At 47.0% G+C, this 70,941-nt stretch overlaps 1 protein-coding gene across 2 annotated transcripts; it reads left to right on the top strand.

The window, feature by feature from the left end:
- Positions 1-36,562: 36,562 nt before the first annotated feature.
- On the top strand, positions 36,563-67,357 carry TSPAN3 (tetraspanin 3). Of its 2 annotated transcripts, XM_044662913.1 has the most exons (7): positions 36,563-36,704; positions 54,062-54,253; positions 54,490-54,564; positions 59,128-59,229; positions 60,500-60,652; positions 61,017-61,100; positions 66,560-67,357. In XM_044662913.1, the coding sequence occupies exons 1-7, from the start codon at positions 36,642-36,644 to the stop codon at positions 66,650-66,652; spliced, it is 762 nt and encodes a 253-aa protein (XP_044518848.1). In that variant the 5' UTR covers positions 36,563-36,641; the 3' UTR covers positions 66,653-67,357. The 2 variants fall into 2 exon arrangements, with proteins under 2 accessions (XP_044518848.1, XP_044518849.1); XM_044662914.1 differs by lacking the exon at positions 54,490-54,564.
- The last annotated feature ends 3,584 nt before the right edge of the window (positions 67,358-70,941 follow it).

Raw genomic sequence — 70,941 nt, 5'->3', positions numbered from 1 at the left:
CACAAGTCTGGCTTCATCTAAGGAGCCCGTAACTCATCGTTCTGCTTCCTCCCTGACTGCGCTATTCACTTTACCTCAGTTGAGTTCATGCTCTTCCAGTCCCCAAGTGATCTGCAGCCACGACTTCAAATCGCTGCTCTTAAGTGTGCACTGAAATCCAAGGGAATGTGGGCAGGTCCCAGCACCCAGCCGGAGAGGGGCCCAAGGGATCATCGGCACTGCCAAGGCCCTCGGGAGGGGAGGGGAGGGGAGGGAGGGTGGTACCAAAGAAACGCAGCCCCGCGCACCCTGGCGCTGAAAGGGAAGGTTTCACCGAAGCCAGAAGAGGGAAATGGACACAAAAGCCACTTCCATCCTTGGGAAAGATTTCTGTCTTTCTTTTTCAAATATATATAAAACAAAGTCATGTGTTAGCAGGACAGGAAGAGAACAAAAGTAACCCCCCCCCCCAAAAAAAAAGCAGCAGCACTGGGCTGAATGTAAGGTTCCAAAGAACCTGACCTCTCCCTCCTCCCGCCTCCCTTCTCCCATCTCCCTCCTCCCTCCTCCCTTCTTCCTTGTCCCTCCTCCCTTGTCCCTTGTCGAGGGGCTGTCGGGAGCTCTTCCCTGGGGCTCACCTTGTGAAGAAACAGCCCATCTCTTTGACACTGTATTTGAAGGCTTTTTTCCTTTTTAAGGATGGTTTCCGTAGGTGGTGTTTTAAAGAATTCTTGGGAGATTTCTTTAATGGATTGTGAATGTTTTGATAAACCTTCCTGTAGAGGTGTTACCACTCATCATGCCATCATGTAATAGTTACTAAGTGCCCAGAAGGAGAGGGGCTCGCCGGCTGTCTGGCCCTCTTGCCCCTTTGCTGCTGCAGCCCAGAGAGCGTTCTCCATCTGAGCAGCCTGCCCATGCCCGGGCACCGCGCCCCCCCGAGGGCCGGGTCCGAGCGCTGGGCCAGCCTCTTAACATCCATCCCACCCTCTGTATTTTTTTAATCCAAGGTGGTTTCAGGGATTCAGAGGATGTTGGAAATTTTTTTTACGTAGAAGAAATATAAAGACATATATATTACTATGAACTTTATTGTATTTCCGGAATTCCACTTGGCCCTTCGTGTGTGTGCGTGTGTGTGTGCTTGTGTGCGTGTGTTGGAGGGGGAGGAAGGAAGGGTTGGGGTGCGTGTGAACCCACACACAGCAGATACGTTTGAATGTTGAACTACCCAAAGGTTCCAGGGTAGACTCTTGGAAAGGACGACTCGCACTACTTGGTCAAACACGAAGAGTCATCCCTTACCTTGCCGGTTCCAGAAGGTTCTGTGGCTGAGCGTGCTAGGTCAGGACTGTCTGTTGTTGCCAGGAGGGCTTGGGGTTCGAGGATCGCCCCACTAAAGAGATTCCTTCACTCTCTGGGCTTGGCTCTTGGAATTTCCTTTCCAGTGGCTCTCCCAAGCCTGCCCCTTGCTCTGTGGAAGCTTTCTCTTTGGAAAGCTCGTCTTGGTTGCTTTAACTGAAGCTTCATCTCTGGTCACCCATTTTACAGATGTATAAATATATAAACTAAATCTCCCTTTGTCACTGGGGGGCAATTCTATGCTCTGGTTTGCTGTGGTACTTTGCTGTGGACGCTGTGGCATTCATGTTACTGTGTAAATAAAATCATTTTATTACATCGAAAGCCAGGTGTGAAGTTGTTCTCTTGCCAAGGCCTCCTTCCTTTTCCCACGTCCACAGCGGGGAGGGGCCGGTCTGTCTGCAGAAAGGGTTGTTCCCCAAGGATGCATCAGGCCAGCTGGGAGAATTTCTGGGGTGTCTGGAAGGCAGTGGTGAGTTCTAGAGATCCACACCCCCCCCCAAGGGAAACCTAGTGTTTCCTACTCTGGACACAAGGATGGCCGTCCTCTGCTCAGTCCAGTTCCTTCTCCTGGAATGCTCTGCTCTGCCTTGGGGGGGGGGGGGAGCACAAAATCTCAAGAGCTCGGAGGAGTCAGAGGCTATTCAAGAGGGAGGGATTCAGAAGTCTGAGTCCAACCTCTTATCTTAGAGACAGGAAACAGGGCAAGTAACTCGCCCGGGGCACACAGGGAGTAAATGGCAGGTCCAGAATCCTAAGCCATATGCCAGCACTTAAAGAGTAAGAAAAACAATCAGGCCATTACCTGGCCGTGTATCAGGCACTGGGTAAGCCCTGGGATGATCAAGATCACAACAACATCCCCTCCCGGCTCCGGAGGAGAAGAGAAGAGCTGGCAGAGAGCCCTGGCTCCCTGCTTCCCCCTCCAAGCCTCTGTCCTGCTGTGTCCAGTGAGGGATGCTGGGCAGGATAATCATCAGATCCCCCGTGTGGACTCAGAAGGGACCTCAGAGGCCATCTGATCAGGCCAGCGAGGGGAGCGCTTACCCCAGCTCTCACTAAGGGCCAGAAGCTGGATCTGAACCCAGATCCTCCCCGGCTCCACATCCATTTCTGCCGTCTCTCTTCCAGCTCCCACATTCAAGGATCCTGGTTTTCCAAAGGTGAGAGGCATTCATCTCCCTCCTAAGTCTTGCATTTTCTCTTCATCCCCTCCTTAGCCCTTAAGTCCTAGTACTAGCAAGAGAAATTACAGTGAATTAATAGCTGGCTTTGCCAAACCTGATAGAATGCTGCTTTCCGGCTCTCCTTGGTGCTGAAGAGCAGGGCACGGCTGGGGTGTGCTGCCAGTGCCCTCTGGTGGCCAGCCTGCCTAAGTGCACGCCGTCACCGGTCCCCACTGCACCAGCCTGGGATGAGATCAAGGGAGGGTGGCAGCGCTGGGGGAGGGAGCAGGCATCCTCCTGGGCATCCGTGGGCTGCCGAACTCAGTGCAGGGTCCGAATGAAGGCAGAGAGGACCCCCAAGCCCAGGCCCCTCCTCAATTGAGCCTCTACACTTAGGGGTCAGCGCCCTCAGCTCTCCCTGCAATGCCATGCCCAGGGTCCTGGGGGAATCCTCTAGATTCTCAACTTTACTGATCATGGGATGCAAAGGAGGGGAGGACCTTAGAAGGCATCTCGTATTACAGAGAGGGAAACTGAGGCACAACAAGGCCAGGACTCCCCGAGATCTATCAGAGCCAATAGTCAGAAGCAGCTCTGACTGGGAGGACCAGATGAGGTAATCATGGGAAACTCTTAGCAGCGAGCCCAGCACAGGGTAAGCGCTACACTCTCCGCACTGGACCACCCTCGTTTCAGTGACCCAGAGAGCAGAGCTGGGCTGGGGAGAAAAGATTCAACCGGCCACGAGGACGGGATCTCCAGGGGAGAATCTGCATTCAGAGCCCTGGCAGTTCCGCTCGACTGTGGCAGAGTCTGCCTCCACCCTTGTCCCGCCATCAGCGCTGGGCTCTGTTTTCCCTGAATCCTCTGTTCAGGAAGCGCTCCCTGGCATCCCTGGCTTCCCAGCAGTGTCGTGGAGAATCATCTTGTGGCTGTTTTTTAGGATCCCAAAGCCCTTGGCAGTCCCCAACGCCCAGTGGTCCCTTGGAGGCTTCCTGGCGCTCCCCAAGACGCACGCTGGGACCCCTTTGGGGCTGTGGTGTCTGCGCTCCTGTGGGTGAGAGGGAGGAGGCGGGAGGGCTTTGGTGTTGCCGTTATGACCGCAGATCCACAAATAAGCCATCCGGGGCGCTAGGAACCCCGGCAGCCCCGGCGTCTGCGCTGGGCGGGGCTCTCCCTTCCTGGCGGTTGGCCCTCTCAGCTGGCTGTTGGGGGCAGATAAGCCCAGCCACTACAGAGAGAAGTGGGCAATTTGAGGGCTGGGACCCAGCAGACATGGAGCTGAGCTAGAGCTGAGTCAACAGGCCGGCAGTTTATTGGTCCAAACAGCTGGCTTGGGGGCGATGCAGAAATATTGGCCAGCGGACTGGCCGTGGCTTAAGGTTTCAGACGGAGGAAGGAGGGTCCATTGGCTTGGGAGGGAAGGTGCATCGGGATCCCCAGGTGACGCTGGTCTGAACATCCCAATGATCATGGCGTTGAGAAAGTGCTTCAGGTTTTGCAAGGCCTTTATAAAGGTTTTGTGTTTCATCCTTACAACCCTGGAAAGTAGGTGCTATTACCTTCCCCGTTTCACAGTTGAGGAAACTGAGGCAGAGCTAAAGTGTTTGTCCAAAATCGTACAGCTAATAAATGGCAGTCAGGATTCGCACCCTTGTCTCCTGACCCCAAATCCAGGGTTCTGCTGCCTGTGTATGAGAAGAGGGATAACAGCACACAATCTGTAGGACCCGAAACTTTCCAAAGTTCTTTGCTTGTCACAACCCTGTTATTGCCCCCGTTTTTCAGATGAGGATATCGAGGCTAAGAGAAAGGATGTCCCACCGTTTGAGAGCAGCAGAGCCGACTCCAAGCCTGCCAGCTGCTCGGCAGCCTGCCTCGTATCCAGTGGCACCAGGAGGCTTCCTCCATGAAACAAGAGTGGGCTCCGCCTCACTGCCCGGGTGAGAGTCACAAAGCCAAGGGGATGGGCTGGGGGAGCAGGAGAGCCCATTGCCCTTCTGCTCTTGAGGGAGGCAGAAGAGAGAAATCCTACCCAGGAGCTCCCTGGAGCCTCAGAAGTCCGTCCCTGTGGAGTGAAGGACGCGTTCTTGAGAATTCATTAAGCTGCTCATTACACGCCTGCCTGGGAGAGACTCATTTTCCTCTCTGGCTGTCTGGTGGCCCAGGCATGATTGGTCATTGACATTTGATTCGGGCTGGAGGCCAGGCACTCTCCCTTCCCGTGAAGTCGGACGCTGCTTCCGCAGAGTGACTGCTTTTAACCTCGGCCACCTACAGTCTATTAATTTCCTCCTGGAATGAGTGGGTCTGTGGCGGCTCTTTGAAGAGCCCGGGGAAACTCGTCTGGATCTTCTTTCAAAGGTTCCCAATCCTTCCCACCTTCCCTCAGAGGCCAAGCAAAAGGCAGCTCCTTTCAAAGAAGCCTCCCTCCATGAGATGGGGAAGAGGCTCCTGGCTCGCCAAATGAGTGAGCGGAGACCGTCATCAAGATGGCGTGAGGCAAGTGCTGCTAGCCCTGAAGATGCAGGACACCAGAGGATGGAAAAGGCTGGGGCTGCCAAGGGCAGGTTCTCCCAAATGGGCAAAGCCCAGGGAAGATGTGGGCTGCCTGCCCGACCTTCTTCCTCCCACCTTGAATCAAGGTTCTGGCTGTCCATTGACAGGCTACTGACTGTCCCATTTCCGGGCAGTTCTGGGTGTGATAGACAGAACACTGATCTGTAGGGTTTCCAAGTCATCCAAGCTCCCCTTCTCACCTGCCCTATGATCATGGGCTGAGCATGGCACACAGTGGGCACTTAATAAATGCTTACCTTAGAAATGCAGATGAAAACCTATGTTTTATCACTTGTTAATTTGAGTTTATGTTTGGGAGTTTGCTTTTATAAGATTATTTGCTTACAAAAATGAATAATAATGTTTTACATGATACTACCTGTATAACCCAAAAAATAAAAAATAAAAGAATAAAAAAATAAATGTTTCTCCATGAATGGGGCAGAGTCTTTCTCTCATCTCTGTTCTTTGGTTTCCCATGTTTCCTGTGTAAGACAGAGATAGCATTCTTGCCCTACAGATACCAACCCTCAGAGGCGTTGCAATAATATGAGATCATATATAGGGTCAGTAAAACACTATGTAAATATAAGCAATTGTGGCAGCTGGTGGCTCAGTGGATAGAAGACCAAGCCTGGAAATGAGAGCTCCTGGGTTTAAATCTGGCCTCAGACACTTCCTAGCTGGGTGACCCTGGGCAAGTCACTTAACCCCCATTGTGAACCCCTTACTGCTCTTCTGTCGTGGAACCAATACTTGATAATAATTCTAAGACAGAATGAATGAGGTTGTTGGAGTTTTTTGTTTTGTTTTGTTTTTTTAATTTAGGGGGCAGCTGGGTGGCCAGAGACAAGAGATCCTGTGCTCAAATCTGGCCGCAGACACTTCCTCGCTGTTTGACCCTGGACAAGTCATTTAACCCCCACTGCCTAGCCCTTACTGCTCTTCTGCCTTGGAATCAATACTCAGTATTGATCCTGAGACAGACAGTGAGGATTTTTTAAATTTAAAAATAAATATAAATATAAGCGACTACAATTTGTCAGCCATTCAGCAGACATCTATTGAGCGCCTGCCTCGTGCAAGGGATTGTGCTCGATGGAAAAGGACAGAACATTTGACTTAATTCCGCCCTCCTTACCGCAGAGCCCGTACGGCGATGCACAGGCTCGCGTGCTGCCTCCCCATTCGATCTGCAGCTCCTTGAGGGCAGGGACCACCTTTTGCCTCTATTTGTAGCTCCAGAACTTAGCACAGCGCCTGGCACATAGGAGGCCCTTAATACTTATTTTTGACTGAGTGAGAAATCTCATTATCCCTGGTTTGCCGAGGTTGGGGGTGAAGTGAGTGAGAACTGGAAGAAGAGGAAGCTTCCACTTATCTCCTGCTTCCTTTTCTAAGGGCTCCCACCCCATCGCCATGCCCCCCTCGGAGACTACCTCATTGTCCTACCCAGGGCTGGTCAGCACTTCCTGCCCACAGGTGGCTCTTCCAGAATCACTTTTCTTCCTGTCTTCTCTCCCCATCTGCTTTGGGGGGTGCTTGAAGACCGAGGCTATGCCTTAAAGTCATTTGGGACGGGGATCAGGGAGGGCTCCAATCGGGCAGAGGCACACAGGAGGTGTCGCTTCATGAATTCATTTATTCATTTAATAGAACACACTTATTTAGCACCCAGCGCATGCCGAGCACAGGGCTCCACAGTAGAAATACAAAGACAAAAATGAAATTGTCTCTGCCTTCAAGTAGAAAATTGAACACAAAACATAGAGGGGAGGCACAGGGCGATTTGTCCAGAGGGCACATGGGAAGGTGAGAGCAGGACTCAAGAGGAATGGGGTGGGGGTTGGGGGGACAACTAGGTGGACCAGTGGATGGAGAGCCAGACCTGGAGACAGGAGAGGCCCTGGGTTCAAATCTGGTATCAGCCACCTTCTTGCTGTGTGACCTTGGGTAAGTCACTTAATCCCAATTGCCTAAACCTTACTGCTCTTTTGTCTCGGAATGAACAGTATCTTTTTTTTTTTTAACCCCTAACTTCTGTGTATTGGCTCCTAGGTGGAAGAGTGGTAAGGGTGGGCAATGGGGATCAAGTGACTTGCCCAGAGTCACACAGCTGGGAAGTGTCTGAGGCCGGATTTGAATCCAGGACCTCTTGTCTCTAGGCCTGACTCAATCCACTGAGCTACCCAGCTGCCCCCAATAGTATCTTTTTTAAGACAGAAAGTAAGGATTTTTTTTAAGAATGTGACTGTCATAGATGGGTACAAAGGAACAGGAAGCGACCACCAGGGAAGGAAGCTTTCGCCGAGGCAGCCCATGACTCAGAGTCACAGGACAGGAAGTCATCATGCCCTTCCCCAAAGCCATGGTCATCATGAATCCCAGATGAAAAGTGGGGATGAGACGTGGGTTATGGGTGGGGCAGCAGCGGCTGGGGGAGTCTGTCCCCCCCCAATTCCACTGCACGCCAGGTGAGAGATTGTACGGGGGGGGGGGGGGGGGAGATAGTATGAGATAATGCTGGAGAGTCGAGCTGGACCTGTGGCCATTGTGGAGACCTTCAATGCCGGGAGCAGGACGGGATCCTTTCTTCGGAGCTGGTGATGGGAGCCATCGAAGGTTAGTGAGAGAAGGGACCGATCAGAACTCTGCATTAGGAAGAGGACTTTGTGCCACCCGAGAAGGATGGAATGGACAAAAGAGAAGATGGCGGCCGGAAGGCTGTTGCAATTGGCCAGGCGAGGTGTTTGGGGGACCCAGACGAGGAGGGAAGCCGTGAGAAGGGAAGGGAGGCTGGCTGTGAAAGACAGAATCAAGACAGAATGGCCAGAGCCGGGCAACCAATGGCTGTGGGGCGTGAGGGCTGGCGATGGGGATTCCGGCTGCTGGAGCGAAGCCTGGCGGTCAGGGCTGGAAGGGGAGGCTGGGGGAGCCCATGATTCGGGCCAGAAGGGTTTAAGTGCTGGCTATGAAAAATGCCTGCTGAGCCAATGGATAGCACGGAGGAAGAGGAGGAGCGCCGAGCACACACGCACACACACACACACGCACACGCACACGCGCACACACACGCACATGCACACACATACACACATGCACACACATGCACACAGGCACACACGCACACACATGCACACGCGCACACGCACACACACGCACACACACGCACACACACGCATGCACACACGCACACGCACACACTTTATTTGTCCTCTTCCCTCTTCTCCGGCTCCTGCCCGCCTCTCCCACTGCCTTCGCTTGGGAGTCTTGGGCCGTGATTTCCTGACGGGTCTTGTGAGGCCTGAAGGACCAAAGCAGCCTCCTCCAGGCTCCCACAAACCAGCCCATTGCTCAGATCCGGGTTGGGCAGCTTCCCAGGGGGAGCCCCGCTCCTTCCCTCTGGCTTGGGCTCTGGATTCCGGCCCACACGAGGGGGCAGGGCTGCCTGGCTGCTGTGGAAGGGCCGCCAGAGCAGCCAGGAGCGAGTGGAGGGCCCGGCCCATCCCGGGAATCCTGGCCAGCAGAGGAAGGAAATAAACGGAGCTAGAGAGGGATGGGCTCCCCTCAGCCTAAATCTCAAGCACGTTTTCAGCTTGGGGGCCCTGATGCCTTCACACCTCACACCCCTTTACACTCCCATCTCCCGGTGTGGCTACTCCCTCCACCGCTACAGATCGCAGCCTTCCTCTGCCTGAAGAGACTGTCAAGAGTCGCTCCAACCAAAATAACCCTGCTCTGCCGATGAGCATCTCCAGCCCCAGCCAGGCCACGCCAGGGCTCACGGCGTTGGGGGCCAGAAGGGACCTCAGAGACCGGCTCATCCAACTCTCTTGCTTATAGCTGAAGAAATCGGAGTCCCAGAGAGGAAAGACTCCCTAATCGTACAGAGACCCTCGTCTGGTCCTGAGTTCAAGGGGATTCCGACCGCCCCCTGCTCGGTCTGTCCATTGAGCTGTCCGTGAATCCGTTCCAGTTTGGTTGGGCTGCCAGAACCCACGAGTACCACCAAGCGCCATGGTAGGAGCCAGACAGGGAGGAGAAGGGGAAGGAGGGGTTCTCTGGGGGCCGCAGCCGCTGCCAGTGCCCTGTGGCCAACGCCTTCTAGTTTGCAAAGCTGATCCTCATTTCACCTTAACATTTGACCAAAACTGATTCAGAAAAGAGGCCCTCTTCGGGGCAGCTGGGTAGCTCAGTGGATGGAGAGCCAGGCCTAGAGACAGGAGGTCCTGGGTTCAAATCCGGCCTCAGACACTTCCCAGCTGGGTGACCCTGGGCAGGTCACTTGACCCCCATTGCCCACCCTTACCACTCTTCCACCTAGGAGCCAATACACAGAAGTTAAGGGTTTAAAAACAATTAAAAAGAAAAAAAAGAAAAGAAAAGAAAAGAGGCGCCTTGGGAGGTCCTGAAGCTCCAAAGGACTTCACGGGCATCCGGTCCAGCCGGCTTATTCATTTCCATATTTGATTTGATTTCAATGAACAAAAATCTATTTTCTCTCCGTCCTTCCTGCTCCACCCCCAGAAAAAGAAAACAAAAGCCTTAGATAGAGCCAAACAAGTGGCCGAGACGAATATTTGTTGATGTACATATACGTGTGTATGGCATGTATGTATGTTGTGCCTGGGTCCATCCCGTGTCCGGCTGGGAGGGCGCCGTGTTTCTCCGTCCCTCCCCTCGGGCTCATCCGTGTCTCCGGCTCCCGAAGCTCCCGTCCAGCTGGCAATCCAGGAGCCCCTGAGCCTGGGAGCCCGCCTGGGCTCCGCGCGCTGTGCTAGGGGGCATCCCGGAGCTTAGAATCCACCCGAGGAACTGACACAAACAGACGCGTGCACACTCGCAGAGAAGCACGAGCAGGAACGTGTAAAGCGAGTGAAGGTCATCAGTGTTTTATATGTACGTGTGTATAAATGTTACCAATCTCATTTGATCCTCACAACAATCCGGGGGGGGGGGGGTGCTGTTCTCCCCATTGAACAGGTGAGGAAACTGAGGCACGCTGGCTCGGTGACTTTCTGGGAGTCGCCCCAGCTGTAAGTGTCGGGGCAGGACTTGAACCCGGGATCTGGCCTTCTCGTCACATCCATTCCTATCCAATCCTATCTTGGGCTGGTGGCCTGGACCGGTTCTCCAGGTACTGCAGCCTGCAGGCAGCAGCCAGGCTCCGCCTTGTGCTCTTTCCTTCTGATTGGCGCAGAGGATGGGAGGCCGTCAAGGCTTGAGCCAATCAGAAAACAGTTGCTAGGCGGGCCCTGGGCAGATCCGAGGTTGCCGGCTTGTCTGCCGGGAGGGGGCCCCTGGGTGATGGGGGGAAGCTGGGGCCGCCCCGGAGAGGGGGAGGGGAGTCTCTCGCCTGGCCATTAAGGCTCTTCTCCGGAGTCTGGGGCAAAGCCCAAGAAGCGCCTGCGCTCCGAGTTTCTGGTCACGTTTCCCAGGATATCGCTTGGTTTCTATGGAAACAGAGGGGCGAACGTGACTACCGCCTGCGTTAGGCTTGGCCAGGTGGAGGGAGGAACGGGAGGAAGAGGCGGGCTGTGCTGGGGGCGGGGGGGGGGGGGGGGCCGGGGGCCAGTCCGCCTCTTTATTTTTCACCCCTTCCCTTCGGCCTTAGTATCAGTTCTAAGACAGAAGAGCAGCGAGGGCCAGGCAATGGGGGCCAAAGGACTTGCCTAGGGTCACCCAGCTAAGAAGGGTCCGAGGCTCCACTTGAACCCAGAACCTCCTGGGTTTGAAACCTGCCTCGCAAACCGCTGAGCCACCCACCTGCTCCTCCGCTCCAGGTCGGACACTCCCTGGATGGTCCCAGGCTAGTCACACCTCTCTGAAACTCAGTTTTCCTCCCCATAAAATGGGGTTGCTGATGCTTGGGCTGCCTGCCTCCCGGGCTTGCGGTGATTTAAGACTCACTTTGTGCCTTAGGCGAGATGCCTGTTTGGGAGGCAGCCTGATATTGTCCCTGAACCTGGGCTCGCCCAGCTGGAGCTGGAAAGGAGCCTAGGGAACATTTAAGGAATGAGGACAGCGGCGCCCCTTGGGGAGAGGAAGGGGCAGCCCTGGGGAAAGTCACAAGTGGGATTTGAACTCACAACCTCAGACTCCCCACCCGGCAGAGGCTGGATCACTCCATCTTTCTGAGTCACTAGAGATACATCACCTGAATTCAGACCTCCGGCTGGGGTCCATTTACTATCTCTGAGCCTCGGTTTCTTCATCTGCAAAATGGTGGGGGTGGACCAGTGGACCTCTAAGGGTTCTCCAAGCTCCAGCTCAGGATCATGACGATGACGATGACGATGACGATGACGAAGCTGCTGGCGTTCCGGATGGCTCCCTCCCACCCGGATGCCACTTACCGATTTCTCGTGCTAGAGCTACGGCTGTGCTTGGTCCTTCCATGGAGCCGGGGACCTCCCTGAGAGCAGAATGGTTCTTGGGGCCCCCCAAAGCGCCTGGCATGGGCCCTGCCCACTTAAACTCCAGCCAACTTGGCCGAGTCCCCATTTCCTCCCAAGTGATCCCACTGGAGACCGTGGAGAGGAGGAGAGAGAAGAGGCACCGAAGGATGCTGGGAAAGCCCGAGGGAGGCACGAGAGCCCAGAGATACAGGGCGATCCTTGGCTTCCAGAGCTCAGCACGCAGTTCCTGAGGTGCCCACTGTCTGCCCGGCAGGATGGTAGTTAAGTACCCCTACGTGACCCTTGTCTTGAGCCAAGCTTTTGCTCTGGGGGAGCTTAACGCCCCCCCCCCCAAAGGGCTCTGTCCAGACACGGATAACCCTGTAGCCCAGCAGTTTGGGGAATGTCTTTGAGGCAGCTGCGTGTGGAAGCAGGGAGATCCCCTGGACCTGGGGCCAGGAAGACAAAATAAATCTGGCCTCAGGCATCTCATAGCAGTGTGACCCTGGGCAAGTCACTGAACCTCTGTCTGCCTCAGTTTCCTCAACTGTAAAATGAGAATCATAACAGCACCTCCCTCCCAGAGTTGTTGTGAGGCTCAAAAGAGATGGTATTTGGTTTCTGTTTGTTTTTTAACCCTTAGCTTCTGTCTTAGAATCAGAATATAGAACTGTATATCAGTTCCAAGGCAGAAGAGTGGTAAGGGCTAGGCAATGGGGGTTAAGGGACTTGCCCAGGGTCATCCAGCTAGGAAGCATCTGAAGCTAGATTTGAACCCAGGACCTCCCATCTCTAGGTCTGGCTCTCCATCCACTGGATCATCACATTGAGAGGGCATTCAAGGCCCATCAGAAAAGAATGGGTGGTTTCCGTCCTGCATTCTTCTCCAGGCTTATGATCATGGATAAATGGAAGGAACCTCAGAGGTCATCTTCCTTCCCTCCATCCATCCAACCTCTTCATTTTACTGAAGAGGAAACTGAAGTCCCAACGTGGGAAATGACTTACCCAAGGTAGCGGTGCTTTGATTCCAACCCAAGACCCTGAGCCCAAAATCCAGTCTACTTTCTTTTCCTAAAAATTCCAGCATGCTCTCTTGACGTAAATCATCTTCATCCTTTAAACAATCCAGCCCACTTTCTGTGGCAGAACGTCACACAGCAATGGCTTCCGCCGTTCTGTTTGGTTCCGCCATGACCATGAATGGCCCTCCCTCGTGTTCTCCTTCTTCTTTCTGTAAACAGCGCAGGTTCCCTCTCCATGGGTTGGCGCCCGGCTCCGGGAGGCACTTTGCCGTTGTTCTGAATGGAATTCCTCTTTCCATCGTCTCTTCCTGGATTTTTGTTATTTAACTCCTCCGCCTCCCTCGTCTCTCTTTTGTCCAAACTCATCAAGAAGGAAAAAGCAGCCGCTTGGCAGGAGAGCTGGGCGAGAGGCAGCCGGCGCAGCGGGTGTGGTAGAGTCGGAGGACCCTGGGTTCAAGTGCCGCCTCTGGGACCCTGGGGACGTCCACTTCTCTGGACCTCCCTCTGTAAAATGATGGCCTCCAAGCCCTTTTCCAGTTCTAAATTTGGATTTATTTATTTGAAACCTGTATTTACTGCCTTAGTAACAAGTCTGTAAGATAGTGGGACAAGGGCCAGGCAATTTGGGTGAATGGACTCGCCCAAGGTCACACATTTAGGAAGTATCTGAGACCGGATTTGAACCCAGGTCCTTCCAACTCCAGGCCTAATGCTCTAGACAAGCATTTATTACACACATCCACAGACAAGGCATCGCGTCTGGGATCCATCGTCGGGCTGAAGACTTCCAGGGAGGGGAGCTGAGTAGAGCTTTGCCAGGAGATGCGAGGAGGAAGCAAAGTGCTGGATGTGAGGTCAGGACGTCTGCATTTGAACTCCACCTCAGTCCCTTCACTAGGGCTGGCCCCCCGGGGGATGCCCTTTCCCTTTTAGCCTCCATTTTACCCCCTGTAAAATGGGAATAGAAGCCTGGGATGAGCTACCTCACAAGAGTGCTATGAGCAGGGATCCTTTGCCTTCTTTCAGGTTATCTGGGAGGCTCAGGCGGTGCCGTGGGCAGAGCCCTGGGCTGGGCTTCAACAGCAGCCTCCGATCCTGGCTGGGTGACTCGGGGCAAAGCTCTTACCTTCTGTTTCTTCTTCTGGGGAAAATAAGGTGAAGAATAGCCCCGGCCTCTCAGAGATGTAGCAGCGGCAGAGGAGACCCAAAAGAGTGCTTAGAACAACGGCTGGCACATAGGAAGCACTATTTAAATAGCATCTCTAACTGGTGTGTGTGTGTGTGTGTGTGTGTGTGTGTGTGTGTGTGTGTGTGTGTGTGTGTGTGTGTGTCCTGGACCCCTCTGGCAGCTTCATGGACCATAGGATCCCTTTTTCAAAATAGCATTCTGTTCTGGCGAGGTTAAGCTAATTTTCCCACGTTCCACCTCCCACCAAGTCGCTCCTCCCAGGGCCCAAGGGGAAGTCCAGGGGTAGCTGGATGTCTGGGAGAGGTCAAGGAAATCAGAGACCCCCAGGTTGGTTCTCCAGGGACATTTATAGTCTCAGCTCCAACGGTCTCCTCTTGAGACCAGGGACTTGCTGGGTCAACATTCCATTCCCCTAACTGCCAGGATTGCCTCCGGTGATCTTGCATCAATCCTGCATTACACTCTCAGAAAGGATCTGTAACTCTCCTCGGGAAGGCAGGGGCGCCCTTGCTAAAGGTCTTCTCTGCCCAACAGGGTCTGAAGGACCCACCAGGTAGTCCTGCCAACAATCCCCTTCTGACTCCTTCCCCAATCTCACCAGCACCTCTGGGTCATGGGATGGAGAAGTCCTGGCAGTTTTGAAACCTCCTCCTCCTGAACAGCCTGGGTGGCATTCCCCACTCCTAGACCAGGACAGGATCTGCCTAGAATTCTTTGCTTCTCATGGGCAGGGTTGGGTGGCAGGGCACAGTGCCCTTCACGGGGCTTGGGAAATCATCCTTTCCCACAGTGAAGAACAATTAGGCAGAAGTGACCAACTTTATGGCCAGGCTGGCTCCGGGCGAGAGGGTCAAGCTGGCAAGGTTTCATCCCTGGTACCCATCCCCTCCCCTTTCATTCGCCACCCTCCCCCCTCCCTGGCAGCACTTAGCCTGAGTCTGCCACAGTCAGATGGGCTTTCACTCAGCCAGCTCTTGAAGTTGGAAATCTATTTCATAAATTTAGGGGGGAGCTAATGATGGTTACAGGGGCTGCCACTCCCAGAAGTATCTCTCTCCCCTCAGTTCTTTCCCTCCCTTCTTTTCTTCCTACCCTTCCTTTCCTCCTTCCCTTCTTCCCTCCTTCCTTTCTTCCTCTCTTCCTATCTGCCCCTTCTAATCTTCCTGGATTTGGGGATAACCACCATCACCGCCCACTCAGGTCTGAAATCTGTGTCCTCTTCCTCTTTTGTGAGAAAAGGTGATGTCATGATAAGAGTCTCAGGAAGACCTGGTTTTGAATCCTGCTGCCGACATTTATTAGCTGTGGTACCCAAGCCTCAGTTTCCTTTTCTAGAAAATGGAGAAAAAAATAGCATCTGCCTCAAAGAGTTGTTATGAGACCCCTATGAGAATATATGTAACTGGGAACTATTGATATTACTATTTTTCCATCCCATCCATTGTCTCTGCAGTCTTGAGATTATATGAGTGGATTTTCTACGGTTTATTCACAAAGCAAAAGAGACTAGACAAGTTCCAAAAGACGAGGTAAGATGAAGCTCATTAGATGGTTAAAAAAAAAAAAATCTCATCCCAAATTAGATGATGCCTAGGCTTTCTAAGTTCATCTTTTCTTAATTAAATTTTTTTCAATTATCAAACATTTAATTTCTCCCTTCTCCTCGCCGCTCTCCCCCATCATGGCAGGAGCAGCAAACACCTTGTGATGAGGGTCAGAGAAGCCAAACGTGCCTCATTCTGCCTCTCCCCCAGGATGTGGGAGGCATTCCTCATCGTGGGTGATCCCCAGATCCCTCGGAGTTCTTTCCTTCCAAGGTCTCTCCGTACGTCGTCCTCACTTCGCTCTGCATCCCTTCATCCAAGCCTTCCCGGGTGTCTCTGGAGCCGTCTCTTCCCTCCATTTCCCCAGCACGACCCTATTCCGATTCATTCGTAGCCCACAATCTGTTCTGCCATTCCCCGGTGGATCGGCACCCTCTTAGCTCCCGGTTATTTGCCACCCCAAGAGAACTGTCCCAAATGTCTTTGTGCGTCTTGCCTCTTTCTTGGATGTCTTTGAGGTTCCAACCTAACCTTTAACACTCTCCTCTGAGACCAGATCAGCCTTCGTGGCCTTCCTGTGTGCTGGAGGAAGGAAGGGATGCTTAGAAGGGACTGGCCGCCGGATTTGCCCTTCAATTGGATTAAAGACCACAAACCCTGTAGGAGAATGCAGAAAGTTCACTGGCTCTGGAGTCAGAGGAGCTGGGTTCAAATCCTCCTCTGACACTTGCTACCTGTGTCTCCTTGGGTAAATGATTTCACTTCCCTGGGCCTCAGTTTCCTCATCTGTAAAATGAGGAGGTTGGTCTAGATGACCTCTGGAGTTCTATCTAGTGCTGAGATCCCTTCAAGATCCCCCAAAATTTGAAAATTTCAGGCCAATAAGAGAGAAGTTAGTTTAGAGAAGAGACAAAAGGAAGCTTCCCCCCAGGGGATATAATAGAACATGAAGCATAGATTTAAAAGAGAACTAGCCCTGGGTGTAGGAAGACCTGAGTTCAAATCCTGCCTCAGACACTTACTAGCCATTTGACCTTGGGCAAGTCACTTGCCTCAGTCTTCAATTTCCTCATCTGTGAAACAGGTACAATAATCCCTTCACCACCTGCTTCACAGGAGGAAGTAAGCTACAGAGAGGGGCAGGACCGAAAGCCCCCTACCTAGTCCAGTCTGATCCTGGCTTGGGACCTCGATGGGGGAAAGAAGAACATCTTCTAGAGCAGAAGACGACCCTGCCTGGAGCTCAGCGCCCGACGCTGAGGTTCCAGGACCTTTGGGGTCCCGCCCCCCAGGCCCCCCGACAGCAGAGCCACTCCTGTCAAGACTGTCATTTCCCTCGCCCGCACTCCAAGGCGCCCTAGAATAATAAACTCTCCGCCTGAGTGTACTTTATTTTTCTGGAAAGTCATTAAACTACTTTTGTGGAAACATTTTAATTGAATTAGATTGTTTTCTGATTGTAATAAATGTTAATTAATTGAGGGGGTTGGTGTGTCCTTGTATCCAGTTGGCTTCCTTCGTTCTAATTAGAAGGTGAATGCAGAATTATTCCTTTTTTTGCCATGAAACCGTAGCTTAAATTTATCTTTGGTGCTAAAGGAGTGATCAGGCAAGTGCACAGAGCAGATTAGGCCTCATTCATTCCATTTAATGGGCGGCTGGGCACAAAGCAATAAGCCCGATGGCCGCCCAGCCTGGCATGCCGGCGCCATTGGGGTGACCCACTTCTGCTCTTTGCTGCCCTGACGAGGAGTCCCCGCGTGGAGCAAAGAGGTCAGCGTGGAGAACAAAGCAGACGCCCGCATGGAGCCTGCCGGGGGACGGCTCCAGCCTCCTCCTGGGGAAGGATGAGCCCCGCCGGGGGACTCTGGGAGGCAGGAGAGGCTCGGGAGAAAACCCTTCCCCGTGAAAGCAACCTTCATCTACTGGAGGGGTCCATCCAGTCATTTGGTCAGCCAGTCAACAAACACTGGTGACATGCCACACAGGAGCGTGCCGAGCTCTGCGCTCCACGAGGGGCATCCCAGGATGCCAAGATAATCCCTGCCCTCAAGGAGTTTATACTCTAACGAGGAAGGCAGCATTGTGGACGGACAAGAGATGGACCAGTACATGGAAGGAGAGAGCCGGCGAAAGGCGAGATTTCCGCTCAGTCCTGAAGGAGGCCAGGAAGACCAGGAGGTGGAGGTCAGGCAGGAAGACAGAGCACTGGACTAGGAAGCAGGGAGACCTGGGTGCAAAATGTGCCCGATATTTTTTTCCTAGTTTTATCTTTATTTTACTTTTTAATAAATTTACACACGCATTTTCCCAGTACCCAACACTCTTAATGAAAAATAAAAAAGCCATCCACCTCCAGAGAGAGAACTGATGGATGCTGAGTGAACACCAAAGATTTTTTCTTTATTTTTCTTGCACTTTTCTCCCCCAACAATGTGGCTAATGTGGAAATGGTTTGCATGACTTCCCATGTACGATGGGTATCCTATTTCTTGTCCTCTCAATGAATGGGGGAGATAGAGGATGGAAGGAGAGAATTTGGAACTGAAAATTGTAAATTTTAATTAAATGAAAATGAAAAATAAAAACAAAACTTGCCTGACACATAACCATGGGCCCATCGGCATGAGGCAGCTGGTGTCATGGTTCATAGAGCCACTGGACCTGGAATCAGGAAAATCTGAGTTCAAATCTGGCTTCAGATCCTTACTATCTATGTGACCTTGGGCAAGTTGCTTAATCTCGTTTGCCTCAGTTTCCTCAACTGTAAAATGGGGGTTATAATAGCACCACCTCACAAGATTGTCAAAGTCCTCAAACAAGACAATCTTTGGCAAAACTTTAAAGCCATGTTAAAAGGTCTGTTAATTGGTGGCTTAGTGGATAGAGTGCCAGTCAAGAGGGTCTGAGTTCAAATCTGATCTCAGACCCTTCCTAGCTTTATGACCCTGGAAAGATCCCTTAAAGAGATTTTAAGCTTTATGACCCTTAAAACAATTCTCTGTTTGCCTGGCTCTTGCCCTTCTGTCTTAGAATTGTTACTAAGACAGAAAATAAGGATTAAAAAAAAAAGATAGCATGTAATGTGGGTCGGGCACCATCTTTGGAGTCAGAAAGTCTGACCTAGACTGGGCACTTCTCCGTGCTTGGTTTCCTCATTGGTAGACAGGATGACCTTTCACATCTCAGATCCCATCAGCCCTAGATCCTATGTACCAAAAGATGAATGACCAGATAATGACTTTTTTGTAGCCACAGGACTTTATGATGATAGTCTATCAAGGTTTGGGCTTCCTCAGTGGGAGAAGTACCCACAGTGGGTGTCCATGGAAGCTCAAGGAGGGGCAAGTCTAGTTTTTGAGAGGTTGGCCAAAATAAGCTAATATGATCTCAGAACCAGTTGCTGGTTTTGGGGGGATGAGGTGCAGCTAGGTGGCACAATGGATAAAATTCCAGGTCTGGAGTTGGGAGGACCTGGGTTCAAATCTGACCTCAGATGCTTTCTTAGCTATGTGACCCTGGGCAAGTCACTTAAGCCCAATTGCCTTGCTCTTACTGTTCGTCTGCCTTGGAATGAGCACTTGGTGTCAATTCTAAGATAGAAAGTAAAGGTTTAAAATGAAACCCCAAAACTAGTATTTGGAAAGGGAGATGAAATGGTCCTACTGATCGAACCACATTTGGAGTATTGGGCTCAGTTCCCAACAAAGGAGGCAAACAGTGATGGAGAAGCACTCTACAAATGATGCCATATGTGTACTGGTGTAAGGAATTGAGAACCTTTGGAAGAGAAGGCTTATGGGGGTGGGGAGGCAATAAATTGTCTTTAAAAAAGCAGAAGGAATCCATACACTGCAAGAGAGTAAAGTAAGCAGAGCCAAGAAAACAATTTACACACACAATTACAAGGATGTAAATGGAAAAAAACCACCACAAAACAAATGGAAAATGAATGCTGGGCAATTCTAAAAAAACAAGTTTGGCTTCAAGAAGAAGTACGAGAAGACAGTTCGCTGCCCCCTAATCCTCTGAAAAGATGGCGGAGAGGTCCACAGTTGTGGAACCTGGCAGATGTTGTAAGATTTTTTCAATGTATTTTTAGGGGATTTTGCCAACTTTTTTCTTCCTCTTTTTCTTTAAAAAATAAAGATTCTTTGTTATAGAAAATTGCTCTTTGGAAGGGATAAGGAAATGATACAGAGGGAAATTTGGTAGTTAACATGGAGGTAGGTATTGATCCATTATGCTGACAATCTTTCTAAAAATTAGAACTGTTTCATAGTAGACTGGGTAGGGGAGGTTTAAACAGGGCAGCCAGGTGGCTCAATGATTGAGAGTCAGGCCTAGAAGACAGGAGGACTTGGGTTCAAATCTAGCCTCAGATACTTCCTAGCTGTGTGACCCTGGGCAAGTCACTTAACCCTCATTGCCTAGCCTTGGAACCAACACACAGCAGTGATTCCAAGATGGAAGATAAGACTTTAAAAAAAAGTGGAATGGCAGACACTGAAAGGTATTGACTCCCCCATCCCTGGAAGTACTGAGAGATGACTACTTTGGGGGATGTTGTAGAGGGTCTCCTGCTCAGACAGGGGTAAACCTAACTGACCTCTGAGACATCTTGCAGTGCCGACATTCCACCCTTCCAGCTGTGACAAGTGGTGGTCCATGGCCCCTTAGCTAATCCTCCCAAAGGATGAAAAGAGCCTTGACGGTGGAAGGTAGAGACCTTTGAGCAGGATTCTGGAGCCTTCTTTTCTATGGAGAAAACCATAAAAATGGAGATTGCCTCTGCTCCGTCTCGTCTCCTGCCACCCAAGCTCTTGTCCAGGCAGACAGAGCCAGCTGTTGGCATCAGATTGATGACACAATTAAAGCCAAAATGCCCTTTCTAGGGTCACCCTCCTCACCCACCTATGAGTCCACAGGCTGAGACCTAGCCTGGGGGAAGGTGATTTGTCAAAATGTCAAACAGGCTCCTTAATGATGCTGATGCTTACTGCCAGACCTCTTCCTAATCTCTCCCAAAGCATCTGCTGCCACAGGGCAGTTATGATACTCTTAGTGGCCCAAGGACCTCCCCCAGCATGGGCCAGATAGTCACAATGCCCCACCAGCCTGTCTTTTTTTTTTTTTTTTAACTTTACCTTCTGTCTTTGAATAAATACTGCGTATTGGTTTTAAGGCAGAAGAGTGGTAAAGGCTCTGCAATAGGGTTAACTGACTTGCCCAGGGTCACCCAACTAGGAAGTGTCTGAGGTCAAATTTGAACCCAGGAACTCCATTCTCTGGGCCTGGTGTAAGAATTTAAATTTAGGTTTTATGCTAAATATGAGAATTCTAAAATAATATTGTGGTTGTCATTTTAAAAATATTGCAGCTTAAAAGGTGGAAAGAGTGAAAGTGGAAAAATGTAGATAAAGAGACAGAAAGTACTGCCTAGCTACAAATACCCTAAGTTTAATCCTAATGTCTCCATGTGAATCTCACCAGAATCCAAAGTCTTAATCAGGAATCTGAAATCCAAAGAGCCAGGAGATGCTGAAGAATCCACTGAGAACCTTCAGTGCACACAAGGCTAAGACCACCAAGAATATGACCTGAACTCATGCTGAAGGGAAGGTCCCACTGAAGTGCCAACAAGCAGAAATGGTCTCCTCACCAAAGAACCATGGAAAGAATCACTCCACTCACCACTGAAAGCTGAGGCAGGATCCAGGGAGAGAGTCTCCTCCTCCAGTCTAGCTCACCAACGCAGAGAGAATCACTAAATCCTTGAGCTGGCATTTTAAAGCAGTTTTCTTGAAGTTACTTCCTGTTGCTCCCCGACATTAAGAGAACCAATTGCAGTCTTTCAATTTGCCTAACACTGCCAAAGGGGGTGGGGGCAGTGACCTTTGGAGATGTGAGCTTACTCTATTAACTGACTTGCAACTCTCTTACTTAGTGTCAAGTAGGGGTACTTTAAGTTCTTGATTTGTTTAGTTAAAAATAAACAAGGGGAGAGTAAATCCTATCTTCACATTGGCTCTCCATCCATTGAGTCACCCAGCTGCCCCCACATATCCACCTGACTTCTGATAGGCCCTTAGCCCTAGAAAACAGTAATTAGGGATAGAAAGAGCACCAGATATAGGGTTCCAGATCCTGTATTCAAATCCTGGTCATTCTTTCAGATGAGCTTAGTTCCCCATCTGTAAAATGAGGGAGATAGAAAAGATGCCTTGTAAGGTTCCTTCCAGATAAAAATAGATTATCCTGTGAACCTTGGCCTTAAGATCAATAAATAGAGTTAGACAAGAATCCTGGTCCAAACACAACCCAGTTGAGTGACCTTGAACAAATTGCTTAACTGGCTTGACCTAAGAGTTTTGCATCTGTAAAATAAGCAGTTTATATTAAATAGAAAAATATCAAGGGGAAAAAATATGGAATCTGAAATTTTGGGGAGGGATTTAGATATTTTAGGACAATTCTTGAAGGGAGATTCTATTATTATCCCTATTTTACAGTTGAGGAAATTGAGGCCGAAAAGTTTAAATGGCTTTCCCAGGATCACAAAACTAATATGAACAAGAATCTGAATTAAAGTCTTCCTGAATCCAGTGACAGCACTGTATCCATGACACTCATGGAACAGCTGACCCTATGCTTATGTGCTCCTTAAAAGAGCTATATTCTTAATAAAATAATAATAATATTTGGTGGTCCATAAAATATAAATTATAAAGGAGTAATACCAAGATAACAGTGTTTCCCAGGACCAGTTCTAACTGATAAAAATAATATTACTAGTAAAAATAATAATAAACAATAAAATAAACATTTCAGGAGTTTTGGGAGAGGGGTGTGTATGAGTCCCATATACTTTAATTTGCTTATTTTTTAGTTTTACTGATGCCTTTTATGTCAATTATTTCCTGACATACTTCCTGTTCCCATTTTTCCAGTGCCTTGCATCTTCTGTCATTGGTCCTTTCCTTAGGTAAAGTCAGTTTTTGGTTGACTCAAAGAATCAGAATCCACTGTGAATAGGACCTGTATATCATCTCCTTAAATCAAGGTCATTTTGAGAGAGACTGGTTCATGCCCTACAGAGTTCTTCTGAAAAGTGTGGAGGATACAACTATCTTAAAACCAGAGGGCAAAAGTCTAAAGGTCTGGATTTGAGAGGGTGAAGGAAATGTGGCACTGTCAGCACCCCTTTCTGGAACAAAGGAGAAATGAGCTGTGGCAAAGAAGGGATATCATGGAGTCATCAGCCTCAGCAGCATCTCAGAGCAGAAGACCCAACCTAAGAGAAATCCCCCCCTTCCAAAATAAGATCAGTTTATTTCCTCAACTTCCCCTTCCTAATTCTGTCTCTCCATCGACACCACATCATCGCTGTTTTGTTTCCAAATGTTCCTGGTAAAGAGAATTTTGCCTCAATCACAAAAAGGCTAAGGGTTAACCAGAGATAGACATAAACATAAACTTAGGGAGAAAACCCAACCACTGCTGAGATGTTAGGAATTTTCCTAACTGGGAGTTCAGAGCAATTGTGATTGAACTAAAATTTTATGGTTTAAAAGAAAGTCCCTAAAAATTTAAAATAAAATAAACTCCCCAAAGCCAAAGAAGGAAGCAAGTAGACATTATAGACTATTATATTGCTCTTCAGCTAGTGAGCTAATTATTGAAACAAAGGTTTATACTTGTAATAAGGAATCATTAAAAACTTAAGCAAAACCAGCGACCTATTACCTCATCTGACAAGCATGTGGCATTTCACACCCAGAATCTACCACCTATCCCATAAAAAGGGAGAGGTTTGCAAGTGACATTATGTCATTTGAGGCTCATAGTAATTCTGCGAAGATAGAAGGGAGGAAGGCAAGAAGGAAGGGAGAAAGGGAGAAAGAGGAGAAAGGGAGGAGAAAGGGAGGAGGAAGGGAGGAGGAAGGGAGGGAGAGAGGGAGAGAGGAAGGGGGGGGTACCTTGGTTTCTCTAAGGCCAGTAACCTCATATCTGGTGCAACATCTCCTCCTTGCTGCCAAGATCCATTACATCCATTTGCCATTCATTTCTCATTCCCCTACTGGGAAGTCAACGTTCCAAGGGGACAGGAAAAGTGATGCTGGCATTACTTCTGGAAACTTCCAACTTGGAAATGTTGCAATAGTGGGAAACTTGGACCCCAAGTCCAAAGCTCCTACTATGGGAAGCCTCATTTTCTTCACTTGCAAAATGGGGACAAAAGGACTTACAGTCTCTGTATTATAGGACAATGGTAAGAAAAGGCTTTATATACTCTAAAATGAAATAAAAGCTAAGGTTCTGCCTGCACAGTGTAAGGGGAGTCAATGGTGAGAAGGGAGTTCTTCCAACCCAACCATCTTCCATTGCTAAAGAGCCCAAGGCCAACGGAGGTTAAGAGACTGGCCCAAAGTCCCACAGCAGACATAGAACTAGTGTTCAAACCCAAGCTCTTTGGAATTAAACCCAGCAAACTTTCCATTCAGTCAGGCAATCCATCAACAGGCAAGCCCCTCATTAAGTCCAGGACCCATTCATGATGTCATGCTGTCTCTTGGAATTCAGATATCAGCCCCCAGGCCCAGACTTTTCTTGACAAAAAAACTTGAACTAAAAGGAGATTTCTCTTCAGTTCCTTTGTATCCCCCTGCCATGGCCCCCCTAGTCCTGTTCCAATGTTGCAGGCAATTTCCTCTCCTCTCTTCCCTGTCCCTCCACTCCCAGCTTTCCATTGTCCTTTGAGTGACCCCCAATTTAGGCTCTTCCAGGACTGCAGTTTCCCATGATTCACAGCTATCTAGCGTCACTGGAAGAACATTTGTGTTAGAAAGATGCTTTTTGGTTTCAAGGAGAAGTTTGGGGTCACCGAGTGCACCGCACAATTTCCCGGGACGTAATCCAGCTCGCCGGCTCGCTTCTCTTAAATCTGTGCAGGCTTCCTGAGAGTCATGGCACACAGAGCAGAGCATCCTTGGGGAAGCCCTGCTTCCTTGAAAGCCCAGCTCAGGTGCTACCTCCTTCCCACCCGAGATCTTTCCGATCCCCCTCCTCATTAGCCTTCTCTCCCCCTCCTTCAGTTACTTGGGTTTTGCTTTGTATATCCTTGGGCTTCTCAGTACTCCTCACATTCTCTTTTTTTTTTTTATTGATTAAGAAAATTGTTCCATGGTTCCATGATTCATGTTCTTTCCCTCCCCTCCTCCAAGCCCCCCTCCCATAGCCAATGAGCCATTCCACTGGGTTTGATCATGTCACATTCTCACAGGAGCGTAAGAAACAATTCGTTTTTACCTTTGTATCAGAAGCGACCAGCACAGTGCCTTGTAGGTGGTGCTCTTGTGGGTCCAGTCATTTTTCCATCGTGTCCACCTCTTCCTGACCCCATTCTGGGGTTTTCTTGGCTTTTTCTAGAGCAGTTGGCCATTCCCTTCTTGGACTCATTTTACAGATGAGGAAACTGAGGCCAAAAGGGTGGAGTAACTTTCCCAGCTAGAAAGTGTCCAAAGCCAGATTTGAACTCAGGAAGATAAGTTTTCCTTCTCCCAGGCCCACCTAGCTGCCCCCTGTATATAGGAGGATCTTCCTAAATGCTTATTGAGTTGGCTGGATTGAATCCATGACAAACAAGCAAGTTTTTGTAAATGATATGGTGGTCAAACTGTGTCTGCATCGTCACCCAATTCAGTTCAACCCAACAAGCCTTCTTTATGTACTTCCCGTTTCCAGGCCCTGCGTTAAAAGCAGGGGATACAGGACAATAACAGTCCTGTCCCCAAGGAAACCCATTCTACTGGAAAGGAAAAGTCGAGGCATAGGCAGAGAAGTAAATACAAGCTCCTCTGAGGTGGGGATGAGAAGGGCAGTGTGAAAATGGAATTGGCTCCCCCTCATTCCTTGTTTAGACTCTAGCCACCAGAAATAAAGCCTCCCCCTCCCCACTTAATTCTAACATTATTTCTGGTGGTTTTAAGAGCTGAAGGAGAGCCATAGGATCCGGCTTCTGCGAAGAGATAGGAATGTGGGACACGGACAATGGCTGCAAGAACAGCTAAAACACAGAGCGTGAAGGAGAGTAACGTGGAAAAATGTGGAAAAGAAAAAAAAAGACCGGGTGGTGGGGCAGGTGATGGAAGGCTACAAATAGCAAACTGAGGAGTTTCTGTGTTGTATTAGAGGAAACAGGGAGCAAAGAAGGAATGTGGTCAGTCACTCTCTGGGCCAAAAATGGACAGAAAGGGGCAGAGAATACAGTATTTCTTCTAGGACATGGCACATAATCAGATGTACCTTTGCTTTTCAGGAAATATTTACCAATTTTCCATCTTCTTTCTGGCCACTTGAAATAAAGCTCGCGGGCCCTCGGGCATCTCTCTGCCCTGTTGGGGACTGAAAGAATTGGGTGATGTGAACAGAGAAGGTGCCTAGGCTCTCCCAAGCGCTACTCTCGTCTTTCACCGCCACAGACAGAGGGCTAGGTGGGTAGATCCTGGGGCCCCTGGAACCCACATGACTTTGAGTCCCCAAGAAGACAAATCCATGATTTTTAGAATGAGGGAGCAGGCTTCGTTCACTCCGGGGAAGGACAAATGCAGAGAGGAGCAGATGACTGTGACCTTCAATCTGGAACAAATTGCTCTCTGGCTGAAATGGGTTTCCAAAGTACCTCCCAGAGGCAGGATCCCATTACCCACGGAAATGGAAAACGAACTCTAATGTTCTGCAGCTTTATTTACTCCCAAGAAGGCATCTTACAGACTTCGCAGGATGGCGGAGCTGGAAAGGCCCTCAGAGCACACAGTGATAGATCTGGAAAGACCCTAAAATCAGAGCACATACAACTGCAGAGGGGAAGAACCATGGAGACAAATACAAAGAGCTGGCATTTATAGAATGCTTCAAGGTTTCCGAAGCATTGTGCATGTGTTGTCTTGTTTCTGTTGGAGCCCAAAAGAACCTTAACACAGAGAGACATAAACTCTCAGAGTGAGGAGGGGCCTTAGCATAGAGAATGTTCCAGGCTCTTAGGTCAGAGCATATGAAATGGTGGAGCTGAGCCATCACACCACATCAAAGCTGAAAGGGTCCTTAGGGATGTCCCATTGGCTTGGAAGTTCAATGCCTTCACTTTACAGAGAAGGATGATATTGAAGCCCAGAGGGGCCATGATTTGCCCAGAAAAGGCCATCACGCTGACTCCCCAGAGAAGGTGGGCTGGTTATTCCTCAGACAAACACGAAGGCTGACCATTCATTCATCACAACTCAATTCAGCGAATGCGTTGTAAGAATCCAATATGGCGGACCCCTACGCTCCGCACCAGGGCTCTAAAAATAGACCTACCTTGGCCTTGCTCTCAAGGAGCTAACGATCTAACGGGGCAAAGGAAAGATGAACACATAACTGTCCTAAGGGAAATTGGGAGGTAAATGACAAAAGAGAGGCCCAGGCGAAGCTCCATCAGAAATTGGAGGAGGTGAGGTCACGTTCATGGGATTCCCATTCTAGCATTCACAAAAGACCTTTATGTTCTAGTGATGGGCAAACTGCGGCCCCCTGAAATGGTCCATCCTGCCCGTGACATTATTCCTAATCTGATGAATATGATGAGTAGGATACAATACGATGAAACTTCAAAAGAGTTGCCTTAGAAACGGACGGACAGAGGAGCATTTCCTTTCCTTTGGCCCCCTCTTTAAAGAGTTTGCCCATCACTGTGTTAGACTATTGCTTCTCACCCTCTCACTCTCCTGTGCCAGGTGCCACACCACACCAGCAGACCTCCTTGCTCTTCCACTTGACCCCTTCTAGACAGCCCCTCTGTTGCCGTCACTCAGCAAACTCCTCTTTGGGGGTGCACTCGGACCCTGGCCTCTGTCATCTACCAGCCCTTAGGCCATTCTCCCTGCTTTCCGGAGGAGCTGAGCACCAGGCTCACAGTCTCCCTGTTTATTCATTCCAGCTTCTACCCTCCTCCTATTCAAGGACTCCAATACACATGTTGACCTACCCTCACTCTAGTCTCCTTGTTCATCAACCTCAACTTCCATGACTTTCCTTTGGTCCAAATCAGTCACACATAGAATGGTCAATCGATCATTAAACATTTATTAAGTACCCATTATGGGCCAGGCAGTGTGGTTATTCCCTTGACCTTACCTTGTTTATCTCCATAATCCAGAATTTTGAAATTCCTCCTTCTGTCCACAATCTTATTCCCTAGCCCTTTGTGCCCTAAACTTCCTAAATCTCATCTTTCTTCTTGTTCACTCCCCATCTCTGTCCTCTCTGAGGCCCTCCACCCTGCTCTCATCTAACTTTCCTCCCTTTTCTGGACCTCAAACAATCAGTTCCTTTATATGCCCTTCTCAGCTCCTTAGCCTTTGCCTCTTGACAAACCCCAGCACTGGGCTACTCCTTGCCTGCGGAATGAGGAAGCCACATATATGTTATCTAACCTCAACCAGACTCTGTGCATAACTATTTTTTTATTCTTCCTCAAGGGAAGGAAATGCATATTTATCAAGTACCAAGCTTTGTGCCTAAGACATCTTCTCATGAGTTATTTCTCATATATAACGACATTTTTTTTTACAATGATTTGCCCAGTCATACAACCAGTTGTGTCTGAGACTGGATTTGAACTCAAGTTTCTCTGACTCCAGCTCCAATATGTTCTAGCCACTGTACCATCTAACTGTCTCTAATGAGGCATGAGAGTTGGCCCCATTGAGTATTGAACTCAACCCTCCTCTGCTGCCCTTCCCACTTCTTTCAGAAGACCTGACCTCTGATTTTACTAAGAAAATAGAGACCCTTCCTCTTCTTCCCTGCTATCTATCTCAACAGAGTTCACCCTCCATCCTCTCTTCTTCTGCTCTGGTCTTGGATCAAACCCTTCTCCTTATACCCTTGATTCCATTCCTTTGCCTTTTCTCCAAAAGCTTTCCCCTCCCAACAACATCCCACCCTCTCCCCCCCAATTTTCTATCTTTCCCTAACCCCTGGCTACTTTCCATTTGCCAATAAACATACCTTGATCTCACCTGTCCTTAGACCACCTCCTCTCCCTAAAGCTATTTTTTTAAAACCCTTACCTTCTGTCTTGGAGTCAATACTGTGTACTCAATACGCTGCAGGGCAGAAGAGTGGTAAGGGTAGGCAATGGGGGAAAAGCGACTTGCCCAGGGTCACACAGCTGGGAAGTGGCTGAGGCCAGATTTGAACCTAGGACCTCCCATCTCTAGGTCCCTAAAGCTATTAACTAAATCTCTTTCACGCTCAAACTTTTAGAAGAAGCTACCAATTTTGTTCCTTTCAAGCCAGCCCCAGGTCTTTTTCAATGGAGCCCTTAGATTTGTTTCCTTAGGGTCACCTGTGGGTTCTGCTCCTTGAGAGCTTAAGGACAGGTCAGTCTCTAACCAAGAAAGGAGAGAAAGAAACTTTAGTCTGATGGGATTCCCTTGAGGATACATCCTACAAACAGTCCAGTCTCTCTCCAACAAATTTCTGCCCCAGCCTCCCAATAGATGCCTATGTGGAGCTAGAAAGACACTGCCATGGAGAACCAGAGAATCTCAGATCTAGATGTGACTTTGGAGATCATTTCTCTTAGCATGGACCCAAATGGGAATGAGCCCCTTCTCTGTTACTCTGCCCTCTAAGTTCCCTAAGTGGCTCTTAAACTTTTTAGTCCCAGGACCCCTTTACACTGTTAAAATTATTGAGAACCTTCTCCCCCAACATGAGTTTATACGTAATATTTATCACTATTTACCATATTAGAAATTAAACCGTCTTACTATTATTATGAACAAAGTTATTGAGAAGCCCCGAGGGGTCCTTGGGCCACACTCTGAGACCCAGTGTCCTAAGTGGTCATCAAGCCTCTGGCTGAAAATCTCTGGGAAGAGGCACTTACTATACCCACTAGAGGCAGCCCATTCCCCTGGGGTAGTTCTCTCAGTGGCCATACCCACTTCCTCCCTAGGATTCTCCAAATCTCACTCTCCTTCTCCCTCTTCCCCCCAACTCCAGGCTCCTAACTCGTCCCTCTGGGGTCACTCATTCTGGGTCCCCCAATCTCCAGAAAGACTGGGAGACTTGGATTGCAAGTGTGCTGTGCTGTTCTTGTCCTTGTCAGTTGTGAAAATAAATGGATTATTATTATGAGAGGCAGAGGAGACAGAAAGAGAGCTGGAGAAGGAAGGAAAGAGACAGAGACAAAGTGGAGAATGGCAGAAACGGGAGAAGAAAGGGATGAGGAGAGATAAAATCAGAGAGGAGGACAGAGAGACAGAAACAGACAAATAGACAAAGACCGAGTTGGAGATTGAGCTGACCATTACACGCATTGCCTCAACTTCCTCTCACTCTAGAACCCTTTGCAAACTGACTTCTGACCTCACCACAACTGAGAATGCTTTCTCCAAAGATATCGATGATCTCCCAATGGCTCAACAAAGGACCTTTTCTCTGTGCTCATTGTTTTTGACCTCTGGGTACCATTTGATGGTATTGATCAACCCCTCCTCCTGGGTACTTTCTCCTCCCCTGACACTGCTCCTGTTCTGCCCCTCTCTGACCTGTGTGACACTCCTCTGCTGGGTCTTCATTCCTGTCCTGATCCATGACCAGGATGTCCTCTGGGCTGGCTTTCTCTACAATTTGTCTTTTTGGTGACGTATCTCACTAGTGCTCAGGGTTCATTCTGTCTGCATGTGAATAGTTCAAGGATCTACAAAATCAATCCATGAACATACATTTATTAAGTGCCTACTCTCTGCCCATCACTATGCCTGGTGCTAGGACTAAAAGGAAAAGCGCCAGAATCTTCAGATTACATCGATTCCGTATCATTTTCCTATTGATCCAATTTACGGTTAATTTCTTTTGTCCCAAGTCAAGTGGTTCTTTAACTCTCTAAGTGAAGGTTCTCAGTCTCTGAATTTAGGAGAGAAATTCAGCTGGCCTCTAAGGAGTTGTTTAGAAACAGTTCTCCTGCCTCAGGGAATTCTGCTCTCCTTGGGGGATGTGGATGGACACCAGAAGTCTGGTCTGGTACACAACAGGCTCTCCTTCAAGGATGCCTGGTCTGCCCTCCAGGAAAGTCTGGGCCACTAACCTTGCAGGTGGGTTCAAACGATGAATGCTTCTCAGTCACAGGAGGGAAGGAAGGGGTTTTTGCTACCCCCTTGATTCCCAACTTCCAACCAATCATATTGTTCCTCTCATCTCAGCTAGATAACCCGTCACGTTACCCTCAATCCCATGATGGCACCTATCCTGCTGTTCCTTGTTCTAATCTTATAAAACTGAGTCAAGCCTTCATCTTGGGGTCTTAGGCTTAAAACTGAGGCAGGGCTGTTGACTTATTTTGTCTTAAAAACCCTTATCTTCCAACTTAGAATCAATACTATATATTGGTTCTAAGGCAGAAAAGCGGTAAGGGCTGGGCAATGGGAGTTAAGTGACTTGCCCAGGGTCACCCAGCTAGGAAGTGTCTGAAGCCAGAATTGAACCCAGGACCTCCCATCTCTGAGCCTGGCTCTTAATCCACTGAGCCACCCAGCTACCCACTATTGACTTATTCTTATTGGCAGGTTCATGCCCTGTTAATAAAATGTTATCTTGCTCAGAGAGAATGTGCCTCAGGCTACCTTTGTTAAATTTCACTTGGGACAGTCTCAAGAAACATCCTTTTTTTGCCCTTTGATCGTCTGTCACTTTTTTTTTTACATTCTTACCTTCCATCTTAGAAACAATCCTGTGTATTGGTTCCAAGGCAGAAGAGGAGTAAGGGCTAGGTAACAGGGGTTAGGTGACTTGCCCAGGGTCACCCAGTGAGGAAGTGTCTAAGGTGGAAACATACATTCTTCCTCTGAACACATCCATCTCCCATCTCTCTCTTGAGCTCCATGAACATGCTTCACCCACTTACTGCTGATCATCTTCAAATGGATTCCCTTTGGCATCTCAAACTCAGCCGGGCCAAGCTGAAGCTCATTCTTCTCCCCGAGCTCCCCTCCTCCAAACTTCCCTATTTCTGTTAAGGACGCCACAATCTTTGGAATGCCTGGAGCAGTGACCTCAGAGCCCCATCTGTCTGGCCTTTCCCTCACCAGCCACCTCTAGTGACTTGGCAGTTCTTGCCCATTCTGTTTCCACATGTCCCCACTCACAAGGTTACCATGTGGGCCTGAGCTCATCGCTTTTCTCAGGGGCCGCAGCAACAGCTTCCTAAATGGACTCCTAGTTCCAAGTTTCCCTTCTCTACCACCCATCTTCTACACAAGTGCCGCAATGCTCTTCACATCTGGCTCAAGAATCCAGAGGTGCCGGCTCCCTACGCTCTCACTTCCAGGCAGAAATACAGAATCCTCAGTTTGGTATTTAAAGATCTCCCCAAGCTGGCTCTTGGCTTCCTTGCCAGACATTTTCTATGACTCTCCTTTACACACACCATATTCCGAGTTGACCTGCTTGCTATTCACCCGATTTGGCATTCCATCTCTTGCCTTCATCTTTTTTAAAAAACAGGTCTTATTGCGATCTTTTCTTTTTAAACTGGATTACTCTATACCCCTCCCTGCATGCCTTTCCAGAATTCTATCTCTTATTAAAAAAAAGAATTTTTAAAAAAAGAATAAGAGGGAAAAAATCAGTAAAACTGATTGATACTCCTTACTCCCCTCTGACTCTAGAATCCTCAGATTCTTTCAAGGCTCTGTTCATGTGCCACCTTCTACAGAAAGCCTTTCCTCATCCCTCTAGTTGTCAGTGTTCACCATCTCACCAATCTGTCCATCAACCTTTATTAATTGCCTCCGTTTATTATGTGCCAGGCACTGAGCTAAGTGCTGGAGGCATAAAAAGACACAGAAGACTGTGCCTGCCCTCAAGAAGTTTACAGTCTAATAATATCTCCCTCCATCCCACCTCATAAGCTCTCTGGGAACAAAGGGTAGCTTTTTCATTTTGCCTTTGAAACCTCAGCACCAAGCACAGGACCTTCCTTGCCCTTAGAAACTGGTGCTTGATAAGTGTTTATTAGATTGGATGGAAAGTAGCTTGAGTTGTGCCTTGAAGGAAGGGAGAGAAGTCAACAGAGAAATATACTGCAGCTAGGTGGCTCAGGGAATGGAGAGCCAGGCCTGGAGATGGGAGGTCTGGGGTTCAAATGTGATCTCAGACACCTCTTAGCTTTGTGACCCTGGACAAGTCACTTAACCCCTATTACCTAGTCCTTGCCCCTCTTCTGCCTTAGAACCAATACAAAAAGACAGAAGGTAATGGTTTAAAAGAAAAAAGAAAGATACTAGGGACGGGTGGGTGCTCAACAGGAAAGGGCATGAGCAAAAGACAAGGAGATGGATTCCCCTATTAACGTATCATGAGCTGAAAGGAGCCTCAGAGGTCTAGTCCAAAGTTCCATGTCGCTGCTATTGTTTGTCCTTCATTTTCAGAGAGGACCAATGGCATCACAGGATGGTCTTGACTTTTGAGTGAATTGGACTTAAGAGGCAGAGCTGTAGCCTCACTCTCTTCTTCCAGTCACCAAAGTCCAGTGGCAAGACAAAAGCCAATTCTCAGATTACAGATGAAGAAACGGCGGCCCAAGGAGTTTGAGTGACTTACCTCAAGTCCCACAGATGGCATCAGAAGCAAGATTTGAACTCGGGTTCTCTGGGTTCTCCAGAACTATTCTTCCCATCAAACCCCATGAAAATAGGATGGGAAGGTTTGAATATCATGAAGGGAGATAGTAGGAGAGGGTCACAGAGGCATTTGGGAGGTTGGAGACCCAGCCTTCAGAACCTGCCAATGGCTCCCCGCGCAAGAAGAAGCATGCCTGGCCAGGTCTGGCCAATGTCCTCAGAAAAGAAAGTAAATTCTACTTCCTCCTGTACCTGGAAGTTGTCAGGATAGGGGCCCCAGGCTCCTGGAGTCTCAGCTTCTTATCTTATCTCCTCCTTCTTAACCTGGAATTAACCTTTTCCAGGGAGTTTCAGACCTAGTTCAAAGAAAAGGGTTTTGTTTTTATTTAATTGTATTAATAACAATAGCTACCATTTAATATAGCAAAAGCTTTACAAATATTATTTGGTCTTCCAGTAAGGGAGGTATTACAATTATCCCCATGTTACAGATAAATAAACTGAGGCAAATAGCTATTAAAGTGACTTTTCCTAGGATCACACAGCTATTAAATATCTGAGACTAGATTTGAACTCAAGGTCTTCCAGACTCCAAAGCCAACACTCAATTTAACCTCACTACCTGCATTTAAAGGGAGAAGCCTAAAATATCTGGTTGGACATTTTAAAAATTAACAGTAGGGAAAATAAAACTTCTGAGGTGGTTCAGGGGATAGACTTAGGAAATTGGGGTGCTGAATTTGGCTTCACAGGGCCTGAGTTCCAACTGAAACATTCGCTTAAGTGATTTCTGGTAATTCGGTGGACTTCCTCTATAAAAAGAAGGGAATGAACTAGATGGCCTCTTGGGTTCTTTTCACTCCAGATCTCTGGGGGAAATGGTTCAGCAAAGGCCCTCAGCCTCTTGATTTTAATGGCTCTTGAGCCATTAACTACTACTTATAGGTTCCTTCAACAAACAGTCCTTTCTCTGTTATCAGACTCTCTTTTGTCTGAACTGTCCAGCTCCAGCAGGTCTGAGACAAAGATCTGTTTGTGGCATCCTGAGGCACACAAAATTGCTGCTAGGCAAAGTAGAAGAGGGCAGAGATTTCCTCCAGCTCTTTTTCCCTATTGGGAAAGTGGGTAGATGAGGAAAAGGGGCAAATCCATTCTTCATTCATTTGTCTCTGTGAGCCTGGTTCCCTCATCTGTGGCCCAGAACTCCAGGCTCTGGGTTGATATAGACTGGTTCAATCCCAGAGGTCTCTAAAATCATCTCTTGTTTTCACCTGTTTTGTGCTTTCCCTCCTCTTTAAGCCTCACCCTCCACAGTTTCCTCTGAGAAATTTCAGCCTATCGCTTGTATCTGTACCTATACAAATGTTTGTACATAGAAAGATCCTCAAGTTCCTTATGAGCGAGCATTCACCATAACAAGACATGTTGGGGATTCCTTCCTGGATCAATACAATTCTCCCTCTCCAGCAAATCCCACTGTTCCCTCAAAAGCCTATGTCTCTCAGAATCACATCAGCGTCCTGTTATTTGGACTGTTCTCAGAAGGAAAAAGAAGGATAATCTTTCTTTCCTTCCCCCATTTTATTGATTCCACAATCACCCTAAGTCCCCATACCAGTCTCCACACTTAGAGTACTGGGGTGGTCAGAGAGCAGCTCTGGTGGGAGGGATTGCAGCAGACCAGTTTGAACCCTTTGGTGTGTTAGAAGGACATCCACCCCAATCATGGGAATGGGCACATGAGAACACGAAGGTGGCTGAAGCATGCATGTGGAGAAGATATTAAGCACACACTGCATCCTGGACATCATCTTGACTTTTGTCCTGGACTTTGAGGGCTCTGGACAAAAAGTGAGGCTCCTGACTTTGTGTAACTCTGGCTCACCTTAATCAAATCAAGACCTCACCCATGATCTCATGGGTCCTTTTGGAAAACAAAAGACCAACAACTGGAAATTACCATAAAAGCTTGTCTTCCTGGGAAGCATTTCTTGATTCCCAAGCACTGATAACACCTGGCACTGCTAGAGAGAACTCCTTTGTCACTGGACCTGCACAGATCCAAATATTTCACAGTAATTAGAGGAGGCAAAATCTAGAGTTTGTGCCCCTCTGACACAGTCCCTTCCTGCTCCTCCAGATTAGGGCCATGGGAGCTCAAGGCTGGGTGGTACAGGGTATAATTGAGTGCTGGACCTGGATCAAGGAGAGGGGAGCCGAAGTCCTGATACCAAGAGGCTCCTAGTTCCTTCACTTTCCTCAGGTTCCTCTTTTACAAAATGGGGATAATAGTCATCCACAGGATTGCTGTGAAGATCAAATGAAATCACATCTACTCAGTGATTTGTAACCCTTCAAGTGCTATTTTATTGCTAGCTGTCTTCATCACCGTCCTTGACCTCATCATTATTATTAATCCTCTTCCAGGAAATCCTCCTCCTCTCTTGGAAGTCAGGGACTGACCACAATTGCCCCTGGGTCTTCCATGCTGCTGCCCCTTCAGCTAGGGCCTGGATAGCTACTCCACTGACCCTCCTTGGCTGGGAATAGGAAATCAGGGCCCACCATCTAACAGAAAAGACGGGTGGTGCCTCTCTCTTTGCCACCACTTGAACCCTGTGAGAAGAGCACACACCACTGCAGTGGCTCCTGCCCAGGCTTGGGCGAAGCCCTCTCGGAAGCTGCTGATCTCTGGTCTCTATTCTGCTCCTTACATTTCTCAAAAAGAAAGTTGGCTCAGGCACTGGCCTACCCCTTTCTACAGACCCCCGAGGCCTCCTCATTATAAAAGGGGGGGCCTCTTTAAACCCTCCCTTTTATAGCATCAATTCTCAGACAGAAGAGCAGTAAGGGCTAAACAGTCAGGGTTAAGTGACTTGTCTAGGGTGGACCCAGCAAGGTCAGCGCGCTATCCACTGAACCACCCCACTGTCCCTCGGATCCACTTTCTGTATTCACACGGAACATCTCTTAGAACAATCAGGGGCAGCCCGGGTCCTCTGGCTCTCAGACCTCCAACCCTTGCTGGCCTCTGTGTCGAGCCGCCTCCCGCCGAAGGGGAGCTCTCTTGGGGCAGGGGCGGTCTCTTTGTCCCTGCAGCAGCTCGGAGGCGGGCACGAGGAACAAATGAGCTCATGGATCTGGTTTCACACGCGCGGGGTCCGAGCCCCGAGCCCCCAAGGCTGGGCTTCTGCAGAGCCTGGGGGGATGGGATCCTCGGGCTATAGCCTGCCGGCCCTTCCGCACCAGGCCCGGGGCGGGGGTAGAACGGACGGGGTTGGGGTAGGGGGGCACTCGGACCCGTTCCTGCCCTAGCTCGTGGCTGGCGCTTGTGGACACCGGCGGCGCCAGCCCAAGGTCACCAAGGTCACCGAGTCCAAAGCAGCCAGAAGCTCCAGGAAAAAGGCTCTGAAGGCGGGTCTCCAGGGCACACCCCCAAACTAGGGTTTTTCCTTAACCAGGGCCCACGGCCCTCCCCACCCCACCTCGGCCCCACAACCCAATGTTCCCGAGGTTTTATTTCCTCCGAGAGCAACCAGCGCGGCACCTTTAAGACAACGTGACGTCATGAGGCACGTGCAGGGGGGCGGGCCCTGTTGCCAGGGAGCGGCGGCGACCGGGGCGGGGCGGAGGCTGAGGGAGGCGAACGAGGCTGAGGTAGGGCGGCCGCCATTGCCCTTGCACGGAGCGAAGCGGAGCGCAGCGACCGGGACCGACGCCGCAGTCGCAGCCGCAGCCGCAGCCGCCATGGGCCAGTGCGGCATCACCTCCTCCAAAACCGTACTGGTCTTCCTCAACCTCATCTTCTGGGTGAGCCAAGCCCGGAGGACCCGGGAGTCGGGAGGGGCTGGGGCCCCCGCGGGGTGAAGGGAGCCGGGCCGGAGGCCCTCGAGGCCCGAAGCTTGGGGCCCGCCCGGACCGCTCGGAGGCGGGGGAGGGGAACCGCCACTCGGCGGGGTGCCATGCTCCGCGCCGGCTCCTGGGAAAGCAGACTCCAAGGGCGAAGCCGGCGGGACACCGACTCTCGCGGCCTGGGGCTTACCTCCGCCCTCTGCCCAGGAGAGACCGGCTAGATACTCCTCTCCCTCTAGTCCGGGGTGGGTCCCGTTAATTAACCCCCTTTTGGTCTACACTAGTTTTAGGCGGATTGCCCGATACTGATAAGGCAGCCCCAGATGGGTCTCATTAATGAACTCCCGGCCGAGCCATTGATTGACCATCCCTAGTTCTGGGCTCGTTCTGTTGAATAGCCTCCCCACCTCTCTTTAATTAGCAATTCCCCATCCCCATCGATTCCCCATCCCCAGCCTGGCCCCACAGATTAACCCTTTCCAGCCCCAGGTGGGATCACTGATCAGCCTCTATTAATTAACCACCCCCATCCCCAAATGGATGGCATAACACCCCTGCCCCAGGTGGATCTCCCTGATTAACTCTCCCCACACACCCCTACTCCCATCCTTGGGCGATGTAGCCGGAAATCAGGCTGGAAATCTGAGAGTTCCCCAGGTGAAGGGGAGGGTGCCCTCCCCCTCCCCCTCCCCCTCCCGCCAGTGCCCCTAAGATAGTCCGTTTCCCCCAGACCTTGCTGTCCCTCCTGGAAGAGCAGACCGCAGAGGAGTGGCCTGGGCAGAACAAAATGAAGGGCTCCTTGTGTCTGCAGACTGGGCACGGGTCCATTTGCCCAAGCCCAGCTCTGCTGGAAGGCTAAGAGGGGGTGCTTCCCCAGAGGGAATGGGATGGCAGGGAGGGCCTGGTGCACCTGCCCAGGTAAAAAGCTCTGTTTGTTTTAGCACAGAGCTGATGTTTGCGGGAAAGGAGCAAAACCGACAGGAATTGTTTGGGACACACACCCAAGGAGGCTGGGCTTCTCTCTCCCTTTAGAATTGCTCCTTTCAGGCCCAGTTACCTAATCCCTGGATTATTGGTCCTGTCCCAATGGAGATTCCTCTCCAACAGCCTTATCAGTGTGTCCTGACTGTCCACAGGAAATATAAAACCTCCTTAGCCCAGCCTTCAAGGGCAGTGTATAGAAGCCTGGCTCAGAAGCCACAAGCCCTGTGTTCAGATCTTGCCATTGACCGCACTGACTGGCTGACCCCAACGGCCAAGATCCTGCAGTGGAGCCACTGACCAGTCTTGGGAGCTCCAGTCACTCTCCCCACGCAAACTTGGCACACCTCAAAGGACTCTGTGTTTTAACTATTCTTCCTTGTCTGCAGCCTTGTGGGCCCCCTCTCTGAGCTAGAACATCCCCTGTCTTTAGGAGGTACTCACCACCTGACATCGCCCTCTACTGGGAGGGGACGAAGGCTTTTCTAAGACCTGTTAGTGGGCTTCTTGTTCTAGTGGACTTTGATTTATTTAAGTCAGGAAGTTCACATTCCAAGGCCTGCTTATGGAAAGAACCTCCTGTGTAAGCTTGCTCAATGTGGGCATTTGTGCCAGTGAAGAGGTTGGCACTGAACCCGGTCTTGCCCTCTTGAAGATGCCCATACTCCACAAGTTAAGAATCATCCTGCTCAAAGAGAGGAAGGTTTCTTATTTGGGTCAGCCTTTATGGGCCATTGTTGTCCGAGCCAAAGCCTAGGCAGTGGGACAGAAGTCAAGGATGGGTCACCTGGGTGTCTCCTCACCTCCCACCGGCCGTAGTCCCTGTTAGATGTCCCCACTCCCACTACAGCAGTCAGAACCCAGATGGCTCTATTATTGGTTTCTTTCCTGTGCCGACTAAGGCTAACCCAAATGCATAGCCCATTCTGTGCTGAACTTAAGTTTGAAGTTTGTTTTTAAATGGAACATTGTGCATTTCTGGTCTGGGGTGAGTAAGGGAGACTCAGGCTCCATGGGAACAGCTGACTGAAGATGGGCATTAGAGATAAATTGCTTTAGCTGTAACATAAGCCTCACCTTTTTCTCTCTTCATAACCTGGATTAAAGTTTTTTGAGTCATGACTGCTGAATGCATGTGGGCACATTCTGGCCACTGAATCTCAAGACAGAGGGAACTAAGAGTAAGTGCTAACTGGGAGAGGAACAGGGGAGGCCCAGGCAATTGGGTAGGATCTGTGGGGTGCCCTGAAGGAGCTTTACTGTCTAGAACAGGGTTTGGCAACCTTTTTGGCTGTGAGAGCCATAAACGCCACATTTTTTAAAATGTAGTTTCATAAGAGCCGTACAGTGCTCACAGTGCTGCTCCTGTAACAGTGTGCGTTCCTATAACAGCACCTGAAAAAAAAATGACTTTATGGCTCCTGCAGAAAGAGCCAGATATGACTCAGGAGCCATACTTTGCCAACCCTTGGTCTAGAACCAAACTAAAAAATGAGATGAGAATTGTGGTAAAATTATTGGCGGTGTGGTTGCTGGACATGGGATGATTCTCCAAACCAGATTCCAGAATCTGAGGGAGCAGCCATTCCTCAATACTTAGAAGAGTTGGTTTTAGAAAAAGTAACAATTTGAATGAATTGATGTTTTTGCTCTCTAGCTGCAGAGGCAGCCCCAGAAATGCTTGTCTCACTCAGAGATGGTCATCATTCAGTTTATTGAGAGTAGTTAAATGGTGGAAGCCAGGCAATTCTGCCATCCCCACTCCCCCCATGGCCGTCACTGTCAGAGACCAGCCCCATGCATGAGCTGACCCAAGACAGCCTTTCTTAGCCCCTTAGTCAACTGTCAGAGAACTTTGCTTAAAGCCAGTACTTGATAAAGGTTGAGTCTTGTTGGTAATGAATGATATCTTCATACCACCAGTAAAGTAGGCTTTGAAATCTCTCAAATAGTTTGTTGGCATTTTTGCCTCTTATCCCTGCACTGTGTTAGATACAGTGTGGGTGCAGGTGAAACAGAAAGTGGCCTGCCCTGGAGTGTACAAGCTCAGCGCTGATACTAGCTTTGAGTCCCTGGACTAGTCATTTACCTTGGGTGGGCCTCCGTTTCTTCAGTAAAATGTCCAGTCTCCTTCACCAGGTTCTTGAGAGAACACTTTATAGTCCATAAATTGTCAGAGAATTAAGAGCTTTCTAGTAGGATCTGCTTTCAGTTCAGGCTGAAGTTTTGTGACCAAAGGCTGGGTCACACTCATGGCCATGAAGTAGGGTCTTCTCAAAAGACTTACTCTAAGGCCTCCTGGTAGTCTGGAGGAGGTTCTGGGGACTTGGGGCTCTGTCCAGGAAGCCTAAGGTGCATCCTGATGGAAAGGCTCTCCATATGGAAACACTAGTGTATGTGGCTCCAGGAGCAGCCTAGCTAAATTCAGGGAGGCTCTCTGGCCACAAGGGGCATTTTTAAACCCAACAACTGAGTTCTGCCCAGTCACAAGATGTCCTGGGAGGAGTATGCAGGCCAGGAAAGTCATAGGTCTTTGAAGTAGAAAAGAAGGAACAGAGCCCAAAGAGCCAGGGGGATGGGGGAGGAGGGCAAGGCAGTTCTATCAAACATGGCCCAAAGCCAGGTCTTTAACCCCCTTTACAGCACCTTAAAGGGCCCTCTGCACTAGTATGGTCAATAGAGAATTGAGAAGGAATTTTATATTAGCTGGAATGAAGGTCATCGCAGCATATTTTACTTTAACTTAAAATTATTTTTGATAATTTCTGATCCATCATAGGAAGTGAAGTGATCACTCCCAAACCTATTTCTCTGGAACTAGATGTAATTCAAAAAGGAGTGGCACCTGGTATAAAAGTCTATTATGATCTGACTCAAATAAATTTATCTTGACCAGTAACTGAATTGATTTATCTTTTAAATGTACTGTCTTCCTCATGTCAAATTTACCACTGCTCCCCCAAAAAAGAAAGGAAAGGAAAATCATATAATATCAATATGTTTCCAGTTCAGAAAAGAGCAGTTTTCATCATTGCCTTTTGGTCTTGCCAAAAAGGAGGAGAGGAGATTTTTAATTATGCATATAAAACATATTAAACACACGGGAGTCTTGAGTAATCTCATTTGGCAAACTGGATCCCCGCCTAGGATATGACCAAATCCCAAATGAGCCATTCTTGAAGTAGAATATATAGGCCTTGCTTGACCATTTATATTATCTAACCTCCACTGGGCCAAGCACTCCTTTTATTCTTCCCTAATTGATTCTCTATCACACAGTCTATAGTGGCTGTTAAAAAACCTTTTGTCCTCCAACCTCTATACCTTCCCCTCCCCCTACTGTTTCAGCTCCTACTTCTTTATCCCACATCTCCAGTTCCCTTGACATTCTCTCTTCCCCTTTCTCCTTTATTCCAGGGTCTAATGAAGAGGTAGCCTTCTTGCTAAGGCCCATTTTGTCCCCTACTTCATCCCTTCCCAGTCCTCCACCAGATTGCCCCCACAGTCATCCCCATTCTTTAATCATTTTCTCTGAGGGAATGTTTTGTTCCTTGTTGCTGATAAATGTGCCAGTCTCCCCCCATTCAAAAACAAAACTTGACCCAACTATGTTGTCATGCCATCATTGTCTCCACTTCTCCCACTCTCTTCTCACCCTGATCTCTAGGCTTTTGACTTAATAATCATCCACCTGAAACAGCCCTCTCCCAAGCTGCCATTGATCCTTTCTTACATGCTAAACCCAGTGGTGTTTTCTCGTCCTTTGCCTTCTTGAGCTCCTTCGAGCATCCGACATTGCCAATTCCTGTCTTCTCTCTGGGTTGTCACAACATTGTTCTCTATTTTCTTACTTGCTTGACTGTTTCTCCCTTTTTGCTAGGTCATTGATATACTGCCCTCAACTGTGGGTGTGCCCTGAGGCTGGGCATCCTTCTGTTCCTGTGGTCTCCCATAGATGACTCCCAGATCTCTTTGTCCAGCAATCAAGTACCTATTGGATATTTCAAATGAGATGCCCTATAACAGCAATGGCAAACCTATGGCTTGGGTGCCAAAGATGACACACAGAACATTCTCTGTGGGCATGCATACTGCTCTCCCCCCAAGCCTCCCACTCCCCCCAGGTTGTTACTAGAAAGGCAGAGGGACTGGGACAGAGCTGTCCCCTTCCCCCTCTCCATACCCTGAGGACATTCCTCACTCCCCCTGTCCCTCTGCCCAGAAGCCCAATGGGAGCACTTCCTTCCTCCCCTGTCTAGGGTAAGGTGGGGGTAGGGCGGTGGGGCCTGGCACTGTCTCTCAAAGGTTCTCCTTCTCTGTCCTATAAGCATCTTAGACTCGAAAGTCCAAAACAGAACTCATCCTCTACCCAACTCTGTTGTAAAGGGGGCAGTTGCATAACCCCAAAAGGACTGGTTTTGTTTTTTTCTTTATATTTCACTGTTTTTAGTGCTTAATAAATGTTGATTTGAATTGGATTTCTGTCAAAGACTTTAGATAATAATATTGACTAAGGAAGGAAAGAGCTCATGACCAGTTAAAGTGATACTTAGTTTATCTTTTGGAATCAAAGTTCCTTTAGAATGTATTTTTTAAAAATCTGGATTAATTTTGTGAAGCAGGGCTGTGCACGTTCCTAACTAAGCAAGACAAAAATGTCTCATACATAGATTTTAATTGTCCCCGCCCAGTTTAAAATAGATGGGTCTGAAATAGAAGTTGTAAAATCTGGAAGTTTATTTTTTTTATTTCTTCCAACACCCACTTCTCCCTCAAAACTTTCTCCAGTCAGATACCTAAGGCTTTTATTCTACCCATCTCCCAATCAAAACAGGAAAGGATATGATACTCTTTAATAAGCTTGTTTGATTTTATTTGTATAGGAATGTGTAACTGTATTATGTCAAACATTTGAACTTTAATCTCTAGTTGTGGGATGAAAAGCTTTGTCCCTTAAAGGAATTTTAGATATAGGCAAGCAGATAGAGAAGGATTTGTCTGAGAGGAGCCCAGTGACTCCTGAGATCACATTTATAACATATATATACACACACACACACCCCAACTTTTGGATCATAGATGGAGAGCTAGAAGGAATCTTAGTGATCAGTCGAGTGATCAAAACCCCTTCACTGTGGAAAAGTGACTTGGCCAAGGTCACACAGTAGCAAAGAGTCTAGATTCAAACTCACATCATTTGGTGCTAGCAACTTACTTAGTTGTTTGGGTAGAAGAATCTATGTGTCCCATTCTTTCCAGTGGCATAGACCCCAAACCCATCAGCACATCCCCAGCATTTCTTTTCCCTCTGCATGAGAGCAGGGTCCTTTTTTCCTCCTCCTGTCTCAGGAATTTTTGTTAATATTTAATGTTTTTATACCATAACCTCCATCTGAATCCTAGAATTTGCCCTTTTGCCTTCTGCCTTGCTTGTCCCTCTGAGAATGAGATTTCTGACAGTGCTATTGACCTTGAACCTTTTTGGGAATAGAGGCATTATTGTAGATTTCTTGTGGTGTATTGAAAGGTCGTGTGCTACTCAGTAGTTCTTTCCTGCAGCCTAGTGGTACAGAATGTATTCAGAAACCTAGAGTGGCATCCTCCATAAGGCATTTCTTTTCTAATTTGATCTTTGATGGGTAAATCAGAAAAAGGACTAGAGGACCCAGAATCAAATCTTAATTCTGCTGCTTATTACCTCTGTGACCGTGGATAAGTCACTTACATTTTTTCAGCCCTTAATTCCTTCTCTTATAAAATGAAAGTTGAACTAGATGATTTGAGGACCCTTGCAACTCTGAATCCATGATCTAAAGGGAATATTTTCTGCCCATCTACTAGGGGCCTGATTACATGCTGTATGTCTCAGAAATGAGAGGTTGGAAAAACATTCTAAAGTACGACAGAAAGGAGTAATTGGGGAAAAGAGGTCATCTGAACTTGGAATAAGAGCTTTTGGCATCCCAGGGAATAAGCAAAATATTTTAGGAAATTCATTTGATTTGTTAAAACCCAGTTGCATGCACTCAGTTCAGTTCTAGCAAGGAATGTACTCCAGTCATGGCACTGTACAAGTTCTGTGGACCACAAGGGAAAAAAGCCATGCTTTTTAGAATCACCAATTAAACCTGGGGTAAATACTTGTTGAGGTTTTGAGAACTCATCCACACCTTTTCATCTTCAGTGACCCTGGTCTATGACCTCTTAAGAATAAATCCTGACCAGGAATTTCACCCAGTGCTCTTGGGGCCCTCTCTTAGGTGCTTGGTTCTTTCTCACTCTCTCCAGAAGACTAGCCTACCTTCCCACCCTTTTCTTTCTGCATTAGTTTGTCTTCAGTTCAAGGTTACTACAAAAAATATTGCTGTGAATATTTTGACATTTTTAGCTTGGGGGTGAGGAGTGTAAACACCTTGCAGCAGGATCCTCTCAGTCAAAAGATAGAGACTTTTTACTTAGCCAGAAAATTGCTTTCCAGTATGACTGGATCAGTTCACACCTACCAGCAATACATGAGTGTGCCTTTCTTTCCACAGATCTTCCAGCATGGAATATTTCCGTCTTGTGTCATTTTTGCCTTTGGCTGCTACCTCCTGTTCTGGTAGTCTCTGTCTTTCATAGTCTTTCTGCTGCATTTCCTGCACATCATTAGCAATTTGTTGCAGCCCATTTGGGCCACTCTGCACTTTTCCATTCTCCTTTGGATGAGTCATAATGTCAATTCTTTGGTGACTAATAGTCCATGATTTGCAGCCATGTGACATCATTGGAAATTGGTGTTAAAAAGATGAGTTTTTTGTTTCAGGGAGTCAGATCTTGGCATGTTTGGAAGTGCTGCTCTGTTTCCTAAATGTGCTACAGTCTCTTGTCTTCCCTCTTGGTAAGACTCATTAGTGTTTGGCCACCCTGTGAAGACCATAGAAAAGAATGCTCCAGAAAGCTGCTTCTAAGAAGCACCCAATCAAAACAGCCCTGTGGTCTCACCTCATACCCAGCTGATTGGGAAAGGAGGGCAGAGTCACGAATCAGTAGACACCATGATGACTATAGTGTGGATGAAAAGAATAGCCCCCACAAAACATTAGAAAATCAATTTTCTGAAATCATAAAGAATAAGCCTTTATATATGAGTTATGGAAAGACATAGTATCCTTTCCTCTCCTTTCCAGGGCTGTTGGGTGGATATAGGAATGAGGAGGAGTCCATGGCTGCTAGACATGGCAAATCGTGGCATTTTTGTCTATGCATTGGTTAGTTTTGTCTAATCTACTTTTTCTTTAAGAAAAATTCTTCACTGAGGGATAGCTCTCTGCATTAGGGCATTGGGGTAGGGATATAGAGGGAAATCCAAGCAAAACAAAAAAAAAAGATACCAGTAAAAATTTGTTTTTAAAAACTTTATTAAAATAGGGGATGATTACAAAGGGAAGATGGCCAATTTCTGGACACAAGCGTTGGGCTCAGTTATGGGAAAAAAATGTTAAAACATTGCTCCTTTCAAGTCTTTACTTCAATGTTAACAGCAAGAAAAAAAGCTTGTCAACCAAACTGTTTAACAATAGAATGACTTTCTTGTCCACAATTGTTCTTGAAGGGTAGTGTTTTTGAAAGGATAAGGTTCACTGAATGATTAGAAATGTGTTAAAATACATCGTCAGAAAACATCTGAAGGATGAAGCAAAGCCAGGGCAGGCTCCAACCCAGAATGCCAAGAGGAAAAAATGTGGGAGATTGGGAAAGGTGCTGTAGATAGTAGATGGAAGGGGATGCTCACTACCTTGATATATTTGAGATTTAATTCATTTTGAAGGAATAAGTCCAACAAACCCTACTTAAAAATATTCTGAGTTTCTAAGAAAGGGATTGAGATATTTTGGATTTATTCTAGAAACTCGTGTGAATTATGGGAGCTTTGTACTTGGTAAAAGCATCTGAACTGCTGTCATGAGCGGCTGCTTGCTGTAGGATCAAAAAATGAAACCTATAAATAGGCATGCTGGAGAATGACTAGTGGAAATTTTATTTTTAAAAAAGGTTGGTAGTGATTTTCCATATAGTGGCAATCTCAACATTGGTGTAAGGATTATTTGTTTTTCTGGAAGCTTAGGCAAAGAGGTGTTTGCTATAAATTAATATGATTATAATTAGTAGTCACAAGATCAGAGTTTCGCAGCCAAAGCCAAATAAAGTGATTTCGAACCCTGACTGATTGAGAATGACATGCCAGGGCCCACCCTGGGTCTAGTTGTAAAACTGACCATTTGGGTTTCTTTAGCAATCCCAGTTCCTTCTCAGCACCCCTTTCTTCATTCTCACCAGCCCCCTTCTTTGGCCGAGGCCCCTCATCAGCTAGCTAGCTCTCTGGCTCTGGGATTACTTGCTGTATCTTTGCCCATCCCCGTGGGTACATGCTTGAATTGAAGGGTCATTGTGGTGATTCTATTGAAGTTAGACTTGAGGTGCAATGCCAGAGTAGTTCAGAAATCATGACTCCAATAGAAGGCATGTACGTGTGCCAGAAAATTCTAGTACTTCTGATGGTGGCATGAAGGCAAGACTTCAAATAAAAACCTATGATGATCTGTCAGCTGAGGAACACTCTAGCTAACTAATATTGGAGAGACCCATCATAGGGTTGACCAGAAAATGGATTTTTTTTGGCCAAAGTTGTTCTTGAATCCTTCTAGTTGGCCCCAGAGTAACAGATTCAGGGATCTTTGAAGTACTTACCGCTATTCCATGTGCCTTTTTTCTAAGCAAATTAATGATTTGGATTGGTTGCAGTAGCAACTAGTTCACTCCCTTCAGAAAAAAGTAAAACTGTTCACCATCCTTCCTAGTTCCTGACAGTTGAATCTAAACAGGTGCCCCTGGAAAGTTTTCTGCAGGAGCATGCTTTTACCAAAAAGTATAGGCATGTGGAATTGGTCTGGAGAAGGCAGAAGAAAGGCATAAGGATGTGATTCTGGAGAGAAGCCCTTTCTTGGGGTCTATACTGTGCGAAGGAGAAAGAGAAGCAGCTATTAATAGTTTAATTCCCTCTCAAGATAGAAAATTGAAGTCAAATTTCCCTATTTTTCTCACCCTTCCTCCTTCCTATTAGTTTGGAAAGTTCCACATCTGTCCTTCAGTCTTTGAGTGATGTCCTAAATCAGTTTACTTCTTCTAATCCCCATAGCATTTCATCCTTTCTCTCTCTCTCTTGCCCTTTTCCACTTTCCCTTCCTCTTATCTCCATGATTGCTTATTTGGGCAAAGCTCCAAACCTTAAACAAATCCCAACCATGTTTTGGATATTCATGATTAGGACAATTTGGCTTGACCATTTTAATGGCTCACTATACTTACTGATAGCATCAGTGTAACTTGCAGCTTCAGAAACTATATTCTTTTTTTAAGTTGCATATTGATTTTTTTCAAGAAGAGAAGGAATTGCTCAAGTTTCTGTGAGCTTCCATGTTTCCTACTTACACATACTTTAGTTTATATAAACCCAGCTCTACTCTCATGTATTTTGAAGGGTACTGATTGTGTCACTAGAATTACTACTAATGAGTCGCCCCGTTGGAATTAATAGCTAAAACAGAGCTCTGTTGTGCTCTCAACTCAGGCTGAGATAGATTGAGTTTTGACTAGTTTGCAGCCTGGGCAAAGAACTACTTTACATTCTATTAAAAGGATAGGCAGTTTTACAAATGGTATCTGATATTAGCCTTCATTTGCACTCTTTCTATGTCTGGTGGCATCTGCTGCTGTTGGCTTGTTTCTCTGCCACCACTTAGAAATCTATTTCTGACAAGTGCCTTAAGCTGGGTAGAGGGTGACATCACTGGAAGCCATTCACTTGCCTCATTACTAGGCAACACTTAACAATGTAATTCCCATGTTGCAAGAATCCCTTCAGGCTCATCACTCTTATTTCATATCTTAAATATAAATATCTGGAACTCTTCTGTGTACTACCCTGAAAACCAGCTACTATTTAATTTCACAAGGTTCTTTGTCCTCTGCATGTTTTCGACCCATGATTTTTTTTCCCCTGTAGCTTAAAAATAGTTCTGGATATTCAAATATAGTTTCCATTTAGTTAAGATTTGCGTGCATGCCTTCATTTTTGTAAAAGTTTACTGTAACCTTTTTAAAAGGTTTTATTAACCTGATAAAACATGAAAAAAATGGTCTAGCACTCAGCAGAAAGCTTTGTTACATAGAAGGTGCTTAGGAAATTTATTGGACAACAAAAAGTGGTTACCAAGGGAGATTATGGAATCTTTGTCCCTGAATACCTTCAAAAGGAAAATTCCCAGAAGCCTTCTAGACATGTGGTTGTCATTTGACTACTTGGAGAACAGAGTCTGAACTAGAGATCTCTTGAAGCCATTATTATTTTCTAGGTCCATTATTATATTCTTTACCTAAAAATATTGTTTCTCTCCTGGCTTAAAGTAGCATAATTTAAAATTTCACTTTTTAAAGGAAACGCTTAGGAAAAACTTCTTTGCTCTGGGTGTGGTGGTGCATTCTGAGAGTCATTGCTAGTGGGAAGGCCAAGATTGGCAGATTAAGTTTTAGGAGCTCTGAGCCAAAATTGAACTAAAGTTGATTAATTTTGTGTCCTTATGAAGTTGATGACCTGTATGGTAAGCCCCTGGGAATGAAAGGCACTCATTTAATAGGGAGGTAAGTCTGCCCAGGTTAGTAAGACAGCAGGCTAAAGCTTTGGTTAATTAGTTAGTATTGTTGGGTGAGACAGTCTCCAAAAATAAAAAATCATGGGCTAATTCATATGATAAGAGAGTAGCAAAGTATCTCATATGTGTGTCATAGGTGTTTAATCAGGGACTGAATGGAAATCAGAAAATCAGCTAAAAGGTAAAGAGAGAGAGGGTAGCCAGTAAAGCACCCAGTGCAGTAGTCTCATCAATTCATATATCATTGATTCAATAATTGGTGAATAATGCCCAGACTGGCTTAAAGTTTGCCTTTAGCTTTACACTATTTATGAAGAAAGGGTTTGATAAGCAAGAGTGTAGGCTGTTCATTCTACTTAAGTGAGCACAGCTTTTGTAAGGACTTTTAAAGGATCCTGGGAAATTGATGCTGATAATTTGAAGAGTTAACTCTTCCAATAGAAGGATTTCTACTTAAGACTTTTAATGTTTTCTTGAAATTAATAAAACTTTCACCTTTTTAAATCTAGACTTTTTTTTCCCAGTTGAGACTTACCTTCGCCTTATCTAAATGAATGATTTTTTTACTCTTTGTGTGTTTATATACATGTTTTCCATCTCACACCTATGTGAGGGGTAGCTCACATGTAAACACAGAAGTAATATGTATTTGCTGTATTGAATACATGGACTCACATGGATCAGAGCAGAAACTTCCCTGTTTGGTCAATCTCTTCATCATATAGTCTCTGGAACAATGTACTAGGCTCTAATTGAGCCCAGCAGCCCATCCAGATCACCTTTCCTGGACAAAGTGCCAAGTGAAAACTTAACGGGGGCTCAGAGGCTGGTGACAAAATGCTAATGCATCCAGGCCTTTGTAGTCTGTCCTGACTGGCATATATGTGAGGGGGAGACTGAAATAAGGTTGATCCAATAGGTGGAGCCAGATTGGAGGGCTCAGTCAGGAATTTGTTTTTTCTTATAGGAAGTAGGGAGCCACTGAAAATGTTGACATGTGAGAATGATTTGGTTATTTTGGGGCCCTGGGAAACTTATTTTGGCAACTATGCAGGGTAATGGAAAAGGTACTGGATTTGGAATCAGGAAACCTGGGTTCAAATGCTGCCCTTTCTGCTTGTTCTGTGACCTTAACTTGGTATCTTGGTCTCCATTTCCTCATGCTTACAGTGCTTGGCTAAAAGCCTTTTCCAGCTCTAAAGTTTAGGATCTATATTGAAGGACAAAACCTAGGAGAAAGAAACTGATGAAGGAGCCATGATGTGGTAGCACGTGGTGAGTTTGGACCTGGAGAATACTTCCCATCAGGCCAGATCCCCTATCAGCCATGAGCTTCCTCATCTGTGACATGAGGGACATAAAGATTTCTTAAGAACCATAAATCTAGAAGGGACCTTAGTTGGCATCTAGTCTAGCTCTATCATTTTGCAGAATACTAGGTCAGAGGTACTTGTCTGACTATTGTCCAGAAGTTAGTCGCCAGTGGTACCAATGTAAAAACTGTGCAAGGAGAATCTATTGGATTGGACCGCCAATTCAATTCTTTGTATTTCCTCTCCCCACCTCCCCCCCAGCTGAAGATGATTTGAGATCTCAAATCTGGGAGGAAAGAGGCAGGTTTAGGCAGAACAGTGATTGACTTCAATTTTGGACATGTTGAGTTTGAAATACTAATAGGACATCTGGGTAGAGGTATCCTGTGGGCAGTGGGAAAGGAGGGCCTTGGAAGTCCAGGAGAACTCTGCTTGGAGTTCTCTGCTCTGCGGAGGTGATTGGACCTATGGGAAAGAATGAGCTCACCAAGGTGCCCTGTGGAGAAGGAAGAAGTGGAAGAGGGAGAGGGCCATGCATATCATGGATTTGGGAAGATAATGGAACCATCAGAAACCTGAAAAGGAGCTTTCAGAAAGGTAGAACCAAGAGAGCTAAACAGATTTCCTCTGTCAGTCCCAAAATAGAGTTGAAATTGGGTCGTCTTAAACACTTGGAGCTATGTCCCACTGTACTCAGGCAAGTGTTTCCTGTCCTCATACCTTATAATAGATAGTAAATGGGAGCCTGGAAGTTAGAACTAGGTTCTCACAGGCACCTTAACTTCCTTCTTTCTCCTGGGTATGCATGTGATGTCTAAAGCCTTGAAGTACCATATTGCAGAGAGCTATGGAGCTGCCAAGTTCTGGTTGCTGTGGGAACCAAAGCTGTGAATTGCTTAACTCCTACACTTAATTTCTGGAGAAAAGTGCTAATGAGCATGTAATCAGTGGCATTTCAAGGATCTCCAAGCATTTAATCCAAACCTGCTCTCATACCATGAGTCTGTAGTCAAGGATGCCTGGATGTTTGGTGAGGACAGTCAGTAAATCGCTTCTAGTGATAGAAGACAAAACTCAAGTACTTTTGCTAGCAAGCAGTACTCAGACGAATTTCTCTGTGTCTGAGGTAGCCAGCTGTGTTTGACACACATAATTGCTAGAAGCACAGTAAGTGATATGTGTTAGGAGTCAAGAGACCTGAGCTGTCCTGCCTGTGCCACCTACTACATAAACCACTGAGCTTTACTGTCGTCGTCTTCCCCCCTCTCCTCCCCCCCCCCCCCGATTATGTGCAGGAACAAACAGCTTTTGACAGTGTTTTTGGACATTTTGTGATTCAGATTCTCTCCCTCCTTCCCCAGGCAGTAAATGGTGTGATCTAGGTTGTATCAGTGCTCCCATGCATACACATACGGGGAAACACTCATGAGGGAGAGAAAGTGAAGCATGCATGCTTTGATCTGCAGGCACTCCCACAGTGCCTTCTTTGGGACAGAAATGACTTCTAGCACTGCCCATCTATGGTCAGTGCTTTGAGAAGGGCCCTAGCAAGAGGGGCACCACACTGGCCTCCTGACCATGTCTGAATAAGGGACCTGAGAAGATGGAGCCCAAGAGGGAGGAGACGCCAGATGAGCAGAAGACGGAAGAGACCGAGGAGGCCCGGAAGGTGGGAGGCTAGCCAGATGGCTCTCACCCCCCTTTCCAGCTCCACTATTCAAAGCAAAAAATCCTTGACATTTACAAGCAAACCATTTAATTTCTTAACTATACAGATGGAACTTAAGGCTTCCTTAACCCAAGAACCTGGAGAGGATGAAAAAGGAATGTTACCCACGTTTTTTACCGAGTTGGACAGAGGCCCAGCGTGTGTCAGAGCACAGACAGTGACGCTTTTTTTTTTTTAAACCCTTGTACTTCGGTGTATTGTCTCATAGGTGGAAGATTGGTAAGGGTGGGCAATGGGGGTCAAGTGACTTGCCCAGGGTCACACAGCTGGGAAGTGGCTGAGGCTGGGTTTGAACCTAGGACCTCCCATCTCTAGGTCTTACTCTCAATCCACTGAGCTACCCAGCTGCCCCCGACAGTGACGCTTTCTGACTGACGTGGTCCTTGAGCCTCGAGGATCTGCCCGTGCATGTGTGTTGTTGGGGGGCGGGGGGTAGTTTCAAAAGAAAGATGCCATCAGGACTCCTTCCTGTGATAGTCCTGCCCTCTACAGATCAGCCTAAATGTTGGAACACACTCCCACTGCCTTTGCTCTCTCTCCCCCAGGGACGCGGCCTCTGGCATAGCCAGTGCTCACCTCTTCCCTGGCTGGGCCTCTCCCCAGAGCTCCCGCCGCAACAGTTAAGATCCCTCTCAGTGGCTCGCAAACCCCCCAAGCACTTCACAAATCTCAGGGAGCAAAGCACTGAGACAGCGTTTCGTGGGCTGTCCTGGTGCCTCGGAGCAACAGCACTTTAATAGTTCTCACTTAAGGAGCAGCTAGTGATGAGGTGGGTGGAGCTGGGCTTGGCGCAGGAAGAACTGACCTCAAATCGGGCCTCAGGCACTTAATAGCTGTGTGACCAGCTGTAAAATGGGGATCTTCCCAGCACCTACTCTTAGGGTGCTTGTAAGGATTTGCTAAAACAGTTATAAGTTGCTTAGCAGAGCACCCAGTTCATAGTTGGTGCTATTAGGGATATGTTTATGCCTTACCCTCCCTCCTTCAGGAGCTTGGATAATGTGGTTCATTTTTGTAGCCTTAGCATGCAGCCGAGAGCTTCGCACATAGTAGGTCCTTATAAGTGTTTCTGTATTGTTGTCTATAATCAGTCGTCTGCAGGTGGGGCTTTTCCTTTAGGCTCCCTAGGACAGGGTTATCATTGGATCTTTTTCATTTTCTTCAACATGATGGTACACACATAATACGTGCTTTTTGAGGGTTTTTTGGGTTTGAATTTGTTCTGCTGATGTCGTCCTATACCTCAGCCTGTAACAAATAAAATTTAGGACTCTGGTCCTTAATTTCCATAAAGTTTATTAGTATTTACTTGGATAGGTAAAGGCCTGAGAGAGTTAGTGAAAAAAGCCTTTTAGCCATGTGGGTGCTCTCAATATGGCTCCCTTAGCCACCTTCCGCTTGGCCAGTTCCTCCAGAAAGAGGTCCCACTTCCTCATCTCCAATTTTCTTCCCTCTCCCTTCTGGGTCCACTCCAATCACGTCTGATTCAAACTCAGTCCCATAACCCGCACTAGATACATAACTAGGATCATAGGGACAGCAGTTAAGACCCAATGCACGATCCTGGGAGAGGGTTCCCTTCACACAAGCCTCAGTAGAGCATGTTGGCCATCGATGGGGTTGTGGTTCCCCACACCTAAAGGAAGGAGCAGGCAGGATGGTGGCCTGCTGTGATTGAATCAGTGTCCCCCAAAGAGAGGTGGAGGGCCTAGGCGTGTTTCCAGGCTTGGGAGTGAGCAGGGTGGCACCTGGCAGTGTTCAGAAGCTTGAAGGATGGTGTGGAAAAGAGAAATGAACTTTTTTCTGCTTGGCTCCAGAGGCTGGAAATTCCTGCTTTTGGTTCATTATAAAGAAAAATTGCCCAACAGCCAGCAGCATTTCAGAACGGGAGGGGAGCCACTGTAGGGAACGAGAATGGAGAGAATTTAATAAATGCTTGTGTGCTGACCCCTGCCCTCAAGGAGTTTACATTCATCTGTGAGAACACAGACCGTAAAGGAAGGGGTGACCAGGAAGAAGACATGGCCTCTGACAGTTTTAGCTGGCTTAAGTACAGACTTCACCTGGGAAGGGCCATCAAAATTTGGAAACAGATTTCAACTTAGGAGAGAAGACTTGTATGAGCAAGCCCCAATGGGCCCTCATCAGATCAGAACTTTAGAAAGGGCCCCAAGCTCACAGGAGAATAGTATACAGAATGACTACAGTAATATCATTAAAAAGAGCATTGAAGAAGTCCAACTCTGAATAATTGTAGGAATTGGGGAACAAAGTGTTGTCTACACCATCAGACTCAGTCATTCCACCAGCTGTTTTATTCTGTATTACAGCGGCTTCCCTTCTGGGATTGAAAGGTCTCTCCAAAATGCAATGGAAAAACAAAAGCTAAAAGTAGTTTTTTAAAAGAATAAAATCATTCTATTTGTTTTCAGAATACTTTTGTTACTCAAAAGTTGGAGACACCAGTCAGTTGGCTTGCTTCACTAATCTGTGTGTAATAGGGAAAATCATCATGAAATCGTAACTTACCAAATAATGAGAAAAATGTTGCTGGGCAGGGTGAAAAGATGTTTGCCAATTTGTTCATCTTGTTTCCTGCAGGCTGCAGCAGGCATCCTGTGCTACGTGGGAGCCTACGTCTTCATCACTTATGATGACTACGACCATTTCTTTGAAGACGTGTACACACTCATCCCTGCAGTGGTGATCATAGCTGTGGGAACCCTTCTTTTCATCATTGGGCTAATCGGATGCTGCGCAACCATTCGAGAAAGCCGCTGTGGACTCGCCACAGTAAGTCAGGACCTCCCCGAGTAGGGTCATCGTGGTGCCCCTCCCTGTTCTGATCTCCCCTACTCCTCCCGGGCTCATGGCACTCCTTGGGGTTCTGAGTGTTTGTCTGAAGCTGCATCGATATTCCACTGTGAAACCCCTAGCTGGCATCTCAGACCACTCTTTAAACCCAACTGACTCCATATATCTTTTATGTTATATGTTGTTAATTCTCTCTCTCAAATTTCTCCTTGCAGTTTGTGATCATCCTGCTGTTGGTTTTTATTACAGAAGTTGTTGTAGTGGTTTTGGGATATGTTTACAGAGCAAAGGTAGGAATTTTCATTTTATTGCCTGTCTTCCGTGTGTGGTATACCCTCAATTTGAAAAATGCTTTATGAGTCATTGATATCCAACTAAAATTTGCATTCACTCCAAATGATAGTAAAAAATGTTTGCTTTTAAAAATCATGCACTGTTCAGTTCCTGCTACTTTTAAAAAATAAAACATTGATCAAAAATTACTCACCCAGCAAAGCCTCTAGCCTCATGATGTGAGAGATTATATTATCAATTCTACCAAGTTTTAGGATTTTGAAAGTGGCATCACTGTTTTAGAAGTTACAGTGCAAATTGACTTGGGACAAATGAGTGAAACTCTTTCCAAAAAGCCATCCATACTACTGGTATTGGCTCACTGAACCCAGCTCAGGCCTCTGCTGCCAAAAGTGAGGGGAGAGGAGGAAAAAGCAATAATGACTTGGAATCTTATAAGAAAAAATTATTCTATTTCAGAGAAGTGAGGGTGACCTTAGATTTTTGAATTGATAATCTAAAGGGGCAGCTAGGTAACATAATGGATAGGATGCTAGGCCTGGAGTCAGGAGGACTTGGGTTCAAATCTGGCCTCAGACACTCCCTAGCTGTGTGACCCTGGGCACTTAACCCCATTTGCCTAGCCCTTGCTGCCCTTCTGTCTTAGAAAGTAAGGGTTTAAAAAAAGAAATAACAGAAATATATTATATAAACAACAAAAGACAAAACCAGATTTTTTTTTTTGTTGTTTCTAAATCTTTTTAGTTAAACACTTGGGCTAACATATTGGAATGCTAAGTACTAAGCTGACAAATTTGTTTTTAATCTGCAATGGAGATGGGCATCCTGTTATGCTGGTGTGATTACTGTTAGGCTACTTCTTTCCACTTGCTTTCTTCTCCCTCCTAACTCCCACTTCTTTCCGTTTTCCTAATGTCATGCTGCAAGCGTTACAGGTAACACTGAAGGTCAGCCACTTGGATTTGCTGCTCCTGGCTAGAGAATATCCATTGAAATAAAAGTGTAGAAACAATGATGAGGGTGTAATCGGCCTCCCATGGTAATGCCTTGGTCTTTGATCTGAATCTATCTTGTGAGAATGGCGTTCATTATTTAAATCCATTGATGTGGTAGAAAAGCAGTTAGTATGATGTGGTTAGGAAGAACTGCCCTTCAGGAAATAAATATGGCGGGAGGCCTGCACCCGAATTCTTCTACTCTTAGGACATGCATTTGTTCCCTCCCCAGTGGTCTGTCCTCGTCCTGTCACATCAGTCTAAATGCCTCTGTTCAGGTTTAAAGATTACAGCTTATTTTGGGAAGAGAGACAAAGAATAAAACAAAGTTAGTTAGTATTTTCCAGCATTGCCCAGGTGAGAGACTCTCCAGCAGTTTATATATTCCAGTACATTGAGGAGGAGATGGTTACCTGAAATCATCAGGGCTGCCACAGCCTCTTGCCTGGATTTTGACCCTTTGCCCAGCAAACGTCATGAGTCTGGGGCGGTAGGAGTGGCACCGCTTTGTGTAGATGGGGCGGATTTCCCTTTAAGGAGGTGGAGAGGAGCAGAGGAGGCTGCTCTCCCGACCATCATTGGTTTGGTTTCCTTGTTGCCAGAAGCCTAAAAGGCCTGCCTTGGCGCTGGTATCCAAGCCATTAGCAGAATTCCCATTTCTCTGCAGAAACACCTGCTGTCTTATCTATATTACTAGCTTTGAGGGATTTTAGCCTTTTGTGTCCTATTGGGAAGTCATCTTTTACTTCATTTTATAGTTTTTGGTGTCTTATTGCATTTAGCTGGAAGTCACCGAATTGGGCCAGCCGAGTTTGACCTGACCCAGAATATCTGGTTTTCTAAGCAAAACTTTACAGGAAGATTTGATTCTGCTTGCTGGTGATTCTTCTCTTTGAAAATTAGTCATTGGCATTCTAGTTTATCAATCAGGTTGTTGTGAATTGGGTTAGCATAAGGTGGTTTTCCCAGAGCCCAAGAAGCAGATTGGTAAGAATCAAGTTCTCGACCAGGACAAGCCTCAGCCCCGTGTGAAGACCCCTTGCTTCCTCCACCCCTCGAAGGTGATTCTGGTCCTGTTCTCTTCAGGATAGGGATTGTTTCATTTATCTTTTGTATTTTCAGTATCTAGTACAGTTGCCTGGCACAAGCTATTGATTATTGATTGAATATATTCATAGTAAAGGACTTGGGTGCAAGCAGGTCATTAACTTCCACTGACTGTTCTGGTGACAAAAATGCCATCAAAAACGGAATCCTGCTTTTTCCCTGCTGCTGACTGTTTTAAAACTCTTCCTTTGACCCAAAGCTTCATTTCAGGGATCACCTCCCACTCATTAGCTCACCCTGGATGTTTGGCTTAAGATCTAAATACTGCATGAATGAAATAATGGATCATGGAGTTCCGTGGGCATGTGGGAGTCAGCATGGAGATGTGGTTCTTCCAATCCTCATGCTCCCTATAAGAGTCTTCTGAGAAACCACCAGGAGAACTGATTTGAAAAAACTAGACAAAGTTAATTTGTAATTTAGGGCATCTAGCCTTTCTCTCCAGAGTAGACAAGGTTGTATTAAATGGGAGTTCTTAATAGATCACTTGTAAGTCATGTAGGAGTTTGCTGCTAGCTTACGTGTTGGTACAAAATGACTCTAATCTGCAGTTGAACATGGGGATAAAAAAGGGAGAGAAATTTCAAGTAGGGACAAAGACATTTTTAAAAACAGTATTTTTTCATTTTTAAAGCTTATTTTGTTAAATAGTTCCCAATTACATGTAAACTTTTTTTTAACATTTTAAAAAAAATTCAAGTTCCAGAGAGGGACAAGGGGAGAGGGACAACCTGAATTATGTAACCTTGGAAAACTTATGTGTAGATTTGTTACTGGAATAAAATTTAAATAAATAAAGTCAGCAAATTCTCAAAAAAATTTTTTAAGTTCCAAATTCTCTTCCTACTTCCTGCCCCTCTCTCTACCTTGAGAAGAAGGCAATCAGTTTGATTTCTGTTATACATGCAGAACAGATTTCATATTAACTATGTTGCAAAAGAAAACAGTAAGAATAAAGTACCCCAAAAAAGTATCCTTCAGTCTGCACTTAGAGCACTTCAGTTCTCTGGAAGTGGAGAGCATCTTTCATCACTGATCACTGTCCTGATTAGAGTAGCCAAATCTGTCACAAGTGGTCTTCCTTAAAATATTGCTGTTTTAGTGTACAATGTTTTCCTGGTTCTGCTCACTTCATTTTGCATGAGTCTTCCCAGGTTTTTCTGAAAGAAGCTTGCTTGTTATTTCTTACAGGACAGTCATATGCTACAACTTGTTCAGCCATTCCCCAGTTGATGGGCATCCCCTCAATTCCCAATTCTTTGCCACTCCAAAATGAGCTGCTATAAATATTTTTGTATAAGTAGGTCCATTTCTCTTTTATTTGTTCTCTTTGAGAAATGGACCCTAGTCTTGGCCATTCTGGGCCAAAGGATATGCAGTTTTGTAGTCCTTTGGACTAGTTCAAAATTGGTCTCCAGAATGGTTGAATGAGTTCACAACTCCACTAGCAGTGCATTAGTGTGCCTCAGTTCTTCTACAGTCTCCTCCAGCATTTTTCATTTTCCTTTTCTGTCATGTTAGTCAATCTGATAGGTCATATCTTTTAATTTAATTAGTTCTTTTAATTTGCATTTCATCAGTAGTGATAGAGTATTTTTATGTGCCTATGATAGTTTTGATTTCATCTGAAAACTGCCTATTCATATCTTTTAGCCATTTGTCAACTGGGGAATGACTCTTATTTTTATAAATTTGGCTCAGTTCTCTATGTATTTGACAAATGAGGCCTTTATTAGAGAAATTTGCTGCAAATTTTTTTTCTCAGTTTCCTGTCTTCCTTTTAATTTTGGTTGCACTAGTTTTGTTTGTGCAAAATCTTTTTAATTTCCTATAATCAAAATTATCTATTTTACTTCCCATAATCTTCTCTATCTCTCGTTTGGTCATAAACTCTTCCCTTATCCATAGATCTGACAGTTACATTTTCCCATGCTTCCTTAATCTATTTCTGATATCACCCTTTCTGTCCAAATCATTTATCCATTTTGACCTTATCTTGGTATATGACATGAGATGTTGGCCTATGCCTGGTTTCTGACAAACTGCTTTATGGTTTTCCCATTAATTTTTGTCAGATGTTGAGTTCTTACCCCCAAAACTTGGATCTTTGGGCTTATCAAAGACAAGATTACCCTGGTCGTTCACTGTTGTGTATTGTGTACCCTACTCCATTGATCCACCACTGTTATAAGCCAATGAGAGATCATCTGGATGATTGCCACTTTGTAATATTGTTTGAAATCTGGAGCTCTTGGGCTACCTTCATTCACCTTTTGTTCAGTCTTTCCCTTTATTTTCTTGTCCTTTTGTTCTTTCAGATGCATTTTGTTACTCTTTTTTCAGGCTTTATAAGGTAGTTCTTTGGCATTACAGGATGGGGAACAAAGGGCTTAGTAGCTCTCAGAGCAACCAATATTTTAGCTTCAGCTTCTTATTGTTTTTCCATGTGTTGTCTAGGTGGAAAGTGAGGTGGATCGTCGCATCCAGAAGGTGTACAAGACCTATAATGGAACCTCTCCGGATGCTGCCAGTCGGGCCATTGACTACGTACAAAGACAGGTAAGTTGGGCTGGTTTTCAGTTTGCTGTAGCCCCAGGATATACCCACCTCTCTGCTTTTTGGGGTCACCTGCAGTCTCCTAATTGCCTACCTCTTGTAACATTTTGTAGTCTTACCTTGTACCATCAGGCACCACTGCCTGGAAGTGATCTGCAGTTTTTTTCCTTCTATACTTGGGATCCTTAAGCTGGGGTCCATGAACTTGGCTTCTAAAAAATATTTTGACAACATTATTCCAGTTTAATTGGTTTTCTTTGTAATCCTATCACAGGTCTATAACACAAAAGAAGGTAAAGCACCTCTGCTCTCAACTCCTTGACCAGCTTTCTCTAGTCACCTAATTAAATCCATATTCTTTTGTCTGTCTTTGAAGGCATCTGATTCCAGCCCCTCAACCCAGTTTTGGGTTCACAAACTTTTCCTTTAGTACAAGGGGACCTCCCTTGGCAGGTACACAAGCCATTTATAAGTGAGAAACTCTGTGTGTGCTTTAAGGAAAGTGTCCAGAAGAACGTGTAGACAAAACAGTTTTGACATTTCATCCTATAGAAGTGAGCCGATGTGTTTTATATTTAACACATAAAAAGATCTTATGGACTGTTGTTAAATCATTTTTTTCAGTCACATCTGACTCTTCATGGCCCTACTTGGGGTTCATCCACCATGTCTTATAGCTTGCCCCTAAGGATTATATTTGCTAAAAATTTAGCTTTGGAGAAGAGAGTTTTTTTACCATCCGTGTTGAATATTCTGGAATATATCTTTTTAACAGCTCTGGTTAATGACCCTAAGTGTGCCATTGGCAAATGTGTTCCCTTCTCCCTTCCTTGGTCCCTAGAGGATCTGGGATTTTATAGGTGGGGGACACTTTTTCCACTGATGCCTGCCACACACCACACCTTTTAAGATGGGCTGCTAGAGCCCTCCTGGCCAGCCTTCCCATGGACCACCCTCTTGAGATTCTGGGCCAGCCCCACATGACAGATACCCCGTCTGTGAGCCAGCCCATGCTTGAGGTCTTTGCAGTGAACACTGTTGGCCTAGCCCTTAAGGTTCCAGAGTCACCACTGCTCTGGGAGACATCAGAGGACTCTAGGAAAGGGGTCTCATCTGTAAAAGAGATGGCCTGGGACCTGCCTCCATCACAAAGAGAAAAAGGGGTTTGGTCAACTTGAAAGCACTCTGTAATTCAGGCTCCAGCCTAGATATTCAGCCTGCCCGTTGTGTCCCTTGTTTCACGAGGAATATGTTTTCTTTGTTTTCCCTCTAGCTTCACTGTTGTGGGATTCGCAATTACTCAGACTGGGAGAATACAGACTGGTTCAAAGAAACAAAAAATCAGAGCGTCCCTCTCAGCTGCTGCAAGACATCTGCCAGCACCTGCAACGGCAGCCTGGCCCACCCTGCAGACCTTTACTCGGAGGTAGGTCAGGCCGGTCCGGCGACGCTGGGGACAGTCTCGTCACCTTCCTGTTGCCACTGGAAACTCTTGTTCTCGGCATTCTTTCACAGCACGTGCTGCTTTGGCCAGATTTCCTTGAGCGCCCGTATCTCCCCTTGCAGGGTTCTGAGGGAGGCTATGAGTGACCGTCAGTAAGGCTGGACCGGCCCTGCCCTCAGCCACTTAGAATGGAGTCTCTTTTTGTACTCTTTGCCCTTATTATATTGGAATGGCTCCCCCCCCCCCCATTGTTCTGGCCACTATTTGACAATGAATAGCTTGTTGTTTGTAGCTTTGTACTTTTCCTGGGGGAAGAATCTAGTTCTGGCACCTTTTTTTTTTTCAGGGTTGTGAAGCCTTAGTTGTGAAGAAGCTCCAGGATATCATGATGTATGTTATTTGGGCCGCGTTGACTTTCGCTGCTATTCAGGTGAGACTCAAGGGAAGGTCTGCCCAAAAGACGCTCCGGGATGGGGGTCCCTTTTCCTAGTCATCAGCTGCGCTTTGGTTTGAGTTCTCCTTTCAGTCAGACCTTGCTGGCTTACATTGATCAGAAGCCATCCCGCCTCCATTTTTCTGGTCTCCAGTCCCAAAGCCTGGGCAGTCCAGAGAACCGGAGTCTAGAAGGGCCAGGGCTTCCCGTGAGGACGTAGCAGAGCTGGCCTGGAGCTGGCCAGGAGCTGGCCGTGCCTGCTTGGGTCAGAAGCTTTGTTGAAAGGACAAAATGGAAATTTTTATATTGGACAAAGTAGTTTGTTTTCCATTTGACTTTACTCTTTTTGAATGCATTTATTGGAAATGAAGTGGGATCATTTTCCTGCCAACTTTGGCCCCTTTCCACTTTCACATTCCATTTACCTAGCATTGGGTATCCGAATACATTAAATTCACATATATCAAACAGAAGCAGTGTAGTTCCCGCTGATGTGGTTCTTCTGAGCTGGGGAGTCATCAGTCTCCAGCTAGAATGTCATGGTGGAAACACGTGGAAGGAGGAGCCGATCATGAAAACCAGACTTTTTAGCCATTGGATGAAATCCTGGCACCAGTCATGAAGGGAGCCGTGAGGAGTCAGCACGCTCAGTGTGCGGGTCGCCCTTGGGAGTCTTCATTCTCCTTCTAGGCTCCAGCACAGCCCAGGGGCCGCCCCCTCCCCCTCTTCCTGATTCAGGCCCCATCACTTCTTTTCTGGACTCCCGCAGGGGACTCTCTTCTCCCTTCTCCCATCTGCCTTCCCCACAGCTGCCCAAAGCGCTGGCCTGACAGTGCCAGGCCTCTCCTCGGACTCCCCTGGTGCCCTGCTCTGGCTCGCATCAAGTACGGGTGGAGGAAGCCTCTGACCACATGATCTGGTGCCAGGCTCCTCGCTTCTGCCGTCCAGCAGCCCTGACTTTCCTCCACGGGCAGGTCATGCCGTGTTTTATGAGACTTTCAGATGTGCTCCATTTCTCGTCTCCATCATTTACCCCAGTAAAGCCTGAGCTCCTTGAGGGCAGGGACTGTCTCCTGTGCCTGGCAGAACCAAACCAAAGCAGAAACTCTTCTCACCCACCCAGAAGCTTAGAGAATTCCCAGGTTGCAAAGCAAGAGGTCTGGTCTGGATTGGTTTGCACAGGATTAATAATTCTATATGAATTTTAAAATGCTGGCAAATAGGGACAGAGCACAAGGCCTGGAGTCAGGAGGCCCTGAGGACAAATCTAGCCGTGCCTTCTGTCTTAGAATTGATAGCAGAAGGGAAGAGTTACAAAAAGCAATCCTCGAATGTACAGCAGCCTTGTTTGGGGAACTCAAGTGCATTGGTGCAACGGTTCCCTCCCAGGCCTGATCCTGAGAAGGTATTTCTGTTCTGGTTGAGCCTCTAGACTCCTTGGGGTCCTTTAAGAAGTAAATGATGTCGCGAATTGGAGGATCCACCTCGGAATTAGGACAGCCCAGCCGTAAGACCCACTTCTGAGGGAGTCCCTTAAGCCCATTTTAAGAAACCAAGTGAACAGTATGTTAAACCTGCCTCCAGAGGGAAGGGAAGAAACCCCTGGTTGGTTAACAGACCAATTTGGGAGGGACAGACTTAGCTTAAAGCAGTGATGGGCAGACTAAAGCCCGCGGGCCAGATGGGGCCCCCTGAAATGTTCTATCCACAGGCCGGGACGTTATTTCTAATCTGACAAATACAATGAAACTTCAAAAGAGTTGCCTTAGAAACAGACTGACAGAGGAGCATTTCCTTTCCCTTGGCCCCTCTTTACAAAGTTTGCCCATCACTGCCTTAGGGGAACGACTGAGGCCTTTACAGATGGTTTCATGATCACAGAGTTCCATTTGAAAAGGTTTTCCTATCCTCACTAATGTCTGCATTGTGTGTTAAGTTATTGAAGCTGCTTGGATTGGGAGAAGCAGACCTCCCTCATTTTTTCATTTTTCTTGTCCAGTGAATTTTTGCCCGCATAATCCAATATAATATCTGCTTTTCCTACCAATTTCCATATTACTGTACCGTGGAGTCACCAGGTCTGTCCTTGGGAGTACAAAAACCATCACATACAGAGCTTGGCTTCCAAAGGAATCATTACAGAACTGTTTAAACACTAGGAAAGTACACAGTCCACCTTGTTGATATATGAAAAAGGCGTTCCCCATTAGACGCATTAACTTGAGCTAACACAGACAAATAAAATGTAGATCATTTAAGAACCTTAGATTGGAACTAGCAATTAAGCTGCTCCTCTCTAGCCTGATTTTAAATGCCCACGCGCTCCCAAAATATACCCTCCAGCGTGCGATCTGTTTTAAGAGCAGCCAGGTCTGATCACAGAAAAAGAAGACCTTCTCATTCGTTTTCTGATGGAGAGTCATTGATCCTGATTGGCCCCAGTGATCCCGATTTCCCAGGTAGGCCTCGTTTAGCCACTGATGCCTGCCCTAGTGAGAGGGGCCGCTACTGCCAAAGGCCGGCCGTTCCACTTGAGGATTGCTCTCATTCGCCCCAGCCCAAATCTAGCCCTCCAGCTTCAGCCAGCTCCTACTTCTACCCCTCCTTGGGGCTGACCAAGACAAAGCTCATCTCTCTTCCACAGTTTAGCCTTTGAAATACTTGGAGAAAGATCCTCTTCTCCGCCTAAGCCTTTTCTTCTTTGGCTAAACGGCCCCGATTTTTTTCAGCTGATCTTGATATGATTTAGCTGTGAAATAGGGGAATAAGCTGTCTCCCCACTGTCTGGGTTGTACCAACTGAAATAGGGGGCTGGGGGAGACAGGAATATTTGGTGTGACAGTTCAACACTTAACTTAGCCAGGGAAACTAATTAACTTTTTGGGAGTCCTTTGGGGTTATATTGAGACAGTAGGAAGTAACATTAAAGGGTTTTAATAATAAAATAAGGTGGGGCAAATGGGAAATGGGGCAAACTATTCTTAACAGCTACAGGAGGGAAGAACAGGGGTTTAGGTGGTCCAGGGAATCAGGGCAGGGGAGATAAAACTTACACTAAACCATACTAGGCTAAATGCAAGCTTGACAGGGTTCTGGGGATCTCACTGCTTGCTCCAACGATGTTCTCAGCTGTCCCAAGGTCCAGGGTGTTGGTACGGTCCACAAACTCCACTGGGTCACTCCAATAGGCTGTCACAGGCCTGGAGGTCCACCCTTCAAAGCTACTGATCCAGACCTGTTTGTAGTTCCTCAAAATGCAGTCCAAGTGGGGGTTTTCCAGTGATATCAGGGCACGAGCTCCTCCACCAGTGGCCAAACTCCCAACTGTCCCAGAGTTCAAAAGCCCTGTGACCTTTCGGCCACATTCCAAAAGCCCTTAGAATGTTCGGCTCAAGCTTGCATTTTCCAATATGCTTTTCTAAAATTTTCACCTATCTACCTTGACTTATTCCTTATTACAGTTGGAAGCCCTTCAGTATCCTGGTGCCCTCACTGAACCCTTTAGTTTGTCAGTTATTTTAAAAATGTCCCTGGAACATAGTGTCTGGATGCCGTCTGACCAAGGCAGACACTGGGGACTCTTACTCCCTTGGCCTGATGCTACGACTTCCTCAAATGTCAAATCAACTTTCAGAAAAGCGTAGATCTTTAGAGTTGAAAGGTGGTTTAGTCCAACTTCTACTCATTTTATAGATGAGAAAACAGAGTCCAAGGCTTAATAGAGTCATGATGCCTGCCATGGCACATTTTCTGTTTGAAAGTATTTCTATTTCTAGATGTAGGTATTGAAGATGATTAAGGGAAATTGCTAAATGATGTTTTTAGTAATTGCATTGTGAGTTTTATGTACCCAAAATTGATGTTATTGGTCTTTTATATTAAAAAACCAAAAACATGTTTCTAAGTTTTTCACCTGAAAAACAACCCCAAACCCCACCCCCACACACACACAAATGCCTTACCGAAAGATCAACTCCTTATTGATTTAACTTGTGAAATTACCAGTATTTCTTTTTCTTTGGGGTTAAGGCTTTGCCCCCAGTTATTGATGTTAAAATTCTACTGTATTCAGAACCCCTAGATGGCTCAATGGGTAGGTCCTGGCTTCAAATTTGACCTCAGATGCTTCCTAGCTAGGTGACCCTGGGCAAGTCACTTAACCATAGTTGCCTATCCCTTACTATTCTTCTGCCTCTGAACAGATACATAGTATTGATTCTAAGATGGAAGGTAAGAGTTTAAAAAAAATTCTACTGTAGTTCCTGGGGGAGAGGGAGTGATGGCATAAAAACAGTCCTTAATAACCACCATCACAATTCCTTTGGGTAAGACTAGGGGAAATGAGACTCAAAATTGGTAAATTTTTTAAATGAGAGGATGGAGGGCATTCCAGAGACCGAGTGCCTCTTGTCTGGCACCTGAGGGGGCCAGCGGCCAAGAGGCTGCTTCATGTGATAGAACGAGGGATCCAGCGAAGGCCTCGGTGACCTTGGGCCTGTCCTTAGTGCCCTCTGGAGCCCCCTTCGGTCTCCTCCTATCTGATGTGATAACCTCCATCGAATCCTTTTCCCTAGAGTTGTCCCTGCCAGGTTTTAGCAGATCATATAAAAGCAGAAATGTCAGCTATGCAGCCTGCAACATTCCTGAGTGCAGCCTGAACCAGACTGAAATCTAATTGGGAAGAATTTAACAAAATAGGTGAAAGCATAATCAGATGTAGATAACACGATATTTTAAAATGAAACCATTATGCAGCCTGCAGGGGTCTGTATGTGGGGTTCAGTGAATGCTATTGATACCACTGATAGAAAGCACTATTCAGGCAAATTTTACAAAAGATTTTTTTTCCAGCTTAATTTAAAAGGGCTCTAGTTATAACAAATAATTTTAGTCCTGGGTTAGAATTGCATCACCCACAAAGCTGTGCATGGTAGGGGTCCCGGGATAGCTCTAGATTTTGAAGATTTCAATTGTCTTTGATTCTTAGCAGGTCTTTCAGCTGTGCTGACATCTTTGAAATATTTTGGATTTAAACAAAATCACTGACTGGCCTCAAGTGGAGTCTATTAACAGGCAGCAGGATTCTTTTTAGGTTTTTTTTTTTTTTTGGCAACAGGATTCTTAACAAAATCTTTATGGAACTGGGGGACAATTGGAGTTTCAAGAGAACATAGAAGTGACTGGTGACATTTTGGGGGTTCAGGTTTCCCAGGGACTCAGTGCAGTGGGATCCCCAAGGCATGTAGTCCAAATTGCCCCTAAAAGTTTTGGTTTTAAAAGATTATTGCAAAGATGAATAATATGGAGAGAGGTATCGAGTGAAAAAATAAAAACAAAAAATAAACAAATTGCTCCCAAAGCCAGACTTGGATGGGAATCTCGAGAAGAAAAAGAAAACCTTTGCTAGTCAATAGAACGTAAAACACAGGCTTTAACAGCCCCTTCTCTCCCCTCAGCTCCTGGGCATGCTGTGTGCCTGCATCGTGTTGTGCCGGAGGAGTCGAGATCCGGCCTACGAGCTTCTCATCACGGGAGGCACCTACGCCTAGACGAGCTCTTCAGTCGTGTTTGCCTGCCCGCGAGGCGGATCGAGCGCGGCTCCTGCAGGCACTTTCCTGTCTCTGTAGACTTAGCTAATGCTCACCTTGCACAAGAGAAACAGCTCCAATGGACACTGGTGACGGGCCCAGAATCGAGGCTGCCCACGACCCCGCCAGCCCCCGAAACCGTCCCCTGCGAAGCTCCGTGTGTTTTTTTAACGAGGTTAGGAAACGTTCTGACGGCAGAATCGTCTGCCGGCTGGGAAGTTTGCTCGGCTCTCAAGCGCCTCCGGACAGGCCGCCATCTTCGAGGGCTTCGCTCGGTGGGCTCGTGCCGAGGAGGACAAGCTAGCCGCCTGCCCGAGGGGACCAGAGGGTCGCCCTTCACCAGTGTCCACTTTTAAACCTGTATATTGTAGTCCAGTCTGGTTGGAATTGTACAAAATGACTCAAACTAGAATCCTCCGGCATCTATCTTAGTTCTCCATTTGAAGGCATCTTCCAAACGTTAGTGTTTTTAAACAAAATCTGGCTTTTCAGGAGTCTAATGTATGCACTACTGTTCTATAATGCTACGTGCGTGTGGTTTTTTATGAGTGTAGCTCTTAAATTTGGAAATAATGTACCCGTGTAGACTAGCAAGACACTACGTAAAAGTGATCTCCGTTGTAAATAGTCAATCCCATTAAATAAAGGCTGTGTATCCTCCCTCCAGAATGGACTGTTGGCTCTTCATTCGGGGGCTCTGTGGGTCCCCTTTTCTGCAGGACGAGCCATTGGAGGTTCTGGGAGGTTCGTGGGTCACCCAGAGCCGTGTCTGATCTGGGCCCGAGATGCCCAGCGTCCAGAGAGCACGGACGGCTGCTCTTTTCTCTGTTCTTGGAGCCCTCACGGTGCCCCACGTGCTCCCATCCTATGCAATCTCCCGACTCTGGGCCTTTGCAGAGCGGCTGCGTGTCACAGGGGCCCGGCTTGCTTCTTAGGGGCAGCCCTTGCAGGGCTTCGCAGCCGGGAGGCACTCCTGGCCCCACGGCTGGTGGCTCGGGCTCAGGCCCACCCTTTTACCTCCATCACAGACGGTCCCCAGGCGTGGCTTGATTCCAGCAACCTCCCCTATCCTGGCTCTACCTGCCTCGGACCAGCCCGAGCCTCAGTTTCCTTGGAAGTAAAATCATGCCATACCATGCCAAGGTCCGTTGCCCAGAGGAAGCTCCTACCCGAGAGCAGTTCCAGAGCTTCAGGCCTCGGTGAATGAGCCGAACTCCTTGGATGCCCCCCAGGCCCAGTGGGGAGAGCCCTCCCCCCCTCCGGGCCTCAGTTTCCTCCTCTGTAAGAATGGAGATGGATTCCTCGGCCCCAAGCAACATCGACTCATGGATGGACTATGAGATGCGCGTCGTGTCCTTCCGTCTCAGCATCTGTCCTGCGTGTAACGGGCTCCCGGCAGACGAGCCCTGGGGGCTGGCAGTGGGCTAGAAAGGGCCCGAGGCATGATTTGAGCCCAAGATCTCCCATCTTTAGGCCTGGCTCTCCCTAAACCCCCTCCATGTCCCCAAATTAAACCTAACTTCATTCTAAAACAGAAGAATGGCAAGGGCTGGGCAAGCCAAACTAAGTGACTGGCCCAGGCTCACCCAGCTAGGAAGTATCTGAGGTCAGATTTGAACCCAGGTCCTCCCCACTCCAGTGCTATTCATTTAGAAAGGAAGACGCTGATGAGTACCTGAACGCCACTCTAGATGCAACTTCCTCCTCACCACAGATTTGTCCCTTTTCTGCAAGCCCTTCTACCATAAATTAAATATTTTCTCCCCATTTGGTTCCTAACTTCCTCGGGATCTCCGCTGCTGCTTCAGCCTGGCTCATGTCTTGATGCTGGGGGCCCCTTTGGCACCTCCAGGGCTGCATCATGGGCGTCTGTGCCAGGCACTTCCTCGCACTGGGGACTCGGGCAGCCTTCCTTCTCCTCCTGGCCCGGGTCCTCGTTTTGTACTTCTGACAGCACCCCTCACTGTGGGCCTTCCTGCTTCTCCCACCCCCCCATTTCTACTCTGTCTTCCCCCCCTTCTCAAGGGCATGCAGTCCAGTGCTTAATAATGACTCTGGGGGTTTGGAGAGCAGGAGGAGGGCGCCCACTCTGGAGCCACCTCGAGGCTCTCAGAGCTTCTCCTCCTGAGATTTCTGCTCAAAAGAGGAACAGAGAGGGATGTGGGGGTGTGATGGCTTCAGGGTCCCCTCGAGCTTCAGCGTCTGGGGCACGTGCGCCTCTGGCGTGACTTCTGGAAGGGATAACAAAGGATTTCCTGATGATACTCTCGCTGAGGTTTCGGTTCCCCTGGGTCCTCTTCTCTGCCAAAGGTGAAGCAATGGCATCCCAAAGGGCAAAATGGCATTGAACCAAAAACTCTTGAGTCCTCAGTTTTACATGTTATTCCCAGAAATATGAGCCACACTCTCCTGTCCCCCCAAATCCTTTATAACAAAGAAATACAATTAAAGAGAAACAGAGGTAGTGATGGGTTCAGTATCTACCCACCATGGTGCCTTGGCAGCCCCGGACTCTGCCGAGAGGAACGCAGAGATCTCATTTTCCTCTTGGACTGCTCATTGGTTCCCCAGGTTCTAAGAGTTTGACTTTCTCATAATAGATCTTTACACTGAGGGGCAGCCCCCGGGCATCACGGTTAGATGCCAGACCCCAGAGCTGGACCTGTGGGCAGTTTTTGCCTCTGACACATGCTGACCGAGTGACCTGGGGCCAACCATATCTTTTAAGCTGCTAACTTGCATCTGGTAGGCAGAGTTTCCTCATCTGGGGGTTCCCCATACCAATGAGACTAATCACAAGTCCAGTCTCCCTCTCCTTTTATTTACATTATTATAGTCATTTTGAATTTTATTCTTTTGGCTTTCCTTTTTTTCACTCTGAGCTGTTCAAAGAAATCTCATGTTTCTAAGAGTTCCCCCATGCTTTATCAGTCCTTACTTTGCCATATTCCAGGACATTCCTGTCCAGGTTTGCTCTGGACACCGCATCCCAAGAGAGATATTGACAAGCTTGGATGTGTCCCTCTGAGAGTGTTTTGCCTCAAGAAGAGATGAAGTGTAGACCCGGCCTCAGACATTTCATAGTGGCGTGACCCTGAGCAAGTCACTTAATCTCCATTGACTAGTAACACAGGACTGACTCGAAGACAGAAGGTAAGGGTTTAAAAAAAAAAAAAAGATGATGGAAACAGAAGAAAAACAAATGACATCATTTGTTTATATGGATATATGATTGGGGGTTCTGGTTTTAAAAGATTGCTCTGTTGCAAAAATGAATAATATGGGGGCAGCTGGGTAGCTCAGTGGATTGAGAGCCAGGCCTAGAGACGGGAGGTCCTAGGTTCAAGTCTGGCCTTAGACACTTCCCAGCTGTGTGACCCTGGGCAAGTCACTTGACCCCCATTGCCTACCCTTACCACTCTTCCACCTATGAGTCAATACACAGAAGTTAAGGGTTTAAAATTTAAAAAAAAATTAATAATATGGAAATAAGTATCACCCAGTGGAAGTGCTTATTGGATTCAGGAGTGGGAGGGAAGAGAGGAGGGAAAGAACATGAAATATGTAAACATGGAAAAATATTTTTTAAAAAAGATATTTAAGTTCAACTTGTAAAAAATTTAAAAAAATAAACTTTAAAAAAAGATGAAATAAGGGGTAGGAGAAGGCAGAGGCTATGATCATTGTCTTCAAATAATGGACTGTCATGGGCAAGAGGAATTTGGCTTGTTCCATGGAATTCCAGAAAATGGAACCAAGTATAATGAATGAAGGTTTACAAGGGAAGGAAAATCCATTTCACAGAAGAGGCAAGGGGAAAAAAGGTGGCAGAGCTTTCCAAAATGGTATTCATTGCTTTAGGGAGGGCGAATTCCTCCTTATTGAAGATCTCCCAAAGAAGGCTTCATGACCACTTTCAGGAATGATACAGAAGTGTAGGAGGATGACCGCTGAAGTTCTTACGAAGTCCTCCCTCGGAGTTTACTCATTCTGGCTGCCTCCTCATGACTGGCTTCTCAAAGGTCAGCAGATCCTGCGGTGACGTCCTGGAGGAAGTCAGGGCTAAGAGACTGAACTCAAGCTAGATGTGCATGGGGGGGCGATAGTGAAAGGTCAGGGCAAACATGGCTGCAATGGATCGTTTGACTGTCTTCATGATTGATTAAAAAAAAATGTCTTGTCATGCCTCAGGGGCATGGAGTTGACCTTTATTTCCCTAGTGAACCACGGGCTTGTCTGGAGTCCAGGGT

The sequence above is a fragment of the Gracilinanus agilis genome, chromosome 2 (assembly GCF_016433145.1).
Source record: "Gracilinanus agilis isolate LMUSP501 chromosome 2, AgileGrace, whole genome shotgun sequence".
NCBI lineage: Eukaryota > Metazoa > Chordata > Mammalia > Didelphimorphia > Didelphidae > Gracilinanus > Gracilinanus agilis.
This window is presented reverse-complemented; position numbering and strand designations above follow the sequence as displayed.

What these genes read in the sequence shown, in the direction of transcription:
- TSPAN3 (XM_044662913.1), top strand. Translation starts at nt 36,642, where the DNA reads ATGGGCCAGTGCGGCATCACCTCCTCCAAAACCGTACTGGTCTTCCTC. An exon ending in TCCTCAACCTCATCTTCTGG is followed by an intron (nt 36,705 to 54,061) that starts GTGAGCCAAGCC and finishes TGTTTCCTGCAG; the next exon opens with GCTGCAGCAGGCATCCTGTG. An exon ending in GCCGCTGTGGACTCGCCACA is followed by an intron (nt 54,254 to 54,489) that starts GTAAGTCAGGAC and finishes TTCTCCTTGCAG; the next exon opens with TTTGTGATCATCCTGCTGTT.